The sequence below is a fragment of the Phalacrocorax carbo genome, chromosome 5, assembly GCF_963921805.1.
Source record: "Phalacrocorax carbo chromosome 5, bPhaCar2.1, whole genome shotgun sequence".
Taxonomy (NCBI): Eukaryota; Metazoa; Chordata; class Aves; order Suliformes; family Phalacrocoracidae; genus Phalacrocorax; species Phalacrocorax carbo.
In genome coordinates, this window is record NC_087517.1 from 63,015,088 (window position 1) to 63,087,176 (window position 72,089).

Below are 72,089 nucleotides of genomic sequence, written 5' to 3' on the forward strand. Positions count from 1 at the left end.
AGGATCTAAGGAAAGAGGCTGATTCAACTTGAATTTCTTTGTGGATTTTTTTGTGTGTGTTAAGCATCCATTGCCCTCACCATTGAGCAGAAGGACTTTTTGCAACCCTACTTCTGTCCTCTACCACCTACAAACAAATAACATTTGTACTATTTGCAAAAGATGGATCTTATCATGACCTCTAGGTCTGGATTTTTCTTTATACTGTTTGAGAGACTGTTTCTCCTGACATAGTGAAATTTTTGTTAAAGTGTGTTTGACATGGATGAGTACTGTTTAAGACTTCTGCTGTCATGTACATGGGTATACATCCCAATTCACCAGTACTTTTTTCTGTAAGCTTGTGTGTCCTTGTGGTACAGTGTTGTTCTGTGTTACGTTGTGCAGTGTTGGGCTGAAAATGGTTGCGAAGAAAGTGAGATTTTGTTCTCAGTTTACAGAATTACTATGAAAAGAAAAGCAACCTAACAAACAAACCCCATGTTTATGAAGTAGACTTCTTCGGCTGAATTCAGTAATAGCAGTGTAGTAGTGAGTGGGTGCATCTCGAGGTTTAGAATCTGTAGCTGGAAAGGATGTTCTGTCAATACTTCATCCACCTACAAATACACAGGTTGTATTTGGAGATTAATGATCCAGACATGAATTCCCAGCTAAATGCAGAATGTACCAGAAGTCCCAGCATGGGCCTGGAAATCTGTTTCCAACCCCGACGTATGCGGCTGTGTTGGCACAAAAACCCTGGTATCTATTTAAAGGTGCTCACTTTTTGCTATTGAAAACTCAGGCAAGGAAACAGAGTGCATGCCTCATTTTAGCAACAAAAGGAAAGTTGCATGTGTAAAATGAAGTTATGAGTGAGACAGTACCCCAGGACTGTTGCAAAACATATTCTGTAGAAGGATGAAGGGATTTTATGTTCCATGATCTGTTTCTCTGATCACACGGTAGTTGTAACTTGTAGTTAACTTGTAGGAAACAAACAGTAACTTGCTTTCTTGCAAAAATTTGTGTTGATCTAGCTTGTTGGGCCATTTCCAGAAGAGATTTGCTCATGCTGATTGTTTAGAGACTTTCTTTTAATCCTCTTCTGCCCTCCTAGTTGAAGAACTATTTGACGTATATTTCCCCCCCTCCCCCCACAACTGTAATTGATAATATAGCATTTATTCCCAAAGTAGTATAGGATTCAGTTATGATATGAAATACACAATATTAACCAATTATTGAATTTAATTAGAGTAAGGAGATTGCAATCTCAAAAAATATGCAGTTTAAGGTTTTCAAAATCTTCAGTAAGTCAACGTTGATATAAATTATAATATGTCTTGTTTAAACTGCAAAGCCCAGTTATCTCTTACAACTGCAGAAAAATGGTTCATTAGAAGGATTTTAAAAAGATACATATAAAGTAAAGGAATGATCTCATTATAAAATGTTTCACACATAATCTAACTAATTAACATAATAAATTGCAGGCAACCATATTGGAATATCATATAATTAAATAAATTCTATACAGGCCACATAAGTTAATGTTTTCTTTTTGGAAAATTGTGTGCCTTGGCAAATAAAATATTCAGAAGATTAACTATAAAGAAAAAAATGGCTTTGTGTAATTATTCTCTCTTGTAATTTGAATTAGACATAATTACATTTCCTAAATATGAAAAGAAAATAAGTGTGATCTATAGAGAACAGACAACACCGCTGAGACAAGTCTGTCTTTGTTTCCTGACCCATTAAGTGACAATTACGATACTTGTGTTAAACATCTTAGAAGTGGCATGAACTTGCCATAACTCTTCACTTATTCTGCTTGAAAAGATCAGAATAGGAAAAGCTTTTGCTCTTCTGTTTTTAAATGGAGTTCAGACTATCACTTGTGCAATACAAAAAGTTCATAGAAAAATGTCATTGCATCAAGTACTATTTTCATCACATACATAAAGTAAAGGAGCTCTCTTTTTGCAACTCCAAAGCCACAGAGCCTTCTAGAATATGCTACTGTAAAGGTCTATAAAATGTATATATGCTTATGTCCTGTCATACGCCACTGGTAAGTGCCTGTGTGGTTTCAGTGGAAAACACACACAGGGTTTGCAGACATCAAGTGTTCGTGCACTTCAAGTTGAATCACCAATGCAAGTTGTGAATGTACTACTTGGTTTCTGCAGGGTTTTTTCCCCCCTCTCCATTTATTTTTTTATTTTTAAGTTAAACAATTGCTGGACAACATGTAATCTGAAATAAATTCAGTGATTTTTCTAAATGTGTTTTTCACCAGCTAGCAAAAATTGCTTCAGAACTTTATATAAACATGCAGAGAGTTATATTACCTAAGTTCACACATATTTCATGTATCACTGCATATCCAATTAAGAGTATTGTATGAGCTTGAGGATCTACACAGAGAGTTTACAAACTTTGCCTACTAGCTGTGTTGCTCATTCTGTGTTAGACTAAATCATTTTATGCTATTGAAAGTATACCTGCTCACTTATTCTTAGATACGAACCATATATTTTGGCCTTTGCATAGAATTTATCTGTGAATCACCTACTTATGATTTATTGTGTTGTGATAAAAGCAAATTATGGAGGTAAATTATAATTATGTGGCTTAACTAAATAGTTGCTGAGGTAAAATCATCGTTATTTATCATTTGCTTTTTGATAAGAAGCAGTCTTATGTAAGCGAGGTAAATAGATGGATTTTTTTTTTTGGCTGAGATTCTTCAGTGAGACATGGTGGTTCATACACTCCCTCAGCTTTCTCTGCCAGGAGACTTGGAGGCCTCATGAGAGATGCTTCCTTGTACACATGTGTTGCTCTATCATAATGGAAATGTCTTTTTTTGCTTCTATGTATGTGATAAAAAGTATCTTTTGTTTATTTCCTATAAATGTTCATGTTGCTTTCTAGCCAGCTATCTTGAAAGCACTTTTAATTTTTTAATGTAAATTTTTAGTTCAGTAATAGTCTATCTACAAGTCCTTCTGTTACATCTTATGTGTTAGACTCATGTTATGCTGTTGCACTCTGATTTCTCCTTCGGTCTTTTGACTCATGGATTCTGAGAAAGGCCAGTGAAAAATGCTGTTGCTGTATGTGTGCTATCTCCTGTTATTTATAGAATTTTGCTGAGAAATCATCCTATTTTTGCTAATTTCTTTCCACAAAAAAACTATTTCCATCCATAAAACGTTGTGGGATCCTTTGATTTGCAGCAGCCAAGGCTAAAGTTAAAAAAAAATAATATTAAGAGCAGTGTTTTTATTTCTTGCTTTCCTGGAAGGCAGTGTGTACTGGTACTCCTCTTGGTCGTACTTTTTATTTACAGTGTTCCTACGGTGGGAAGCTGTTATTTAGATTCCCAGAACATAAGCCACAGAAAGTAGTTTTCAGACTTTTCAGACTTTTTAGTATCTAGTGTGATAGGTAATGCTAAGCAGTTTATTTACTGGATGCTGTGGCCCTTGTTTTCATGAAATTTGAATGCTGTTGTGTTTCTGAATTGCCCATTGCAAAGACACACAGGCAAATTCTGAGGTTTTCCAGTTATACCTTTTTGAAAGTAGAGACTTCTGCCACCTATACAATGTATGTATCCGCTTTTTTCAAGTATTTAAATATAAACATACAAATCGGTCTGAAGCCAACATTTTGCTTCTTCCCATGGCAATGCGCCTTCCTGAACTGTTTGTGAGCCTTACCTGGAGTTCAGCCCTTAACAGGACGGTGTCACTTGGCTGGCTCGTGTTTTGGTTTTGACAGTATCTTAGCACTCCCTGTTCTCGACACCCATCCTGACACATTTACAGCCAATTTAGATTATTTCATTAGTAGATCCTTAGAAGGTGCTTTGATCAAAAGGGTTTTCAAATACTGCCTAAATGATAACCATGTGTGCTTAGTTTGGCAGTTTTGACAGTTTCTACATGTAGGACAGGAGGCTTTCATTCATCTTTACAGATGCTGTACTTGTTTAGTCTCACTCTGCACTGGGAGAAGAGCTGATGTGTTTTTAACTGCTCTGCTTGATACTGATGTAAAGAAGACTCAGCCAGAACCAGATTTTCAGCTCCTCCTCTCTGCTGCTTTGCCTTGCTCAGTTGACAGAACGCATCCAGATCTCTATCTTGTAGACTCAGACAGATCCAGTGAAATGGACTGTGATGCACAATTTCCAGGCCCATCCATAACACCTGTCTTTTAAGCTGGTTTTAAGTATGATCATCCTTTGGCCTTTGCCGTTCCTTTTCAATGTATGCCTATATTCAAACAAAATTTATTTTAATAGCTACAATGTCTGCTTCTCTTGGAACTCTGTCAGCCTTCGTCCTAATTTGTAGTGCAAAATCACTGAAAACAATCACCTTCTTTCTTAGATATCTCTGTTTATGGGTTTTTTACTGAATTTGAATAGGTTTTCTGGCAGACCATGCCCTCAGTATCTGTGAAATGGCAAGATTCTTTTTGTGCTGAATCCAGCTAACAGAAATATTTTTGCTTCTCTGTAGTCTCCTAATTCTCCTTTTCTATTTGCTTCTTGCTGGTTAAACAGATTAAGTAGTGAGAAGTCTTCTGAAAGTTTGTTAACCTCCTTGCTTCTCTAGCTTTGGCTAGCCAGCCAAAGTTCTGCAGATTCCTCTTAGTTCTCTGTAACATCACAATCCTAATTCTGTATCTTGCTTTCCCACGCTTCAGACTAATTTTAACACCATCTCTTTAAATGTATTTTTACTTCTGTGGAGTTATTTTTTAAGTTTCCTAACTTTTCCCATTATGAGGTATTTCTGACCTGTATCTCTGCAATAAATAAATCTTACTATGAATTACTATTACATGATATGTTCTGCAAGGAGGACAATCTTAACTATGATCACTGCTGAACTGTGCTTATTCTCTTGCAGTCCTTCCAGTGTTTGAGTAAGGGCTGAGTCCAAGAGAGCTACCAACTCTCCACTTTTATGTGCTTCACCATAGTTTTTTGCAAAAATTAGCTGATGATAAAACAAACATTAGTTTCCTAACCTGTGCCCTCATGAGACATTCAACCAGTTTTCTTCAGCACCTTCTGCTCCACTACCCACAGTATTTTGCTTTAATGCTGCTTTGTGATCTACAGACTCAAGGCACCTTTCAAATTCTTTGGTCTTCAAAATTTTCTCCATAGAAAACTACCTTAATTATCAGAAGTAGAATAGAAATGACATGCAGGTATGAATGGGATTATGCTATTTTTCTCATTAGTCTTTGTTCCAAAAGTGATCATTTAAATATAGATTCACAACTGTTGTTAGCCATCCTAGTAATTTCATTCTGTTAGATGTTTAAATCAGACCTATACAAAGATACTTAGGCACTTGAAACTGCGTGTCCAGATGCTAAACTGTGGAAGCAAGACTGTAAGTCTTGTTAAGGAAGTTGAAAATTCTGATGAAACTAATTGTATGCTGATTTTTATTAGGGTTTTTTGCTCTCCTTTGCCAAATCCTCCTGCAATACCAACTAAGTAGATATCTGCGTTCTTGTTCTGGCACTCGGGATTCTAATTTTAACAGATTTTGCGTAAGTATTTAGAGATTTCTGGATCATCGTAGTCATGAATTTAAGTCATCTTTGTGGATTATGGAAGAGGACAGCATTTTATTATTTTACTTTTAGGGGTGTGTTCCCATTTTGTAGAGGTCAGTCCTCTTGGCTTTTCCTGAACTCCAGGGTCACAGCAAGCTGGGGTCCCAAGTGCTGCTGTTTGTGCCACGGTTAGGTGCCACAGTGCCACGGTTAGGTGTTGTTGATTCACAACACCCTGGTGCTCTGTGAGGTGTGGCTTCTGGCCTCTGAACATCAGGTGGCACTCTACTGGAATAATAGATTTAAATAATAGAATAATAATAGAATAAGGTAGGTGGGAAGGGATCTCTTGAAGTCACCTAGTCCAACCTCTTGCTGAAGGCTGAGAAAACTCAAAAGTTATATCAGGTTGCACGCGGCTTTGTGCGGTTGAGTTTTGAAAAAATGACGTGGATAGAGACTGCACAGTCTTTCTGGGCACCTGTTTCATCCAGGTTATCTCATGAAAGACCACCAGTTCCTGCTCCAGACTCTCCCTGACTGTGGATGTTGCTGGTACCCATGGTCACTGCAGCTATAAGCTTCTCTCACACTGCAGACTGGACCTCTGTGGGACCTGAGGTCTGGTAGCTCAAACATAGTAGATGGATGAAACATGGTAGATTTCTAACCAGCTGCATGCACATGCACCTGCATTTATGATGAGAGAATTCCCTCTGTCTCACTTTACCGCAGTAAAACAATTAATAGGTTAAACCTCAAAAGCCAGGGGGATCATTTGCCAGTCACAAGACCTTTATTAGTTTGACAGTTAATCCATCTTTGTGAAGACATTATTCAGATAAGAGGGAGAAGCAGTCTTTTTTTACCCTAAATGGTTGATCCGAACTCCATATGACCACATCTTTTTTTTCTTTACCTGCTGAACATGAACGAAGCCTACTGATAGTTTAGTGATGCAAGAAATTAGATATTTGCTACTCCACCTTTCTGCTCTGCTGTTGACTTTCAGGCTTTGGTGGCCTCATATGACCCACGTCCATGTGTAACCACATGGCTGGTAACTTTCCCAGTGCTTCTCCGTACTGGAAATGACGATTTGCCTTGTGGGATGTGTGGGATACCATGGAGGGGGAATGCTCACGTGTGAGGTCCTGATCCAGAAACTGCTGAAGTCTCTGAGGATATTTCTCCTTTTATTTCAGTATTACTTAAGCCAGGTCCTCCAGGCAGTGATGTTTTGCTTAGCTTGCCAGTTGTATATTTTTTTATAAAGCCTGTTTTAGTCACCTTTGCTTTGTCTGTTTGGCACCGTTCCTAATCCTCTTATTTCTGAAAAGTAGTTGGCGTGTGCAGTATTTTGAGGCATAAGAAGAAGCTCTGAGCTGTTTGTTCTCTTACTAAAACAAATGACACAATGGAAAAATAACATTGAGACATGAAAGGGAAGGAGGGTAGGAGGAGAGGAAGGCGTCAGTCGGTGAGGGCAAAGGGAAGAGCTCTTGGGGGAGCTGATCTGGTGGCAGGGGAGGCCGTGCTGCGAGATGTGAAATGCGAGAGGGCCTGACGCTCGCCTGCTACCTTGCTCCAGCCGTACCCTTCTGCAGTGGGGACTTGCTCTGATCCTGTTTTTCTCTGTCACTGGCCTCTTGGCTCAGGATGTTTTCCCTCTTCTCTATATTTCAAAGCTTTGTGGTAAATAATCAATTCAAACCAGCACCGAGTCTCTCTTTCTGTAATTCTGAAAACCCATTAAATTATATTGTTGGGGGAAAACAATAGTTGTGCTAATCATGCTCTGTGCATGTGCATCTTAATTTCCCCAGAGACCTGAATATGAATTTTTACTAACATGTTAATTTTGTGTGTTAATCAGTAGCTGTAGGCCGAATGAATGGATTGACTATGTAAAACTGTTTGATATTGAAACAACTCCTTTTGACCCCCTCAAATTGGCTTCATTCCCCTAAAGACGGTTAAAGTTAATTAAGCACTCAATAGGTTTATGGTGTTTAAATTAAAATATATCATTCCTCATTGTGTAGTCATCAGGCGCGCCGGCGCCCCCCCGCCCCCCACGCCGGCCGCCCGCCCGCCTGGCTGACGGGCGTACCACAGGGAGCGCGCCCCTCCGCGCCCCTCCGCGCCGCCAGGGGGCGCCCTGGTGCCGCGCTCGCCGCGGCGGCGAGGGGGGCGGGAGCGGGATGAGGGTGGTCGGGGCGGCCACCTGCCCTACCCACCCCGCCGCGGTGCCGGCCCCCCCCGCCCGCTCCCCCAAAAGGCCGAACAGCCCCTCACCTTCCCACGCCCCCCCCACTCCTCCCGCCTTTCGCATTCAACCCCCCCTTTTCAATTAAACTTCTGTGATGAAATGCCAGAGCCCTGGGATATATGTTTACTGAGAAATAACTGAAATTATGCATGGAAAAAAATATAAAATAACACTTAACTCTTCCTTTTAAAAAGACGCATTGAAAGCTGTAACAATTGATGTGCTAGCTTTCCCCTCTGGGCCCTTTTAAAGGGCTGGTGGTGGCTGGGGGTAGCGATTGCCGCCTTTCAGAAGCCATGACAGTCACGTTAAGATCTCCGAAAAGAATTGTATAATAGGTAGAGTGCAAAAAAATGAGATAATGGTAATTCTCAAAGGAATACATGCTTTAAATTAAAAAGCCACAGTGCTGCTGATGTGAGCATTATATTAATGCTTGTATGACACAATCCTCAAAGCTCTTTCTTCTTCCTTAAGCTGTTTACTTCACCCTTGAAAGTGAGGGCTATGCAGCGCCCTGGCAAGTACAGTGCACATCAATTCCCTGTTTACTCGGAAAACAACAAAAACAAAACTCCAGAGTGCCTTTAGCAGGTTTAATTAGTAGCTGGGTGCTTGCAGCTAAATAGAGCTATTCTTTCTCCTTTTAAAAAAAAAAAAAAAACCAAAACCAAACCAAAACCCCCCCAACCAACAAAAAAATATGCATCCTCAACACTTCAAGTATAGTAACCTGCACTTCCATTTAAGAGTTTAGAGGTGGGGCAGTATGTGGATTATAACTGAAGTTAAAATTGCAGATACTTAACATCCTTCGAAAAAGCTAAACTTTAGTCGTACACTTTTCATTAATAATCTGCCCTTTCTCTGCGGGACAAAGCAGGTGTTGGAATTTGGGAAGACTTTGGTTGTGTCTGTGGTGGCTGAAGCCCTGGGCACCCATATCAGTGGGCTGCATGTGTGGCAGGTCAGCACAGGAAAGTCGAGTGACCCCCACTCCTGTGCGCTGCAGAGGTGCTGCAGCCCCCTTTCAGGTGGGGTGAGGTGAGGCGAGGCCACTCAGCCCTTCCTGCTGCGTTTGCCACTGGTGGGAGCTCATCTTTTATAATACTTCGGTAAAGCTCAACTGTTAGTGCTTTGTGTTTAAACAACAGAGATTATGTATTGCCCTAACTGCCCTGTTATTATTACAGGGAGGCGTGTGAAAAGCCACCCAGTTTGTCAGATGCCCCTTGCAAGCATAAAGGATAAAAATTACTGTCTTCATACTGGCCCTCCTTACCTAGAAAAGGTTTCTGCATTCTTCAAAAAATAGAAATGCTATATGAAGCAAAGGAGTGGATGGGAGGAGGCTAGAAAAAATACCAGATTAAATTCCCAAAGTGGTCCATACTACTTTGTCCATCATAAGTCTGTCATAAAAGAAACAGATCACCCTGAAGGGGGAAAGCCTTGTTACTTGTGTGGGTCAAGTAAAATACTTGCTTTCAAAATACATCTTGGCTGTGTAAAAACCCACATATAGCTGCATTTTATAAATGTTAAAATGGGCATAAAATCCTATAATATGCCTTTGTAATAATTCAGATTAGTTTACCAGTCTATTTGAGTCTCATGTTCTCCCATTTACCTTTCCAAAACAGAGTTAATATTGTACCTTTTGTGCATGTTGGTGTATGTGAGTGAAATTTCCTAATCTTGGATGGATTGCATGTACATAATTTAATTTTATGAGTAGAGTGAGTTACTCTTGTTTGAGCTACAGATTAAATAGGTATTTTCCTTAATTCTCTCCTTTTCTGTGCAGAACTGTGGAGGAGAACATTGTACTTGAAAGAATGTCGAAATTTGCCCTTGCGAGGCCACAGCTGACAAGTACTGTCTCTGCTGCAGCATATTTCTACTTTTCTGCAGTAAACTGTTTCCTAGTGTTTTAAAAATGTATTTCATGTTTCCTCATCTATGCAAGCGAGGTCTGTTGAATTTACTGCTGGGCAGATGAGCCAGAGGTAGGGCTACTGCAATTGCACCTTCCACAGTGAAAGCTGAGAGGTGACTTCTTGCCTTCTGTACCCTTTTATAGAGGAGTCCTCTCCAGTAAATGCAGCTAACATTTATGTTGGCTGGTGACAGGAGAGGAGGAGGTCTAGCTGTGCTATGAAATGCTACTTCCTGTTGAAACTCGTAGTTCACATTTATAGCTGTCACCACAAAAGGCAAATGACATTTTTACGCAGTAAGCTTTCACAGTAGTGCTCAGAGGGCTGATAAACATGCTTAACGATTCTGCAGGAGGTTAGATGGACTATGCAGGAAAGATCGAGTGTAGTGGACCAACAAAGTGTTTTTATTTCTTAAACGTCTTCAGACGTGATTGTATCTACAGTGAGGGTTTTATCCAACAGAGTAGCAGTGCAAATGATGCAAGTACCTAATAAGTAGGGGTAAATATTAGTGCAAAATGTGATTTCCTCTTTTCCCCCTACACGTGCTGCTTGAAATCAGGACTACAGCACTGCTACAGATGACAGTACACAGATACTTTACTTCTGTGCTCAAGGAGTTGGTGTTCTGCAGCTCTGCCCACCGTAACCTAGCTGTGAGGTCAAAATTTTGCAGCTTTTCTTTTTTTTGTTTGTGCATCTCTTTGACAGCACCAGCCCAGTTACAAAAATAAACTTGTCCTGTGAGCCTGTATTCAGGATCATGTTTTGTATAGCATAAGAGTTCATCCAGATAGGAAATCTACTTTGCAGCAACACAATCTACTTAGCAAATTAAATAAGTGAAATCAGGGGGATTTCAGTAATCTCTTGAGAGCAGCTTTGTAATGTAAATGAGTGTGATTGCCACTGATTGTTGTCTACCAGAAGAGCTTGTGGATTTTGGAGATGGCACCTAAATAATACTTGGAAGGCTAGGGGGCTGCAAAGCTGTGCCTTTGCTGGTTTTCCCATGCTGGAAGACAGCTCTCACTGGGATGTCTGCATGTGCACGGAGAGATGAGTGGCTGCACGGGTGCTTTTGGCTGGCAGAAGTCAACATGGCTTAGCATGGACATGAGTTGTTGCCTGTTGTTTCCTGCCTGCAGTTAGTTAAGGTGCGAGAAGTTAATACTTCACAGGTGGTTAGGTGTTTTCAGAGAGAAACAATTGACTTCAAGGCCTGATGAGCACTCTAGCCAGAGGGAATAGGAGAAAGGCTTTTTTTTCATATTAAATTCTAATTTTGAATCACAGTATTTAATAGGAAATGGATTATTAAGTATATATTTTATTATTTTATTTTTTTCCTCCTTCTTTAAGTCTTTGTGTCTAATTTGATAAATGGGAAATTCAGCAATGAAGAATTGGAGTACTGCATGCAGATTTATCCAAGGCATAATGTAGAAACCTGATTTGCAGAGCTTGGTCTAGAGCAGTTGACTTGGTTTTGCTCAGCAAACCTTCCTCTTTCTGGTGTATGTCCTTTCTGAGAAGGCATGTATATATGTTTTATTAAGTGTGTATGATATGATAGCGGGACCTTGTCTGCTTCAGAAATCAAACATGTAAAATTGTAATAGCTGTATATATTCTTTTAATCATGGGTTAGTTCATATGGAGGAAAAAATAAATCTTTACTCCTAGCACATCATGTAATGTGTTTTGGGAGGGGTGCCAAACATGCTTTCATTTCTATTCAGTTCTTGTGCAAAGGTGTTCTAAATGTGAGCAATCAACATCACAGATGGCAGCCCCATATCTTCTGCCTAAGAATTTTAAAAGTGCTTCCCATCAGACATATATTTTTAAATTACTGGAAGTCTAGCATGTGGCCTTGAAAACGTGTCAAGATGCTTGCATATAGGTCTTTAACTACTACTATTCCACCTAATAAATGTTTGCAAACCTCTCTAATGCATTAAATACTTCCCAGATTTGGACTATTCTGGGGCCCCACTCTGTATTTTCACACATTTGTCAAGGAACAATAATATATTTGATGGATGCTGGGTGTTAACGTGTTGAGGGAGATTTTCCTCTAGCCAGAACACTTTGAATCCAGTGGTCATCATTCTGTTCCTTCTGGATTGATGTTAATTTTCTGTGATGCTGCTGGGGCTAGAAGTGGACTTAACAACTTTCAGATCAGATGTTCTTCCATGCAGCAAGTGAAGGAGACAACCTTTCTTATTTTGAGAAGTTGTGCTGCCATATTATTCCAGATGGCTATGTATGATCCTAATAATTCAACACTTGTTAACTTTTCTTTTCCATCTTATTTGGATATTTGTTTAAAATCTTGAGAAAGAACAGATGATTGGCAACCCCCAAGGGTTGTAATTCAATAGCAGATTATTTTTTTAATTTTTCTTGTTTTCTTGCATTGTATAACCTGTCTGTGAGAACTTTTTAGCCCATTGGGGTTTGAATGTTTTGCTGCTGGCTCATAGCTTCCTCATGTCCTCTGGCTTAGTCTGTTTTGATAAAACATGACTTGTAATTTAGAAGAAAATTATGTAAATGAATATATTAAGTTCTTACCAGGGCATTGTAAACTTCAATTTTAAAGGTCAACTTAAAGAAAACATAATCTTTTTGATGTTGTACTTTTGGGGTGATTTTAATTGGCAGAATGGGCAAGGGGGCACATTGATGATGATGATATTTAGCAGGTAACAGCAGCATGAGCTATTTTGAGTAAAACTGGGTACTAAATTCTTGGAATACTGTTAGTTTCTACTTTAAATTTAAATCTCAGAATAAGCCAGTTTAGCATGGTGTGAAACCAATCAGTTTAGTACCTATTATTATAGTTATATTACTATGTAAGCTGTTTGACACTAAATGTTGTAGAGTGTGCCAGCGACGGAGGACATGACACTTCCAGTCCTGTGGCAAAATATGTTCCCTCAGAGTGATCTCAATGAATGCTTTTTTTGCCATGAGTTTCATATCGTTGCTGACAATCAGGCTGTCTGCTACTTTTGATATCCATACAGAGGGAGAAAATGTGTTGGTGTTGTGGTTGTCTCTTTCTGTTGCATCTCTGCTGGTGGTACCCAAGCAGTAATCTGTATTGATGTACCTTTGCTTTTAATAAAAAGAGATGTTATATCTTTACCTTTTTTTTTTTTTTAAAGCTCAGAATTTTCTTTGCTAGGATGTTATGGATTTTTCAGGTAACTGGGTTCTCACTTGAAAGCTGTGTGGTATGGTGATTTTTTGATTGAACTGCCTTGAAAGATTGTCTCCAACACCATTCTTTGCTGCCTGCCATCTGCTCTAAGGGCTGTTTCTTTTTTCAGCTATGAAATGCAGCCAATTTGGCCCCTGTTCCTCAGGGTGTTGGGAGGAAGAGCTTCTCCCCAGCTGTTGCCGAGGGGAATTCCCTGCAACTCTTAAATGTCCCAAAAAGAGGTGAAAGCAGAATGAAGCCTGACAACGGACATTGCCAGGCAGACTTGTGCTCAGTGAACTCTGTCCAGTTTGGGTCAGAATATCTGTCAGTTCTGTCAGCTATGCAGTTGCTGGTCAGAGTGTGTGTGAGAGGCAGACTTGGAGGTTTTTGTGTACTCAGCCCTTTCCCCAGTTCTGGCAGAGCAAGGTATGCAATACAGAGCAACCAGGAGCTGAGTCTCACGTTAGATTTGAATGCTTGGATCTGGCTGTGGCTGTGGTCTTAACGTTGTACATTAATTCTTTCAGATCCATGCTGAAAATGACAGAAAGACCTCTTAAATGAAGTAGTTTTCTTCCAACTCACAAGCTCAGTTTTTTGCATATCCAAACTGACAATGCCGAAATATCCTAGAACTTTATCTTTGGGCGGTTCCCTGTTGCTTGTTGATATGGAAGAAGTAAGAGATCCTTCCCCCCCACACACCCTGTAGGAATTTTTGTTTTGTTTTGCTGCCAGAAAAAGTACTAGTATTAGATTCTTAAAATGAATCTATTATTTGCTATACTCTTTTTAGCTTGACGTGAAAAATTTTGGTCTCAATGAACAGAGTCAGCTAGCAATTTTTCTTAAACCATCACCTGTATATATTTTTCTTGAGGCCAAACTTTGTAACTTGAATTATTCTATATTCCAGTACTTTTTTCCACCTTGTTAACATGCGAGTCCTGGCTCCCACTTCTGTAATACTGCTAGAGATCTCCATGTTCATAACCCAACCGTAATGCTTGGTCACAATCATTTCACTTTTTTTCCTGCTGTTACCTCTGTGTTTGCTGTGTCTCAGCTGTAGGGTGTTAGATATTTCTCCTGCTCTTTAAAGGACTACATCATCATACAGAAATTTGGAGGTCATAGTTTTCCAAACTGTCCTAAGTCAGTGTCTGCACCACCCACCCACACCTCTCATCTGCTTAGCTCGCCACCTTTGAATGGAGGAGGTGCTGATTTCAGTGCCAGAACATCTTTCTGTGCTGCTTCTGTTATTCCATCTTCAGTCACTGCTTCTGTTCTTCAATGGTATCTGGACAATCGGCTCATTTCCTAGTGTTTCATTTGGAGATCTGTCTACAATTTCAATTGCAGCATGAAACTTAATTCAATAAACAAACTTGATATTTGGCTTTCTAATAACCAGGGGGTGACTTGGAAGTGCTCTGCCCCAGGGCTGCCTAGCCAGGAGGGCACCTGTGGGTGCCAACACCACATATCCCAGGTATGTTGCCTTTGTATAATGCTATCATGGAGCGCGCCTAGAGGACCTTCATGCTCCCATCATGTGAAAAATCACAGATGCTAGCTGTAGTTCTGCTGACAGTAGATAAAGTTATTTTACAAATATAAAACAATTTTGATATTAACCTGTCTAACATAGTGTGGATCTGTCTTTAATTTTCAGTGCAAACATTTGAGAATCCAAAAGCAAACTATTGTAGTGGTCCTGCCTGACAAATAATGCTGATATATCTGAAAAAATACATACAACGTGTTATGAACACTAATCTCACAAACTGATACGGATATATAAAAATATTCTGTCATAAAAATTAAGTTCTTCTAATGAAATCTTCTGAAAACCAAAAAAAAAAGAATGCTGCTGCCAGAAAACAAGGAAATATTATTTGGTACAAAATGGAATACACAACTGTTTTTAATCCTATAACTTTGCATGTAACAAAGTTAAAATTATTTTGCATTGCACAAAAAAAAATATGAGGAAGGGAAGATCTTTAAATTAGCAAAGTAGCCTAAAGTAAGTTTAGATTAGTGGTGTAGTAAAAACAGTGTTTATTGCGCTATGTATTGTGTCACAAGGTGGAAGCAACAGATATGCTTGTCATGTGCTCTTCATTTTGCAGTTTAGATTATTGCCCTTTCTCTCCCTTTGTTGTTTTTTTAATTAAAAAAAAAAGTTGTTTTATTGTGTGAGATATTCTTTATGTTCATAGTCTGTTTCTTCCTGTGTACGCACATTAATTGGTGTAGGAGGCCTAACTGGGCTCTTTGGATGCTACAGCAGTGCAAATGATTCATACAAATGCTGCTGGGAGATTATTACAGCAAAGGCAGCACCAGGTTATGGAGAGAAGTGCAGTAATAGCATCCAGGAATTCCTGAGCTTTCAGCTCAGCTCAGACGAGCTACCAGCAATCGTCAAGTAAATTGCTTCACATCTTGCTGTTCTTATCCTCATTACTTAGAGAAAATAATACTGTCTCAGTACAGTGAAAGACAACTGTAGGTAATAGAGAACCTCTATAAGCCTTTAAATGGAAGAAAGTATTATTACTAAACAGGTTTTGTTTTACTACAGTGCAGACCTACTTTTTAAGTCTTATTTGCAGAAAAAAAAATCCACATTACTTGAGAAATTACACTTACTGTCTTCTGCAGGAATTAAACTGGTATTGTTTTAGCATTAGACTGACATTAATAACCTGGAGTGTGGTTTATAGATGGGAGCTACTGCACCCAGTGTGAATATATGGAATAGGGGAAACAGAGCAATCCCATTAGGATCACCAGATAACCAGTGAGAACTGGAGAACATCCCAATATAGTACAGTAAATCCCAAATAGTACATCGATACTCTGCCCGTTTGACAAACACTAAATCAAGTATGTTTTGGTCAGCTGCAGAGCAGCACAAATATCCTCTCCCAGTCCCCTTTTCCTCTGCCCCAGAATGACTTTGTACTACTGCCAGGCTGGGTATTTTGAGTTTGAACAAATACATTATTCTTTTGCAGAGAACTCCCATGTGCAGTTTCTAATCAAATTATTTTAATCATTCTGTTTCAATCAACCTACACAAATATCAAATATTAAAGAGGAATCTGTGTTCCTGTAGTCCTTTGCTGCCTCCACAGAATTGTTCTCAGCAATATAAATGATGTTTGTTCTCCTGTTACTGCATCTCCAGGTAATGAGCAGTTTTATTATAGTTGAAGCATTATCCCAGCATGTATTTGCAAGAAGCATATGACAATGAAAGAGTAATTTTTCATTATTTTTCTTAATATCTTTAGACCATCTATGCATCTGATAAATATTTATACTCAGCTTTCTATAGAAATATATTCCTTTTTCCTAAATTACCCTCCACTGCCGTTGCTTTATATGACTTTTTTTCTTTTTGTCCAGAAAGCTACTTTTAAGTTCATCTCAGTATTTTGCACAAACACATTTTCTTCGCTGTATTTATTAGGTACGGACAAAGGAAACATTATTTAGTTAAGGTAATTTTAGGTTTTACTTTAGATCTATTACAGATTGCTACAAAGTATTTTGTTTTCTTTTAATATGTACTTTGTTACGGCTAAAATTATAATACTATTTTTAGAAGCACTTCTTAATGATCTTGTTTTCAAGTACACAATATCATAAAAAGGCATATTATGAGATATTAAAAAGTATTCTGTTTCTGCCAAGATTTGTCCCTTTGTAATTTGAATGTCCCCCTAGCATACAAAGTTCATTATAACTAACTACAGAAAATCTTCGTTGTATTTAAACTTGGATTTATAATGTAACTCCCAAAAGAGGGGAAAAAAAAAGTCTTTATTTGATTATAATGCTTTCTGCGAAAAGAAACTCTGAGGCAGCAAGTTTGGCTGATCTCTGACTGCATCAAAATATCTTGTGTAAGTAATAGTGCCTGCATTATTTTAAAGGGTAAGAAAAGGAGAATGAAAGATTTGAGTGCCAGACAAAGGGACATGTGGGGGTCTCCTGTTTGTCCTTATTTTTTAAACTGTATCTTGTTTCATAACAAATTTTAAAGATGGGACCAGTTCTCCTGCTGTTGGCATTGTTTCCTTCTACTGCTGTTTTTACATTTATTTTGGTGATTTTTTGACAGACGGTTCACATGAAACGCACTCCCCCCCCCTTTTAATTTCAGTCTTATCTGAAAATAGAGATTCTATAGCAGAAGAGCATAGTGGAAGATAATAGTATGATACACAGAACGGAAATACCAAGCAGCAAGAGAAAGACCTGTCCAAAAAATCTCTCTATGTAGCACTTAGCACTAATTATGAGGAATTAAAGACATTGACCTCTAAAATCTTGTCAGCCAAAATCCAGCTGTTCGTTGCTGCATCCTAATCTTTTTTGCTTTACAGGTTTCTGCAACGATATTACTGTAATTTAATGGGTGTTTAGTGAATTTATTTTCAGAATTGTGAATCTCCCTGTCACAGCTCTTATCAATGCAGATTAAGCCTGAGGATCATTGTCTTAGTGACCAGGAAGGGCATATGGGTATGTATTTCTTGATTGCTCTTTGTTCCGTTCAAGAGAGGAGTCACCAGTGATCCGGGAGATATAGAAAACACATGTGGGATGAGTCTGTTTTCTTTCTATTTTAAGAAAGTTAGGATGTGTGTCTTCATCACAGATATTTTCAGGCAATTTAAACTGCAAAGACGATGTACATATTCTATGTATATCTGTGATGGTTTTCCATATGATTAATATACTGGTGATGTTTGGATACTTCTCAGGTACTTGTTATTATCTATTCTTCTCAAGTGGATATTAAACAGGGCCTTGCACAACTCTTGGTACATTAAAGGTAATTGGCAGTATTATTGATATTTGCAGGCGTGCACTGTTTCAAAGGATTGCATTACAATGAGTCATTTTTCACTTAATCATCTTTTTTCCTCTGCCAGTGTAGGCTAAGTTAACTCCACTGATCACTAAATGAGAATTTGAACCTATATTTTATTGCCAGTGATGTCAGAATTCATATGAAGGGATTAATATGAACCCTTTTATTCAGATACTTAGTGGAAAAATATAGTGCAGTGAAAGCTACCTGTTTTCACGGTCATCTTGGTATTGAGAAAAATCTCTTATGCTTCATAACTTCAGATTGTATAGGACCCATGCGACTTTGATGCGGTTGGCAAGTGTAAGAATAAATGCAGAAATGTTTCAACAGATGTTACAATTGTGTATAATTTTGTATTTTTGCTGTTTTCAAATACTTTGTGCTTTTAACAGCACCCTTGTCCTGCCAGGAGAAAAAATAAGCTTCACATGTACACTCAGTGTTCACCAACATGGTGCAAGGCAGCTTATATAGTGTGATTCACACAAGCACCATGGAGCTCTGTAGCAGCTGTAGTGACACATATACAGTTAATAATAACACCAGCCCAAAGCTTGGATTTAAAATTCCCAACAGCTGGAAAAGAGCTTATTGCATTTGCTAGTGCTTTTATTTAACTCCTCTAAAGAAAACCCCTTTGTTGCTGTTTTAAAACAGAAGATAATATCTACTAAAAAGATAATTATATAAGAAAAATCAGTAGTTATTAGCCAGAAGAAAAGTTTGGTGGTGTGGCAACTGTAAGTCAAGGAAGGAAATAGTAAAAGAAAGGTGGTAGAATAACTTTGCATGTATGTGGATAATATTGAGAGTCTTGTATGTGTCATATAAAGTATTTAACAAACCAATAATTTCCATGTTTACCAAAGCATATACTTTCAGTTTGCTTCAGTGGTGCATTAAAATGATGGAATTGTGGTAGTAGTTGTAATTTAGTTTAGTTTAAATGAATGACTTTTAGCAGAATTATATCAGACATTTGGAGATGTTGAGCTGATATTTTGTATGACATGAAACGGATTTTTTTTTACAAGTAGAAAGAATTAATTTATGGTTTTTTAAAGTACCTAATTATAAGCTGATGTTTTTATGCAGTTGTATTTTGTCTGTAAATTAATGTTACAAAAAGTTATTGCTTATGCCTAGAAGAGAGATTTCTGGATTCTTTTTCAGAATGTGCACCTTCCAATTTGTGCTGAGGTGCAAATGGTTTTGAAAGTGCACACTTTTTTAATTTTGAGGTGTATTTCTACTTGTGCTTTTACTTGCAGTTATAGGGCTGGCTGGCTTTTACCTGTACAGATTAATGGAAAAGTACAATGTCTACATTCATCCAGAATTTTGATTGCAGCATATAAGCTTATAAACTTCAAAATTTAAAGTATAGGTACAGATATTATTGAAAAATTTGATGTTGAAATGGTCCTGGTGCATTAATGTTATATCCCTTTCTTCTTGCTGTGTGTATAACATCATCTTGAAGAGCTGCATCTGGTTTTGATGCCCTACTGCAGAACTGGTTTATATCCTGTGCCTTTTCTCATCATGTGTTGATGTAGCCTTTGCCTTATCCAGTTGTCTGTACTTTTGGTTCATTCAGGCCAAATTTTTTTGACTCTAGAGTAAATGATTAAAAGCTGAAAATAGTTGTGACGATCAATATTTCTCTCTTCCCTCAATAATTGTTAAAGAACTTTGAAAACCAAAAGACTAACTCCCAAAGGTGATTGAAACTTCTCATTTCTTTTTGCTCAATGTGAATTTATATAATCCTTCAGCACATTACATGGTTGTCCTGTGGCATTAGGGTATTAGTACTAATGGAAAGACATAGCTATTACAAACAATTCCAAATTTCACGGTGTGTATCTTAATAGCAGAAAGGGATTTTCTCATAATTAAAAAGAAAAATGGGTGGCAAAATAAGGAAGAAATGCTTGTTACATAGGATGATCCCCTGGAGGCTTAATTACTGAAAAAACAAATAGGAGGTAAATGTTCGAGATGTTTACAGGTTAAACATTCCATAAGTATCTTTTAAATAAGAGTGTCTGCAGCCTTGGAGCAGCTAATTGCTCAAGAATCACAGCCATTTATGCTGCCTCATTTTCCCCTCGGATCGACACTCACAACAGGATAATTCTTACCCTGATATAAGTGTCACAGTAGGGACTCAGTGTAATTTGCTGATATGATATCAAAAATAGCATTAAGGTAATTACATTTTGCACTTGTAATGTTTCATAGGCAGTAATATAACTGAAAATCACTTTTTTTTTTCTTTTTGGTTGTAGTAACCTGGCTATTCCCTATCAGAAACACTTTTTTCTTTTTTTTCTTTTTCCTCTTCAGGTACAGCTGTGATGTTACTAAAAAGTCCTGGGGCTTTGTTACATTGGATACACAGAAGGGTATCCAATAATCAGACTTAAAGATTAAACTGAAGTATTACACTATTTTACCTGCAGGATGTTCTTTAGGCTAGGCTGATCCATTGCATGATTTGTCTTCAGTACTGTTCCGCAACAGTTTAAATTGAACACTTTGCTCCTCATTTTTTCTGGAGGAAAAGTAAAACCAGATGATTCTTTTTTGTTGTTGTTTAGATGTATTTCTGTTAATTAAAATTCTGATAAAATTAAATATTTTTGTTGGAAAAATTAAATTCTATGTAATACTAACTTTAACTTGTGAATTATACAGCTTAGATAAGGAGGCTTAGTATTTGTGACTCAGGATTATCTGATTGTACCACTATTCTTACAGTCCAGGGTAATGAGAGTGCAATGAAAAAGTGACTACACCAAGAAAACCAGACATTCATTTGTTGGAAATTGCCATCAAGATCTGGATTTAAACTGAGTTCCTCTAGTTTACACTGGGCGACAGAATGACCTGGGTGTTCCTCACCTGGGTCGCCAGGGACAAAGGAAATGGATTTAATTATCGTTTAGCCTCAGCTTGATCAGAGATTTTGCAAAGCTTTGTAGTAAGCTGGTGTTTTTTCTTTCAAATCTTTTATCAGTTTCTGGGAAATGCCCAACAAGTCTCAAGAAACACTCTTTTATTTACATGTGATATCTTATTTAAATTATATCTGATCATCTTATTTAGATATTTTAGATTAGATTTACCATTTTGGTCTTACAGAAAGGATGATTGCTAATCAAGTTCTGGTCCAAACAAGCAAAAGCATCCCAGAGATAGCAAACATATGGGATCAGACTTTAAGCTTTTGTGAATGGTAATGTCATATAGACAACTTGAAGAACTGATGGTAGTGTTCAAACTAGGTAGTGCAACTGGTATCGTTGTTGGCCTACAAAGCCTCCCTGAGTTACCCCATTGGAAGCTGGCTGCATGCAGCTCTGGAGCCAGCTGTGAGCTGGTCTGCTTCATCCAGACCTATACTGAATCCTTCCAGGAAAAAAATAACAGTATTTGTCTACCTGGTGTTTGCTTTGAAGTTTGCTGACGACACCAAGTTGAGTGGGGAAGTAGACACTCCAGAAGGGAGAGCTGCTCTGCAGGGAGATCTGGGTAGGCTGGAAGAGCGGGCCAGCAAGAACCTTATGAAGTTCAACAAGGACAAGTGTAAGGTCATGCACCTGAGAAAACATAATCCAGGAGTGCAGTACAGACTGGGATCCACCTGGCTGGAGAGCAGCAGGACCTGGGGGTCCTGGTGGACAGGAAGCTCAACATGAGCAAACAGTGTGCTGCTGCGGCCAAGAAGGCCAACAGGGTGCTGGGTTGCATCAAAAAGGGCATCGCCAGCAGAGATAAAGAAGTCATCATCCTGCTCTACTCAGTGCTTGTCAGGCCACACCTGGAGTACTGTGTGCAGTTCTGGTCCCCACTATACAAAAAAGATGTGCACAGGCTGGAAGGGGTCCAGAGAAGGGCCACCAAGGTGATCAAAGGCCTGGGAAGCTGCCATACAATGATAAGCTGGGAGAGCTGGGTTTGTTCAGCCTTGAGAAAAGGAGGCTTAGAGGGGATCTCATCACCATGCGCCAGTACTTAATGGGCAGCTACAAAGACGACGGAGACTCCCTTTTTACAAGGAGTCCCATGGAGATGACAAGGGGGAATGGACACAAGTTGCTCTTGGGGAGATTCCGATTGGACCCCAGAGGGAAATTTTTCACAGTGAGGACAGTCACGATTGGAATGATCTCCCCAGGGAAGTGGTTGACTCGGCCACATTGGACACCTTCAGGTGTTGTCTGGACAGGGTGCTGGGCCATCATGTCTAGACTGTGCTCTTCCTAGAGAGGTTGGACTAGATGATCCCTGAGGTCCCTTCCAACCTGGGATTCTGTGTGTGATTCTGTGACTCACTGAACATACTGCCCATTGTTGACTGTTTCCTTTCAAAGACTGGGCATGAAAATGAGGAGAGGATTCATGCTGGACTGAATATTTATTTCTGCAGCTGTTATAATTTTAATAAAAAGAAACAACCATTTAAAAAGAGATTGCTCCTCATTACAAGAGGCATTCTGAGGAACTCAGAGTTAAAGCTTAGAAATGAAGGCTAATTGATAAGGGCTCTCCTACAATGGGCTAAGTCACACACAGGAGAAAAAAAAAGGCACATTTAAATATAATTTTTATTTTGCCATTGAACAGTGCTAGGGACCCTCTTTGCAGACAGGCAAATGCTTGCCATTACTTTATGCTCAAAGGCAACATTGAAAGTGACCTGGAACATGCAGGAACTGACTTTTTTCTACTAATATGATATGAAAGTTTTATCGTATTAGGAGTTTTCTGTCATGGTGGATTAGTATCAGGTCATATTAATGTTCATTTTTACTAACTTACAATGAAATGTGCTAACGTGACTACACTTCGCTATCACACAAGAAAAAAAAGCAGAATGATTTGATATTAATGTAATACCATAGAAAGGTTTCGATACCTCTGTCCCATGACAAGTAGGCTTGGGACACACAATGGCTTGGGACAAAGAGTTTGTGATTTTTTTCTGGGGATGTAACTCCTTCCCCACCCCACCTACAACTTTGTCTCCGTATTTGTTTAATAGTTTCTGGGGTTTTGAAGCAATTAATTTTGAAGCAGTTTGGGCCTGATTTTATAATTATGGTTGCTCTCACATTTCTAGTTAAATGTCATTGAGAGCTGCAAATAGTGAGTACCTCTACAAAGCAACCCAAGGTGTTCCAGGCTGATTATCCCTTGAGTTTCAGCAAAGCAAGTATTGACTTCTCAAAATGTTGACCTAGAAGCCAAATTATAAAAAAAAAAAAAGCGCCATCATATTGTGTCTATGCTCCATTATGTACAGAATGCTGTGGCCAGAAATAATTAACAGGCACAAAGGGTGGCAGTTAGTCATTTGGCTGTGTGATTGTACCTGCAAGGTTTCTTTCAACTGGAGCCAAAATCTGATAAAAATGGCTAATGTCAGAAAAGTTCAACCTCATCTAAATTAAGACCAGTAAAAGCCTTGTTTTAATCTTGGCTCCAAACTGGGTATAGGACAAAGCAGATGACTTCAGCTCCTAGATTTAAATTCAAGTAATCTCTAATTCTGAAAGTCTGTACTATGGCTTTCAATTTTTGCTTTTGACACAGCTAATATTCCTAAAAGCTTTGGTCTAATATAAAAGGGGTTGAAACCTTTCAAATACTCCAAAGAGGCGATAAACTAAAATTCACTTAATTTCAAAAGTGCAGGATTTCTTAATGAGATAAGATCCATTAATAAGACTGGGTTTCCTGCTAGAAGGTGATGAAACATGTTTACAAGAGGTCAGAGGACATGTACATTCTCCTTGCTGCATGTGTAGCTCTTTGCTACAGGCTCTTGGCAGGTAAGGGGAGAAGACACCCTCCCTCCTCCTTTTTCAGTGCAAAGGTAAAAGCTGTATTTTTCAGTTGCTGTTCTAAGTAATAGAAGTACCCTGGTGACTGGTCTGGAGTCAGTTGTCCTTTAGCTATTTGTCGTACTCACCCTGTGTGAGTTGTGCAGTGATGACTTCCAGGAGGACTGTGGAGCAGCAAGACAGGGTTGGAGGTGTTGTACCAGCTTTTGTGTTTTAACACCTACAAAGGAGGTAGGCCTTTGTGCCCAAAAGATGGGAAGGGCAGGCAGACATGGTAGGCTGTCAGTCTGTGTCACAGGACAGGACACACCATTGACTGAACTGGAAACTTCAGCACTGTTGGCAAGCTGGGGCACAAATTTCCCCCAATTCAGTTTGTCCTACTGTTTTTATGAGAAGGTACTGTTGAGCTGATCAGCACTCAGATATATAAAAAGGGTGGTCTCTAACCAGGGAATTTAGTACCTGAAATGCTCTGTGTCATTCAAAATGGGGACTTGGGATACTAATGCAAGCAAATCTCCTAATCCATGGGTCAGCACAGGGGTAATAGCCAGCTGGTAACAGATATGGGGAGGAGGTGTGGAAAGCCAAGTTAAGCTTGGTTTTTCTGAGAAATGTAACAGAACATTGTATTAGAGAAAACTCTGAAGTTTTTATGTCAGTATATTGGAAACATGTTTGTTAATCACATGTAGCCATTTAAAAAATCTTGCAGGTTAGACACCCTAGCCTCTTTATCCTAGTGCTGTCCCCATGAGGTTCAGAAGCTTATCACCAGAATGGCCTCAGTTAAAATGGCAGCACCACTATCTGCAGATTACTGCTTTCCATCATTAATAGTGTATTATCTCTCTCTTCAGACTGATTTTTAATTTTTATGTTTGCAATTATAAGTGATTTATAGGAAGATTCATTACACAACCTGTCCAGAATCATTAAATTCACCTAGGTTGAATAACCTGATGTTCACTTGGAAATAGCCAAATCAGTAACATTATCTTACTGAATTTTCAGCTGCCTTAGAAGTATAGAGCTTATCTTTTCTTCTTTTTTTTTTCCCTGAAGTATAGTGGTTAGTGGAGGGGGGGCAATTTTAATTCATGAGAGGTAATTAGCCAAGTCTGAAAGGTGTGCACTAATTACAGAATGCTGTATATCTTGTGTAGCTGATTGCAGCACAGGTTTCTGAATGGTAGCTATGATTTTTTCCAAATACTGTTCAGTAATTTGAAATGTTATTAGGGGATTAACTTTCCATACGAAAAGCTAAACTAATACTTATTATACAGATTATAACAGCAAGTGGCCTAAGAAGCTGTTGAGGCCATTATTTTGCAGGCTGTAGTCACTGCCAAAGACCAAGGAGAGTGCAGGATAACCAGCCCAGCTAGGGAAATGTGCAGAGCACCATCCTCTGCTGTTCCTCGTCCCTCTGCCAACATGAGTCAAGCTGATGGGCTCTATTTATGAACATGACTCCTAAATAAACAGGCAAAGAAGAAGAGGTGTAGGGAGTGTAGGGATTGTTGTCTGTTATATTTTTTTGCTACAGTTGCAAATCAATCAAACTATGCTCAATAATATTGAATTTTTAGCTGTTTTGGAATGTGGTTGTCTTATTTAGAAGCCAATCTTTGGGAAAAGACTATGTGGGTTTACTATTTTGAGAAACCAGCTTAGTGCACCTTTAAATATTTATTTCAGTTTGTTTGATATCGGGCAAAGCCAGTTCTTTTAGTCAGTATTTTTAAACCACATTAAAGGGCTTGTTTTGATCTACTCTTTGTGGTGGTGTTAGCTGTTGTTTATCCTCTCTCCTTCCTCCCCAGGCTTTATGCTCCTACAGAGCCATATAGTCTCCCTTGATGTGACCTCTGATATTTGTTAAACACATGGGATATCAAACTGGATTCCTCCAAGCTAAGAGCATGTGGCTGCAGCCAGAGCTAAAGGCTTGTAGTTACAGTAAAAAACCTCCCATTCCCTGTTAATAAGGCAATAGCAAATGCAGACCTAATTTTAAATGAAGGCCATACAGCTATGATCATGGAGAATGGAGGTGGTAGCATGTGGTGCAGCAGTTTGTGCCAGTGGTGATGGAGAAGGAAGCTCTTAGAGTTCTCTGCTGAGTAAGTCGGCACTTAAGTGTGGGGCTTAGACTGGGGGCTGCAAAATGCACACTAATTGGTGGACAGAAAATATCTGTGTACAGTTTGAGCTTCCAGGGGAAATGTAACGCTGTTTTGGAAAAGAAAGGTCTAAATGATGAAGTTTGCTTATCTTTTTAATTCTGTTCCCTGGTTTATTGTTAAATTCCCCCACCCTCCCCCTGCTCTGAAGAAACATCCCAACCTTGCAATCCTTGTTAAAAGAAAAAAAATTTAATGAAAAAATATATAATTAAATAACATTATTTACACTGTATTATTTACACTTTCTCTTGGAAAGCACTTGGTCAGTCCAAGTACTGATTATTAATTTAAAGCAGCTTTACTTTAACTTTTTTTTCTCTACTTTTGCCTTCATTCCGAATTCTTTGAGATTAACGAGAAGACTTCTTCCTAAGAGGACTTGCATCTTCTCTTTAACAAATGTCCAAATTATTTTGTTAAAAAGTAAATTATCTCTTTTCCCCCCGTCCACCTTATTAATCAAGGTTTCCTTTTCTGTGCTTTTCAGTGCTGTTTCTGTTTGTAAAACTACTAGCTTAACCCACTGTTTGTACCAATATATGATTAAACATCTTATAGAATGCACTTTGTACACATTTCTGGAATACATTTGCTGTTCTAAATTTTTTAATGCATTTAGCTTCCAATATGAAACTTGGGAAAATGATTCTGAACATCTCCACACCAGGTTCCCATTGCCTCTCTTTGTCTATCCTAGTGGTAATATCCTTGGAGATTTTCTCCTACAGGCATTTCTGAAACCCTTAATTGAACCACTAGTGTGCTTGTTTAAAGTGTTTCCCTTGCTTGGTTTTCTAAAATGATTTTTAAGCTTTCCTTACATAGGCTTTCTGTTTCCCTAGGCTTTCCCTTAACTAATGGCATTATGATGGTCTCTTTCTTGTCTTCAGGGATCTCTCTTGAGCTACATGAACTTGTAAAGTGTCAGCAAAGACTTCTCTCAATTTCTGTTCCCACTTTTTTTGCTCTCTTGGATATCTGATGTCTACTCTGTGGACTTCCTTAGGGCTTGGTTATAAGTAGCTGTGCATCCTTTTGCTAGAGAAGAAAGGGGCATAAGTCACTCCCTTACTCCCTTCCATGGGCTGTTCATGTAGGAGGGCACAATGTGAAGGAGCAGTTGCTGCTACCGCTGAGCTAATAGGGAAAAAGTTGTATCAGGAAAAAGTGGGCATAGGTCACATCACCAGTGGATCAAGCAGTAAATTCTTGTGACTGGTTATATCAGGATATGCCAATATAGTGCTTACATCCTTAGATTAGTTGTCTAATCAAAGTCAGAAAGCTCAGACTAAAATAGCAGTGAAGTCTTTCAGGATATAGCTCTGGTTTATGTGTTGCCAAAGTTAAGGGAAGCCTTGCAGGAAAAATCGAGGAAGATCTACAGAAAACCCAGTGTGCTGGTAATTTTAAATTGCTTCTCTCAAACGTTTACTTTGATTTAGACAAAGAATGCAAAAAAACCCCAATGTTATCATAGTTCTTTTAATTCAGGACAGCTCAGTTACCTTGAAAAACTTCACCCTTCCACTTTTTATCATTATTATAGGGTAAGGAGGCAGATAGGTCTGCTAAAGCCGCTTTGCCCCAATAACCTGTTGCAAAGCAGTCATTGTGAAGGGCTGTCATGGTCTGTGCTGTCTGCCATCATGTCAACCAGAGGTAACATCTGGACAGTGTGTGCAATGAGTTATAGCCCTGTGCTCCACCAGAGCTTCTGAAGGACCTCAACCAGGAAATGTGTAGAGCTCCCAGTCTCCCCAAGCTGGTGGTTAGAGTCTGTGAGAAGGGCCATTACCTTCAGTCATGCTGAATGAAGATGTGGTGCAATAACTGCAAAAAACCAAGAGAAGGAATTGTCCTTGAAATGTCTGCTGCTGCAGAGGTGAGGTTGGTTATGCAGTGATGATAACTTCACACAGTGATCACCTTGTCTGTTACTCAGTTTGCCTGAACGTGAGTCAGAGTACTTGCCCTTGGTGAGCGCTGTCAGTGCATAATTTGCATTGATACAAGAAAGCCGTAAAGGTGAAGAAAAGCCTTAAAACCCCTTTATAGGAGTATTCAGGTATGTTGCACCAGATACAGTTATATCTTAGAACAGTTGCAGATTAATTCTTTAAATATTTCTGGTAGTCACTGGGTTTTAGTCTGACCTTTTTCACTGTCACTCTCTAAAGTTAATTCTTTGATTTTGTCCTGATTAAAAAAAAAAAGAAACAAACCAACCAAAAAACCCACAGAAACCCCCCCTCTTATACTGAGAGATTTTGAGCTGTATGATTCACTTTTGGTTTTGTTTCATTTGTTTTAGCCTTTTGCTTTTAATACATAATCAAATCTTTCATGTCTCATATTCTGTGGATAGGTTCAAAAGCTTTTTTGTTTATCTTACTTATTGTTCCATATATCTGTCTTGAGCCACGTTGGCTTCTCTTGTCATTTTGACACTGATTTACTGGAATGAACTTATATTTTAAACTCTGTTACAGTTCTTTAAATGCCTCCCATTCCACATTAACATTTCTCAACAATAGTTTGTTCTAATTAGCTTTTTCCAGCCTCTTTGCATATCTAATGTGATGCCTTCTGAAAATAAACATGCTGAAGGATATCAGACATTGTAAGATAATAAGTGATCAAGTGACTTTGCTGCTGGTAGTTCACCTGTGTTGCGTGTGTGCTTGTATCCAGCCATATATGTATCAAATAGTCATTTGACTCCTAAACAAAAAAAAAGTTTAATTCTACTAGAAGATCTGCTCCAGAAACTTATTTTTTAAAGTGATCTGTAGTAGGCTGAGTTTCAAAGACTTTTGAGTAGGTCATATGTTTCTATAAGGATGTTCCAAAAGAGCTCTCATATTCCTATTGAAATGTTTTGGTGGCATTCTCACTGCCCTCTGTGTGTACCTGTCCTTTTCCTGATCTTAAATAGTTTTAAAATTCTTTTAGAGACAATGGAAAGCTACAGTAGTACCAGGATATCTCTACAGGCCTCAGTGAAAGAAATCTGGATATATGTGAACATTTTTATTCTATTTTAATCCAAACAGCTGAAGAATTTACTTCCTCATCTCTTTCATGTGCTGCTGCACACAAATTCATTACATGTCCTCTAAAGCAGCAAAAAATCGTACTGGGAAGCTTTACTCAGTGTTCCTTTTTATCTAGGAGTATTGTTTATATCCAAATCTATTTTAAACTGTGCCTGTAGATGTAAATAAGCATAGGTACATCAAAGAGAGATATAAAATATATTTTTTGGAGACACAGCAATTAATACTAGCTGAGGGTTGATGCATTTGCATTGTGCCATTCTGATCTGTGTGATTGTTTTCTTTCTCATATGCTATTTCTTCATGGTTTAATGGTCTTGAGGTATGAATTTTAGTCAAATACCATTAAAATTGTGGTTGTTTTATTACTGTAACTTTTAGGAATCCAAGTCATGAGGCACAATTTCACTGGCCTAAGCACTGTACCAGCGCTGAACCAAAAGACATTGCTGAAGAATTTACAGCACAAGAAAAGGAAAAGCACATGGGTGGAGGCAAAAGAAGGAATGCATGCAGGCTGTGTTCAACACTCCAGATGGGACTGGTGGAAGTGCTAAGAAACTTCTTCCTCCCTACCCTCTGAAATGTTAATTGGTCTGTTAGAGAGTTTCCTTTCCTCCTCTCCATTTTGTCTTGCTGATAGAGAAAACATCATAACATGCTGGTTGGCAGTTATATTTTTAGAAGACATCATGGCTGAGGAGAGCTTCGGGAGGGTACTGTGAGCTAATTAAAAATTTAGAAAACCCTCTCAAATGTGAGGAACAGCATGGGAGCATACACAGAAAAGTTTTGGTTTCTATTTGCCCTTTTAAAAAATGAATCATTTTGTTTGTGGGTGAATGATAAGAATAAAACTTCCAGGAGTGGGTGAGAGATCAGGGTTACTGGGGACTGTAGGCTGTGAAGAACTTTGAAAATGAAGATTAATCCCTTGGAGTTTGTTGGAGCAGAGAGAGTGCAGCGCGTTGGCTCTGCTTTGCAGTAGTGCTTTGAGCCGAACATGTGCAGGGACAAGTCTGTTGTCAGCAGAAAGATATTGTAGTAATAAGGTTATGAGGAACGAGGGACTGCCCAGTTAAAAGTTTTAGCTGTGTAGATGGACAGGAGAAGTCGTGCATAAAGAGAGATTTCAAAGAATGCATTTCAGAAACAGGGTTTGGATGGGTGTCTAAGGAAGTCTAAGTACAATTTGATCAAAGCAGATTGTTACACCTTGCCTGAGTAGATATTTACAGTAAATTTGGCACTAGTGTTTTTCATCTCTCAAATTTTCAAGGGGTGCAGAGCACAAAAAGAGAAACAGATTTCATCTGTGCAAAGGCTAGTTTTCCAGGTTTCCTTGGAGAGCAGTTGGATAGGTAAAATTCCTCTTCCTTTGCAGTACTATTGCTGCCTATATATCCCCATCTTTGTGCCTGCTCGTTCTATCCTAAGCATCAATGACAATTTCATAGCACTTAGGTGACCATCAGCTCCAGTCTTTGGCTTGTTTCCTATATGCCAGAAGCTCAGTGAAATACAAGGATGACACATGAATGAGCATACCCTTGAGAGAAGAGGATTTTTGGATAAAAGATCTGTTGCAATTTCAGCGAGAAAACTTGTCTAGCTCAACTCCTCCGCATTGTGCCATGGTATCAGAGAAATTCTTGACACTACCGTCAAATTACCTTTCTTCCCAAACAACCTGCAGGACCTGCAATTTAGGCGAAGCACTCAGACTGAAGAAGCAAAAGAGATACCACATACTGCTTAAGTTGTTACACTAATTTTGTGCACTCCTGTCTGCATCACGCACCCACGTGCCTTGTTATGGCTTCATTGTGCGCCTTTGTGGCTGTGAGAAATGTGAGCGACTCCTCGCAAAACTGCCTTTCCCGAGTGGAACTGAGGAAGCAGCTCTGTGTATCCCCCGTGTATCGGGGGGAAAAAAAGCTATAACAGGGAAGGGATGAGTGTGGTTCTGGTAATGCAGCACTGTTTGTCGTGTGAGATTGTTCTGAGTTTTACCAGGAGCAAGGTGGGATGGTGCAGAACTGAAAAGGGTACAGGAAATCTAAGGCTTTGTTTGCCCTCCCTGAGCCTGTGTTGCAGTTAGACTATGACTCACCCATCCGACTAAATTACAAGGTGCCAGGCTTTGCTCACGGTGTATATAATCTTTTCCTGTTAAATGTACTTTTAAATTTAATTTCAAAATATGTCTTTGGAGATGGTGTAACCCTGTCCACAAAGTACATCTGAAAATTTTGACATGCAAATAAGTGTAAAACATGTGATTTGATGCTGTTCTAATCAATGCTTGTTAACAGTGTAGCACACAGGTAGACCAAGTATAAAAATATGGTGTAATGCAGTGGAATGCAAATGTAACTTTTGAGTTCTATTCTGGGAATGCAGCAAAAATAGCCCAATGTCAAATGCTATTTGAATATGTGTCTGAAGTATTTTATGTGAGCCCACTGATATCTTGCTTATGCCACAAAAATTTAAAAATATCTATGTTAAAAATATAAATTTTTTTTTGCCTCTAGGTATACTGAATTAGTTTCTTAGTTTCATTCTCAACTCCTTATAGTTTTTGCAATGACTGATTGACGGCATTCAACATTATACAACATCATGTTGTACAAGAGAATTTGATAGTTCTAACTGAATAGCTCTGTATACTGTTTACAAAATCTAGTATCTCTGCAGGGGAATGAATCCTACACAGTTTCACTTTTTGCTGTTACCATCTTGCCAAATTGAGAGAAAGCAGCTGTAATAAATTCTAACACTGGTACATCTGGTCTGATATCAGGACTAGACAATACTAGAAGAAGCAAGAAGAAAGCTACATACAAAGCTTCTCTGTAAACCCTGACAGATTCTGCAGGGGTAAAGGCAATAGTGTGTGAGGTTGAATTTTATTCTTCACTATCAGTACGCAGTAATAATAAAGCAAGCAAACAAATGGGAGAAAAAGGTATTAAATGCACTGCATATATTAAAATTAAACAGCATTTTTAGCTAAATTCGTTGATCTGTACATCATGGTAGAACCGTCTTGCTATATTTCCTATAACCTTTAGCCACATCTTGGATTGCAGGCTTGAGTTACGTACTGACAATAACCACACTGTTTTGCTGACTTATTTTGACAGTTTATGTCCGGTTACTTTCAGTGATTTGCAAAGCTGACATTTCCCTTTAGTGAACCTGAAACTCTTTTCTGCTGTATTGCCCATATATTTTTAACATACCAGGCAATAATGAAAAGCAGAGAAAAGAGAAGAGGGTTTCATTCTCGCTAAACCCATGGAGTGGGTCTTAGAGCAAATATGAGGGGTGAAAGGAGCTTGTAGTATAAATGAGGATTGGGCCTAAGATGAGTATATTTGTGGTCAGGGGCATATTTTTATGAAAACACAACTGTTTTGTTCCTTAGCAGACATTCTTCAGCTATTGCAATATTATCTCTCCTTATGGTGAAGTGTATCTGACTGAGTCAATTTATACTGACAGCTTTCCTAAGTTAACTTCTCTGTGAATTCCCAGTTCATTTAATATTTTTTCCTCCTGCTTCCCACATTTGAGCTACCTTTGTTCTGTGTCTGAAGTATAGGAAGCTGATAGTTATTTTATATTTATATTTCAAGGCTGCTTAATGTTTAATGAGGCTGAATATGTTGTAAAAAGCTTCAGAACACTCAGACTGGTTAATATTTCATTCCAATCTACAGAGACAACTATATTGATCTTTTAAGCATCTGCTAAACAAGACAAGGAATAAATTAGATTTTGGTCAGTTTGATTTGGCTGGTGAGTTAAATAGCTTTTAAAGCATTATCACCTTTTAAAATGTTTTGTTTCCAGTTGAATAAAATAGATTTTAAAGGTAGTATTTCATCATGTTGTTTCTCATTGCTCCTAATCTCGCCTGTTTTACCTCAGCTGTGTTTGTATGTTATGAAGGGATGCAGAAACATAAAGGGAGGAGATTTGCGCTGTCTGCTTTATGCACCCATAATTATACCTTCTGAAGCCTAGTTGAGGGGGCCCGACCTGTCTATATTGACTGCATTTTGGACCTAGGTTCCCACTATTAAGCTAATGTGTTTACGTCACAGTTACATGCCTAGAAAATTCTCCGAATACACTGCAAAGCTGCACCATAGATACAGTCTGATTTAGGGGAAAACCTGCCTTATCCCCAGGTTCGTTATCCCAGAGGACCCATTTTAACATCTTGTATGCAATTTTCCTTTTCACAGACTTTGGGGTAGCAAACGTGAAAAGCTGATTTCCTTGCAAAAAGAGGGAAAATAAAATATTATATCCATTCAGATGTCTACATAACTGTTCTGTAAACCTAATTCTAGCTGATAGCAAGGCTTTTGAAATGTCCTTTTTATACTGAAACAATTTCAGAACGTTCTTGTGATGATTGAAAGTTTCTGAATCTTGCACCCAGCACATGCAGCAATTGTAGAGCTGATATAAAGATTTTTACTAAGAAACTGACTTGGCAGCCTTGGGATAAAGTCGTGGGGTTTGATTGTTAGCTCAAGAAGATATCCTAGAGTTTTAATGGTCATGCAGCTACACTGAAGAAAGACCAATGCAGGAAAATATTGCTTCACAAGGTGTTAGTTTGACTAAACTCAAGTATAAATCACTAAATTTATTGCCTCCAGAAAGAGTACTCTGTAGCCCACAAGAAGTATAAATACTTTTCTTGTAGAGTTGACTTTTAAATGTTGTTGTAGTAAATTAAATATTCCAACTCATTATAACCCCAAATCTGTCTGTTCCAGGTGACACATTTTTGTTTATGAATATAGATGGGAGTAATGGAATAATATTCTTTTTAGTTTCTTGCGTTTGGTTTCTTTAACTTTCTTTGCTGTATCCAGTTTGGAGTAGATGTAATAGTTGTGAAAACTTCCTTTTGTCAGCATAAAGCATTTCAAAGTTATCAGCAACTTGGTGAGGTTTAGGGATTCCCAGAAATGTCTGTACAGTTAAATTAATGTAAAACTTGAGGACAAAGAAAGACTAGGGAGACTCAGGCAAATGAATTGATGCAAAATCTAAATGAAGAGCAGGAATGGAGAAGAGAAGCTTTTGTTTTTGTCAGATTCTAGGACACCTCTGCAGCGACATTTTTCCCTTCATTACTCCTGCCTTTGGAATTCACTTGTGAATTCAGCTTAAAAAAAAAAAAAAAATCTCCCTATGATTCTAAAATGTTTCATCTAAATGTTACCAACTAAAGGCTTCAGGAAATTTTAGCCATCTGAATTCTTTTGCACTTCATTTGATGCATTCTCAACTAGCGTTCCTTTCTTTCCTGCATCCCAGCAACCAAGGCCCTGTGAGATGCAGTGCAAGCAATGTCAGCAGAACTTTGGTTTAGCTGAATTTCAAGTTGGAGAGAGTGCATCGGGAGTAATTGGGGGGGTGTGTGTGTGTGTGTGTGTGTGGAGGGAATGAGTCTAACGTGTCAATCTAGTCAATACTATTTTTTGTATATTTGTGTTATCTTACCGTTGATCTAATGTTAAAAGCTCCCCCCTTCTTTTTTTTGTCTTCCTGAAACATTACATTTACTGGCTGTTATTCAAACAGAAGATATGTCCTGAGGAGTCCTGAGAACATCATGCTCTTGGGAGTCCAGTAACTGGCAATTAGAATCTTTCCCCTTTTTTAAAAATTCTTTCCTTCCTAGGTACTGTGGCCTCGATACCAACTTGCTAACTTGAATCATAGGGGTGGGATTCACAGTGACCAGCACAGCATTCGTTATCATGCACCCATCAAGCTTCCTCAGAATCCAACAGCAGCCTTAGGTGGGAGAAGATAGTGCATGCTGGAGCAACCTATCGAGTAGCTTCATTTTTACACTTTATGTTTACCTGAAACTCAGCAATCTGTTGGGTACGAATGCAACATCTTCAGTTGATGGCTGTTTCTTGGGCAGCACTGTACTAGAGCTGTTTGAGAATGTGGCAAGCGCTATGGGATTATCAACTCATGTCTCTGTGACACCATCCACAAAAGCACCAAGGAGCCTTACTGAGGATTTTAAGGTATGTCTTCAAAAGCTATACTAATTTTTCATTATGTTTTTGTACCCCTATTGTCCAATGGACTTTCATTTTAAAGGTTGTCAGGCTATTCCCATACGAAGAAAAGATTTCCTGCTTAACTGTGAAAGTGTCTTGATGCGTATCTAAATTCTTGTTGATATGATGAAACATTGTCATTTCTAATGTATGTGTCACTCTTAATTACTATTCAGATTCAGTATCATGCCATGACTTGTTCTATACAGATGTCCTGGAATTTCAGGTATGTGGTGGTTTCAGACCAGAGTTGTGGCCAACGTCACAAATGTGAGGCCAAATACAAAACACTTAAGCAAATACTAAAACTTCAAATGCTAGCCGACCAGACTGTATTTGGACACTATGATTATGAAATGGATTTTTCCACCAGGAAAATGACAAACATGCAGTATGTGAAACTGAGCTGCAGAACTCTGCTGCCCTCACCAGAGCCAACACTTGTGCTGAAGATGGGGATCCCTTAATTATCAATAGGAATAGTAACGTTTAGACATGATAATTATATTCTTGTCACTGGCATAGTGAAGAAATGCTCTCATCTATTGAAGATATTTTACCTTATCCTGTGAAAAGACAGGATGCAGGTGTGAAATTGCCTGTTGTGTCACATAGGCATTTATGTCCCTTGTACCCTATTTCACACCATGGGAAAGCTGGTACCTTTTTCTTCTGATGTTGCTTTGAAATTCCTCATATTTGGAATAATCTATGCAGCACTTGAGTTTGAGGGCCATCAGTCTTCCTGGTGCCCGAAACTTCAGTGGAAAATAATCCTAAATTCTTCCTTTGTAATTAGTGAATATGGTTAATATGCTCCTTGCTGGACATATTAAATGGAACATAGCACACGCTAAATTGGAGTGATGAAAAGAGAAGGGCACTGCTTATTAGTGGTGGATGCTTCCAAGTGTTTGACTACAACCTGTGTCAGGTTTTGCAGTATCTTTGGCCTTGAAATGTTTTCTGTGGCTCCTTCTGCCCCCCTCTAAAACTAGTTCCATTTGCTAAAGGTAACTTGCTGTCTAGTAGTGATGCCACCATTGCTCAATAAAATGGCTAAGTTTACTTGAACAGACCAGTAAAACATTAGACACTATCTTCCATGAACTAGACTTATGCCCTATCTTACGTGAGTATGAATTAGTCTAAATTCCTAAAAGTTAGTGTTCAGTAGTAGTAGTAGCAAGGAGATCAGGAGCTGATGGTTATAAGCTTATTTCTAGCCTCATGTCACACCATCCTGTCATTCTGCTTGCCTTTGGGTGGCTAAGGCCTTAGTCCCTCTATATAGGGACTAGGAGTTAGGCCATTAACTTCACTGGGATCAAGATCAGCTTCTGCATTGCAAGTAGTAAAGCATTATGCAACTATTGTAAGATACTTCTGTAAGCGTACTTAGATCAGGATAAGCTGCATTGTCCTTTCCTCAGGGAGTTACGTACTGTACCTTGACTGGAATAGGAGACAGATTTAACCTGATTAAATCATTAAAGGGAAATACAAGACAATGAACATTAGCCACTTAGTTCGTTTCATAAATTCTAATAATTAAAACTGCATGTGCAATAATAATGGCTATTCCAGATACCTAAGTAAGAAAAATGCACCTTTGATATGTTGTGGCATAGGCATAATGAAAACATTTCGTTAATGGAGGATCTATGTAATAAGAGTTACCATACAGATCCTGCAGTTGGCAATATATAAACACATTTCCCAACAGAATTTCACTACGTCACAATTCATTAAGAAAATCGGCAATAACTGACAAGATAGGCACAAAATGGATTTTCATGTTGCTGGGATGAAGTATGGCTCCCAGCAATTAATGGTTTTAGTCATATTAAGCAGATAAATAATGCTATCTGACATTACAGTATTTCACATTACACTAAAATTTTGTAACGTTTGCTATAATATGACTTGAAATATGTTACCTAGGAAAAAAAATGTTATCTCTGGAACAGTCAAACCCCATTAGAAACCTTAGGTTTGAAAAATCACAATGTTAACAGTTATATCCCCTAGCAAAGGTTTGCTTTCCTTAAATAGTGTTAAATTTAAACCCAGAAGCTCTAGTCTCTTTTGGAGTTGCTCTTCCTTAGTACATTGAGCTTGAAAGGAAAATTTAATGCACAAAATGTACTGTGCATTACTAAATGTTGGTAAGTGAAACACTATGAAGAGCTGCAGAAAGAAGAGGGTAGCCTATGGAGTGAATTCACTTCAGTGATATTTATGTTCTCTCAAAAAATGTTTCTATATTCTGGTTTATAAAAAAGCTCCTAATCTTAATATGATCCCATTGCCGTTTCAGTGATTGATAAATACTTTGATTATTTTAAATCTCATTCTAGTTGGCATGTTTGCCTTTTATAGCTGGATATAGTCTACCTGAGTACCATTCTTTTTGTGTAAAAAAAAAAAAAAAAAAAAAAGATTTTACTGTAAAATACTATAGGTCTAAATTTCCAGTTCCTGTTTGCATGAGTAACTCCTCTGATGTTAGCATTGTTACGTATGTAAATACAGTTTTATACTGGAAAATGCCCAGTGTGTTCCAAGCAGTAACAGAAATTGAGAACAAACACGGGACCATGATCTCTCTCTCATGTGACACTAATTCTATTCCAAATTCTTTGAGTAACGTGGAAGAAAATGTGATCGCTTGTCAAAGCTCAGATGCAGTTTTTTGCTGGGACAGAATGCAGTGGATTTGGAAGTGTCATGTTTAGCTGAAGGCAACGATGCTTAGTGTCTCAGCACCCAACTCCCACTGAATTTCAACAAGAGTTAGCAAACAACCTTCCCTTGGGCTCCAGTGAAAATCCTTGGCTTAAGTATCCAGTCTAGGCTGCAGTTTCACTTGCAGGAAACAAGCTTTTTTGGAGGTCTTTTAAGGTATTGTTTCCTGAAACAGCAGATGATAATGTAAGTGCAGAAAGAATACTGCAATTCTGTTACTAAAATATAAAAATGTTAGAATTTAGTATCAAAGAACTACTAAAAAAAGTTCTCAAGGATTTTGAATACAATAAACCTTTACAAATCCAAGTCATAAACGAAAGAGATCATCTTTTACATGTGCCAAGATACAATTTTATTGCTTCTCAGATAACACTGCATTTAGGCATTTATTTAACTTGAGGGTACTGGAAGAGCAAAAACAGTTCGCTTATGTCTTATGACATTTGTCCCACTGTATGTTAGTGGAAGAGGTAGGGACTTTTCAGAGACACTGCTGGCAATGTCATAAGAAGTGCACACCAAAAGCTTAATAACTGTACTAGCAAGAACGTGTAATCTCTGCCAGACTCTGATATCTAGATTTAATTATCTTCAATTGGAAGATGTAAAATATTTCACCACAGTTCTTATATGACCTTATAAAAATGACACAGTTCATGGAGGTCACATGATGAGTTTCACAAATTTGTTACACTGCTGAAGTATATCACAACGTGGGATTCTCAAAGCTCCTCTCTGGATGGTTGTGTGATCACCACTGTGTGATGCAGTACACCAAACCTTCAAGCAACCTCCCAGTGAACTGTGTTGTAGAGCCCTAAGCTCCTAGTATTAGTGTTCAGAGCAGATTCTAGTGATAGCAACAGCAACTATGTATATTAGAGTTATTTCTAGCTTTTTGTTTTTTAATGAGGCGAAGAAGAAACAGTTGATGCCATATGTGCAACTGCTGTTAGTAGATGACCACCCAGTACTGCAGGAGCTGCCAATGACCCAGTGATTTGGGAACTACTGGCTTTAAAGGCTTGGTTCATGCTTTCACATCATCTCTTTATGATAGTCTGTGTTAGTGTTATTGCACCTTCATAGTATCAAAAAGACATATTGGTTTTATTGTGCTTATTTTAAAACCAATACATCTAAAAACAACCAAACTTATCTAAGTTGGGTATATAAAAATATACAAGTAATAGCTCACATTATACAGTAAAAAAGAAAGCACCTGTGTGGAAAGCTTACCCTTTCTTTAGAAGGAAAGCTGTCTTCATGTAGTTGCTTCAGTAACACATATTTATACGTATATACATACAAAACCAGAATTTTAGCCACATAAATCTGTCCTCTTATGTGGTATAGAAGACAGAAGGCCCAGAGGGGTGATATGTCTCATTCTTTCTCCATCACAGAACTGCTGCCATTCACACTGTGTGAACAAGAGTATGGCTTGGGTAAAGTGCGAAAAGCGTGAGATAAAATTATGCTCCATGTGGCATAATTCCTCCCAGGAAACAGCATAACCAACAGCCCACAAACAATTGTACGTTATTCTGTTGTCAGAAGGAGCAGCTGTCACTATGAACTCTACATCCCTCATGAGGAATGCCAGTGCAGGGTGTTGAGCCATGTGTGTTGTCTCTGCCCTGCGATGGGGGTTAGAGAGAAGGGCCAGTTGTATGTGTTGCACTTGTAAAGCTATGAGCCAGAGGGCGGCTGGATACCTTCTTCAGCACCTCTGGCCCAAACTGGGAGAGAAAACGTGTGGAGAAAAAGGTTGTACATCTTGTTGTGTCAAACCTTTTCTCTGGATAGGAGGGTCAAAGTATAACTCTAAATTGTTATATGCTATTAAAAAAGATTACTAAATAACTTAGTCTGTTTAAACATTAGGTTTCTTTCTAATCCTAGCTGCATTTCACTATAGTAAACACAGGTATTTGAAGAAAATATTTCACTATTAAAGATCCTTGCAATTATGTTTTAGAAGTGCCTTTTCCAGGTCAGACTCTAATCTATTAAAAAAATTACCTTTTTATGTTTTCCAAAATAAAACTGTAATAATTAGATATTGTATTTAACCACGTGAAAAGAGTAAAAAGCTATTTCTATGCAGTTTCTGAGGTAATAAGCTGCATGTTAAAAATGTATTAATGCAAGTCATTCAGTTGTGAGTGTGTCTCTTGTCCCTCTTCCCCAAAAGGAGGGGATGGACACAGTGATTTTAACAAAGTGGAGAACAGATCTGTGGCATACTGGTTGGTACACTGTATCATAGTTCATCATGGTTTCTTGTGAGGTCCTCCCCATAATTAGTAGCTTGACTTCCAACAAACATATTCCAGTTGTCTAGAACCTCTTCTTTTGTTAGTTTTTGATCCTGGTGGGAAGAAAATAACATCTCTGTAAGAACATTTTCAAAGCTAAGGAAGAGACATACCAGCACAGACTTACAAGAGCCCTGGGAAATAGACAGCTCTCCAAAGCAGCAGACTGCAGGTTCAGGAATCATTGTAGCTGTCATGGTGAGTGAAATTTGGACCCCAGTGGAAGACAAAAGTCCCACTGGCTTCAGGTGGGTCGAACAGCTAAATGAAAGTTCTTTGTAATTAATTCACTGCCAAACAGTATACGGGTTATCTGGTACACAGTTTTGCCCTGTGGTTTGCTTTTACCTTCCTTACAGAAAAAATTAAAATCCTCTGGTGTATTTTATAGAAGATGGTTGCTTATGTTAGCAATTTACACACTCTCTTTGTAAGTGTTTTGGTTTTTCAGGTTCCAGCTTCGCTCACATTATACTTCTGAAGATCACCATTTAGGATCTACTGAACCATTAATCTCCCACGTTACAGGAAGTGGATGCATTGAGCCAGTCTTTAAGTCAAAGGTGTGTGCTTTGATTATAGAAATGGGGTGTTTTTTACTATGTAATGCATCTTTAATTTTTCTCTTGCTGTCTAAATTAGCATATAAAAACCATGATCAATCTTAAAAGCAAAAAGGATATTTCTACTGTGTGCAAACTTCCAAGTTTAAGATGATAATTTCTTATCTAACCTAATGAAAGCCACTTCTAGAGTTGATAATCTACATTTTATTACTTTTACTTTGTGATTCTAACCCTACTGACTGAAATTAGCATTGATACATTAATGCACTAGCAATTCTAGCCTCTAAAACTCCATTTAAAATGTACTCATAAGAAAAGCTATTAGGAATAATTTCTTGCTAGCTGATACGCTTAAAAAAACACACCACCTTATATAACTTAAAAATATATATACTAGAACACTAAGTACCTTGTCTACATCTGATTCATAGACTAAGTGCCTGGCTTCAGCTAGTGCATGATCATAGTCTTGTGGGAGAATCCAGTGTTGAATCTCCTCCTTGTCCATCTTTCCATCCTTGTTGAGGTCACGAAAATCTGAAAACTGTTCACGCTCTGTAATCACCCAGTCAGGCTCGGGTCCACCCTCTTCATTTGCAAACATATCAGCTGGAGAGGAAATAAAGGTCTCATTTGAGTCATATTTAATTTGCAAATTATGCACAAACTAAAGACATTTGCACAGTGTTCCTCAGAGGAAGACTAAACTTTTCACTCTTTGCACAGCATTGCTTTGTACAGAAAATGAAATGTGGGGTGTAAATAGAGTAGCTGTATGTATCTTCTCTCAGGCCTATTTCTTCACTGCTGGTGATCCTGTCCATTCTTAGATTGTCCTTGTATCGTAACCGTGCACTGCTGATGAGGCGAACGTGAGACATGAACGTGTCCAAAGGCCATCATCCACTGAATTTCAGAATGAAAAAAATTCTTTAAGGATTTTTAGTTAAATAGCAATCATAAGCTTTAGTGCTGGGCTCCGTCACATGGGGAGAAAGGAACTCAGCACTTTTATCTTGTCCCTGCCAGCAAATGTCTTTGTGGATAAGTTCAGACTCCAGCCAGCAGAGTGGTTAAGGCAAAAAAGGCACAGGGGAAATTAAAGAAAACAAAAATTGATAAATGGAACTTGAATGCTCTTGTTCTGCTTTTAGAGTTCTGTGTAAGAGAAATTCATCTTAGAAGATGAGTCCTTTTTTAACCATGCAGTGCTGCAGCACAGTCCAGTAGAAGGTATTCTTCTACCAAGAAAGACCTGGAGAAGTCATTATGAATCAGTGGTGCCTTCTGTGTGAGAAACCACAAGCAGTGCACTTGTCATAGATTGGTACCTTGGGACGGAGTACCATTTGTGACATAGGATGCATAGATTACATACACGAGCTGCTCTGTACGTCAGTCCTGTGCTATATTTAAGGAGCCTGAGTAGGAAAATGCCACAGTGGCAGAAGCTATCTGTGTAGAGTTGGGAGAGCAGCAGTGATTATTAAGAGCAAGTGATTTGTATCTGTTCTTTACAGCACAGGCCTTCCAAATTATAGGTGTCCACTTTACTCTTCCTGTCACTGTTGGCCATTCATTTCCTGCTTATCAGGGCCACTTATTTTTCAAGCCTTCCACTTTTCTATTTTTAATTAAAGCCTGCTTTGTGATACTACTCCTATGCCTTTTGGGTTTGGTTTTCAAGGATGTGCTAAGGAAAAGTGCACCCTGCATGGATGGTGCCAGGGCCAGTTACCAGATGGCTGTTATAACCTATAAGAAGATTAAATGCTGCTCTCAAATCTAGGAATAACCTCCCCCCAGCCTGCAGTGTGAACATGTACACTAGGCTGGAGTTCTCTATTAGCAGAACTGTCCAGTGTCCCTGAAATACTGTTACCTGCTCATGCACAATAAGAATTTAGTTCTCTCTGCTTAACATGGCTAGGGATAATTTGCACTGCTGCTTGTGTGAAATCTAAAAGAAATTTTGTAAAAGACAAAATATGAGGAAGGAAGGAGGAGGAGGGAGGAATTATTCTATGACCTTCAGGAGATTTCTCCATCAAATGCCGGATCTAGAGACTGCAATTTTTGCACTTTTTATTGTTCCTTATAAACTATAAAAGAAGATAATTGGTTTTCTGCTTGTTTTTTAACTCCAGCTTAATCAGAAATTAAAAAAAATCTGAAAAAGGGAATTAGGAATATTTTAAGCAGAGTTTTCCTTAACTCGTGAAGAAAACTTCAGACAACACATTCACTTTCTTTTTTCATTGTTTAAAGTGCAAATTATATTGTTTATTTGAAGCAACTGACACGTCCTGTCAATTTGATTTTTATCATCCTTGCCAATGTGGGGTGATCGTGACTAGAACATTCGATGTGCCTATCTATAGAAGACAAGAAAAAACACCATTCACATGGTAACAAATGTTGACAATTACCTTATAATTATATGTAGGTGATGTCAGTAAGTGAACTGAAATTACTATGGAAATTATGCTGCTCTGATATTTCAGTCATAAATGAATAGCATTCACATTCTGAGGCTAAATATAATGTACAAGGAATAGAAACCCCCTGCCATGAATTAATGTGTGTATATTGTTCCTGATTATATGTGAAATGATCTTGGTAGCACCACTAGAAACAGAAAGATTCATCTGAGTTTGCACCAATGCTTTCCTGCTGCTACTTACTTGATCTAAAACCCATCAAACTGAGTGCAGTGGGGGAAGTTAGCTGTCAGTATCACCATAATGATTCAAAAGGCTAAAATGTATTATGTACTGCTGATCTTTAGTCCTGCTTCCATTTAGTCTTCATAGGTCTAAGTGCAGGACAGCAGCTAACTGGCTAATGTGACTAAAGTTTGTGCAAATTAACTGTGACTGATCTGCTGTTGATGTTTCCCCTTTTGTTCTCTTTCAGACACTGCAGTAATGCACAGCTGACTTTCACGCACTTCACAACTTTGAGAATATTAAATCTTAGTGCTATTTTTACGCAGGTAATTTTTAATGTGTCCTATATTTTTAGAAGAAACATAATGGCATCACCATACAAACCATTAGAGAAGTATGGGTTCTTACCTACTAATTAAATTAGGAAAATAACTAGTAGAAAAAGGTGATTTTTCTTTTATGCAATGTGTGCTTCCCAGCTATCTGGCATAGTCAGTTACCATTCGAACTTGGGAGGAGACCAATTCACTTTCTGACCCTCCTGCATTTATAAACAATGCCTTCAAAAAGCTGCTAATGTGGTCAAGCACACACCGAGTATTCCTGTCATGAACAATATTTTTCCAGCCCCTCCTAGCCAAATTATAGACTAAGAGGATGATCTTATGCTGGAAAGCATGAAGAACCTTTTGCTGGTGATGATGCTATCTGCCTAAAATGAAATTAAACTTTCTGGATTGGATGGTTCATTTAAAATAGTTGTACTGGAGCACTGAAACGTTCATTTTTGGATTGTTAATAGTGCTGCAAATTTGAGAGAAGACAGATAAATGGACTAGAGATTATATAAGAAACAAATCTCAACACTTACCAATGTACTCGTCTTGATCCACAAAACCATCCTCGTTTTTGTCTATGTCTTCTAAGGTTTCCTGGAAAATAGTTTTGCATTGAAGTAATCAAGAGAGAACTGAGAATTTTGGCCACTCACCTCTTGGATCATTTAATGTTTGAAGCCTTGACCTGCCCTTGTACAGAAGCAAATGTATTCTCACTGATTCCAATGTGATTGTTGTTTACACACTGAATATACAAATATCCTTTCATATTGAAAAAATTTGCTGCACATGAATGAACTGGACACCACGCTTAAGTTTTAAGTTAGGGGCAGATACAAGCTTGCATCAAGCACTTCCTTTTATTTTGGTCTTAAGTGCACACCCCAAGACTGTTTCTTGATTCCATTTAGGAGCTGTTTAAGTGCATTTAACAAGTCTTTCTTATACCAAGAGCTCTGAAACAAGTGAATTTCATGAAAGGTATCCTTTTTTGTTCCCCACTTGGCTATTATATGTGTGTGTCTTTCTAAACCCTGAATGGGAAGGTTAGAGAAGCATTTCAATGCTCATCAAAAAAGTAAAAGTAAAAACAATGGCATTGGTTTTGGTCAGCTTACTAAGACCACGATGTTTTTCATATGCTCAAACTCCTCTGGGTGAAGGAAAGCAGTGAATTCTTCACGAGTGGCAGCTAAGTCCCCATCCAGATCTGCAGTTTTGAATCGTCTTTCATCTCTGGGCAACATTTTTTTAAAACTGTGCTGATCAGTTGCATCTTGGAATTCTTCTGGATTTTCTGCAAATTAATCAAGATGATCTCAAAATTATATACCTTTTAAAACACACTACCACAACAAAGTACCCCAGTTTGCTGTTAGAGTCTAGAAATACAAAGGCTTATTGCCAGAATAGCTGCTGTGTTAAAAAGGAACTTCTTTCCTGTGAAGTTTTAAACTCAGGATTCAAGCACTTTGATTTTTAAAGGTGACTTAGTAGTATAGGTAAGTGTCTGAGTAAGCCTTCTGTTGGAATCCATGATAATGGATTTTGCAGTACTGTATATCATCCTTCATAGATTTACTTTTTTTTACCCTGCTTTTACAAGCACTTTAGGCAGTATTTGGGTAGATTTCATTCATAGAAGTTTTATTCTTCTTAGGAATAAGTATGATCTACACATCCTTTCAGTTTCAAAAAGCAAGCAAACCAAAGGAAAGTGGTTTCAGAAGCTGACAGACTGAAATTATCTAAATGCTACACTTCTGCTACAAGGAACCTAACAATTATTTTCAGTTTAAAACAATTACATTTTTCCAGGATGTTTAGTGGCACAAAATGAATGGTATTTGACATAGTTTTTAAAATAGGATCAATAAACTGACTTCAAACATTAAAAACACTCATAACAATTTCATAATTCACATGTTGGTAGACAAACACAGGTGAAAAGGCTAGGCCAGGAATCACAAACAGGAATTTTAAGTGTGCGTTAAGACAAGACCACAATGTAGCAGCTGTTCTCCAAATCTTGGGGATTACAGAGAGCAAAGACAAAGAGCTGAGAAGGGCTCCCAGGGATACTGCTGCAGGGATGGTGTGTCAAATACTTCCTTCCACAAAGCGAACAAGCTCCATTTTAATCTAAGGTAGACTTTGGAATTATTACTTCTACTAGAAGCTTGCTTCAGAAACTGCCTCTATGGTAGGTAGCTAGTGTCTTCTCATTGCCAGTATTAATGGTCAATTAATAGCTATTTGTTGTTCTGTCTGTATTGCCCTTCAGCTTTAGCGATCTCTTCTCCTCCTTTCCTTTCATTAACTTACAGAGAGCAAAGGGAATGCATGTGGAGGAAAAAAAAGGTTGAGGTATATTTTTTAATACGTTTCTTTTGCCTGATTTGTTAACGATTTTCATTTGCAGTTGATCACAGGCTGAAGCATGTTATTCTGCAAGAACTATTCTCATCAATAACTTTGCCATAGCTTAGGCCCATCCTAAATTTTTTAGATTCTAGAATCTTAAGAGTTTAGAGAAACTGAATTAACAAATACCGGCTAATTATGCAATGTATTATTTTTTAACTAAAGTACCATTTTTAATGTTAAAAAATATATCTATTTCTAACTGGAGGAGACTTTGTCAGTACATTTAATAATCCCTCTACAAAACCTTGTGTGTTTTGGTGACCCCCGTGGAAATGGCTGCAAGAAACAACTAAGAAGCGCTTTTGACCTCTGAGCATCTATAAAATTTAATGCTATTTTCAAGAGTCCTAGATGTGACACCAAACTCCTGTTGACTGTAAGGCATGAAATCATGCCTTATAATCTCAATAGTCTTTGAGCATATAATCTGAAAATATTATCTTACCTAGATAATAACCATATGTGGCTTGTTTGTATTCTTCCCAGGCAATTTTATTGTCCTTGTTTAGATCATAGTCTTTCCAAACTTTAGCCACATTTTCATAGATATAGCGTTTTTGTACCCGTTTAATCCAGTTTTTTAATTCCTCTGTTGTGAGATAGCCATCTTTGTTGTCATCTATTCTATCCACAATTTTCCTGTAAAAAGAGATCAGCATCCTTAGGAGTTGACAGAAAAACAAACTACATGTCAGACCAATTTTAGTAATCTTCATCTGGCCCTGATTTTCCACAAAAACACAGTGCCTAAAACTTATAAAACTGCCCTACTGGCTAAAGCTTCCTTGCATTTTGCAGATTATCTTAAGGGATATGTCTCTACACATTATTCAATATTGCTATGAATAACTGAAATGGAATTTGCACGATCAAAATTAGTGAACAAAGTATCTCAGATAATACCTGAATTTCTTAGGTTGTATCTACGAACTTAGGGAGGACCTCTTCACTGTTGATAGGGAGTGGCCGTGCTGGGCTCAGAAAAGCAGACACTAACTTCACCTCAGGAGAAAGCCTGTACTGTAGCTTGCCGGAGGAAGCCAGGGCAAAAAGCTAGGATTTTGTGGACATCTGCAGTTTCTCCTGTGGCTTTCCAGGAGACTGGCGCTAGGGTGGAGTGAGTTACATGCCTGTGTAACGCTGGGCATGTACACCATGTACCATCTTCCCTTCCATTCCTATTCCTCCACTTCCGTTTCTTCTCTTTCTTTCCCAGCAAAAAGCAATATTACTTGTGTTGCCAGGAAGGCCTGTTACTAGCTAAAGCAATAGCTAGTCTGCAGCATGTCTCCAGTCATTGCTGGCAGTTGGGCTATAAGCCACTGTCCTGTGTAAAGCTCCTAGCCTCAAGTCCTGTTCAAATCAGGAGTGAAGGTACTGGCGTGCTCCCAGGGAAACTTCTGTCTTTGAAAAGTTCTGCACACAGGTGCAGATAAAACCAATCTGAGAAACTACATTAAAAAAAAAAACAAAAGAAGAGGCAACACTCTCCTCTGCCATTTAGGTCCTCTGCAACAAATCTCTCAAGGCATGCCTGTAATTGCTAAACACCACCAGTTTGGGTTTGACCTTGTAAAAACTTGTAGAAAGCTCTGTCCCAGCTACAGTAGTAGACCAGATGATAAAAACCTTTATCTAAAATAAGAATGCAGCTTTAATCCCATGACTTGTAGGTAAACTTGTCATGGCAGTATTATATTCTGGGCACTGACCTGTAGGAAACTATGTACCCTGCTTTTGGAACTGGGGCAGTTAGCACTGTGTTTCTTCTGCATATCCAGATTGGCTTTAGGCATATCAGCTGTTTTAACCCTTGCATCATTGCTCATGAGGTACAGGAGTAAACTGCATGTAGTTGCACTGCACCTAGTTTGGTGACCACCCAGTGGACAACTCGAGATAATCTGAATGACCATTCCCCATAGGCTCAATCACCATGCCTATGGACTAGTTCTGTATCACTGGCAAGAAGCGGTAAGAGCAGGAGTTGACTTGACTAAATCCTGACTTGAGATTCAACAGGTGAGCTCCCTAAACCTCCAGGCAGCCAAAGGACATGGGGGAAAGTTCTGCACTTTAAAATATTATTTGCAATTCAGCATCTTGGTTCTCCACAAAGAAACCGACCCTGGACAGCTGGAACTGCTCAACTAGCAAAGCAATGTCTTTTTCCAAGCCTTAGTTATGAAAATGGTAAGTAGAGTCAAATGACAGCAGCAGCCTCTGCTGAATTTCCAGCAATCTTGTGCGAGTCTCATAGTATCAGACTGAATTTACAAACATGCTACCTTTGAGCCACAGGGGAAAAAAGGGCCTGCTGAATTTGCTTTCTGAAGTAGTAAAGTATGAATTAACTGACTGGAAAACCTTTTCTCTTCTGTATAAATCTAATGGGGAATTGACTGCCAAGGGTCCCTTTCACTACACAGTGGACTGTATTTGTGAATGGATTTGCCCCACAATGAATTTAATTGATTTAGCTGATATTTCTTTCTATTGTTAAATGTATTAGCTATAATAAATGATTCTGCTGCTAATAGCTCTTTGGTATTTTTAACATGAAGGAAGTAAGGACTGTTTACCAGAAAATATTTCATGCCTCTTCACTTGTAGTCTTGGTTTTATAGGTCCATTGCATCCATGTTCACTACTTCACTCTGCTTCCCAGTTGAAGATGGGGACAAATTAATAGTCTTGCCTACAGGCTCCCAAAGACATGGGTAAGAAGCTATTGTATGGACTGTGGGCCTCACTTTTTATACTGTTAATTACCTGCAAAAATGCCTCAGGATCATTCTAAGTTTTGTAGTGGAGCTAATATTTACCAATCAGTTGAAAAGCTTTAGAGCCTTTATTTTAAATAGTTAGTTCTTGAATACAGCAACAATTCAAGGAGCACGTTAACAGACACAAAATGCTACCTCATACATAGGAATTTACATGCACAAGTGCATGACACCTGAAAGCTTACCTTCTCCCTTTAACTTAGGTGGGATTGCAGTCAGAATTAGCTTCCCACCTCATAATAAAGAAGCTAGAGGGCACATGCAACAGGTAACATAACCTGCTATTACAGAGATTTAAACTGCCAGTCTGCAAAGACATCTGGTGATTAAACAAATTGGGGCAAGGAAATCATTGCTACATAGGGGCTGGAAGAGGAAGGCTTCTCCTCTACCTGATGTCAGTATAATTGTATGCTGATAAACTCTGGCCTTGGCCTGTATAAAGAACAGAAACATTTATATTGTGAGGATCGGTAACCATCATCTTCTGCATTCTCTGAAAATGACAGGCCCATCACAAATGGGGGGGAGAACGTTCAGAGGACTTTAGCTCCAATCCCCTCCTCCTTAGCCCATCTCCAGTCCCTTAATGCAGTCCTGGGATGCTGCACCAAGATTACATCATACTTCTCCAACACCAGGTGAGGTATGGTACTGCACATGGGTGGTCAACATGCGATTCTTCCCTTGTGAAGTGATTCGGTGTGGGAGGACAGGGAGAAGGGATGCCCCATCACGGAATCTGTCATACGGGCAGTTGCACTCCCAGGTCATGATGCAATTATGGGATTCCAATCCCAGCACTGGTCACTGGGATGACCAGTGTGCTGCTGTCCTTCCTAAGCAAGGTAAAATGACTTACAAATGCAGCAGCATGCACTTTGGTTAGAGCAGCAGACTATATGTGCCTGTTTTCTCCCAGAAAGCATTTTAAAATAGCCTTTAATTAAATATCTTCTTCCTAAAAGCCACTCACTCGCTCAGAAGTGACACTATTTTAATCCTCACTGCAGAGGTTGCCCATATCAGAACTGTTGTTCTCAGTATTATCTGATTATTAAACCACAATAAAATGAAGTTAAATGTTTTAAAAATCCTCTCTCTCCTCTACCTCCCAGTATGATATCTAAAATTACAAGGTTAGAAAATGCTGAAAGTTATGAAACTGTCCTACAGGGCCCCCAGGAACCACATCTCTGATGTTCTGCTGCACAATGCTCAGCCCACAACGTGGCTTTTGGTCCTCTGAGAGAGGTTTCAGTCACCTCCATTTAAAAGGTCATTGACTGTGGCTGTAGCTTAACATGCCTGTGTCACATCACCAAGGTGCACGCAGTGAGATCGCTAAAAGTTAAGCTTTCTCCCTTGCTCAGTTAGCATTTGTAAAAACTGTTTAAAAACAACTCTTTTGTTAAATCATATCTCCAACTGAAATATCTGTACTTGTGTAAGTGTAGAGCAATTTGAAAAAGGCATGTCCATTTTAGTGATACGCTTTATGAGAATCTAAGTCACCGATCATGTATGCTGAGAACATGGTTTCTTTTGCTCCTTCTTGAAACAATGTGGGTGAAATTGGTCATTTCTGATAACCATTTTGTCTGTTTACTCACTGAGATACAGGCAGATAGTAGTGACAGCTTCCAGAAGGATCAAGAGGTCAGTCTGTGGGATAAGTGACACTGTACTAAGAGCTTATGATGAAACTAGACAGACAATAAGTACCACTCCCTATGGGACTAAAGGCAAAGCTAATCTTAGTGAGAACATGCAGATATTTTAAATTATTTTCTTGCTAGTAAATACGTTAAATGATCTTTCTTTAACTACTGTTAAACTTAGTTCTAATTAGTGATCTGACTCCTTGTAGGTGTAAAGAGGGAGAAGCAGTAAAATAAGACAACTGTTGCATGGGCTCTGTTCTTGGCGTAGAGAGCAGCATGGAAGCCAGAGCAACACTGCAAGACAGCGGGCAAAGATGTCACAAGTGGAAAAGCTGTGGGAAGATGGCTTCAAGTGGACTTGTAAATGGAGCTGTGAAGAAGGAACAGTTTAAACGTGATTCAAACTAATATGGTTCAGGCAAGCGACCCGCAGGTAAGAGCTGTAGCAGCAAAGCCCTCCAGCAGCGGGTGAGGTCTGTCCAACACCGGGCACAGCACCACACGCAGCAGCTCCCCTCCACGAGGCTAACTGCTGTAGGACCAGAAAAGGAAGGAGAGAAAAACGCAGAAGTGATGAATCGTTGGCTGCTCGTTCGCAGAATCAGCGGGGCGGGGAAGAAGTCTAACCGAGGAGGTATCGCTGGCCGCACAGAGGTACAGGGTACTCCAGAAGCCCCTCAGGGCGGGAAGGGGCCAGCCTCCCCCGGGCCCTCCCGCCTTCGGCCGAGCCCCCCGCCCCTGGCCCCCGGCAGCCCCGGGCCGCCTCCCTGCCCCGGGCCGCCCCGCCGGGCCCTCCCCCTGCCACGTTTCCGCAGGCCGCCGCGCTGTCGCGACCGGTCGCGGCGGCCCCCGCCGCCCGCGCCTCTTACCCGAGCCGCTCCCGGCTCTCCTCTGGGCTGAGCTGGTCGAAGCTCCGCGCCTCCTCCTTGCCCAGGAAGGCCTCGTGGTCATACTGGAAGCCCGGCCGGTCCTCGTGCTGTGCCGCCCCGGGCCGCGCCCGCTCCTGCCGCGCCGTCGGCTTGCCCAGGCCGACCGGCGGCAGCAGCAGCGCCAGCGCCAGCGCCAGCCCCCAGCCCGCCCCGCCGCTCGCCATGCCCCACGCGCCCAGAACGCCGCCGCGCACCCCTCCGCGGCGAGTACCCCACGCCGCCCGCCCAGGCCGAGGCCGGCCCCGCCCCGCCCCGCCCCGCCCCGCCCCTTCCCGGCCGGCCAGGGGGCGGGGCGGCAGCCACTGGGCGGTGGGAGCGCGCCCCGCCCCGCCCCGCCCTGGCGCCACGTCCGCAGAGGGGCGCGGGACATGCAACGGCCGGCGCGAGAACCTAGCGGTTGCCCAGCGAGCCTGACCCGTTCGTCGAGAAAACCAGGAGAAACCCCGTCAGGCAACTCGAAGTGGGGAACTTCCAGTCCTCTTTCACTCACTTATCGTCATCGCGTTCTAGGTTTAGGCTGTTGAAAAACCACATCACCTCAAAACAGTGGGTCATCTCTCTTTCCTCTGTTATTCTGTATGGTTCGTTCATCCAGAGTGCCAGGTTGATGCCTCTGCTGTCATACTGAACTGGTTAGGAAAGGACAAAAGCATGACTTTTTTCTTTTCAAGACAAGTAACAAAAAAAAAACCCTGAAACTGCAGCTCTGTCTTGACTGCAACAGCAAGCTGACACCTGAAAAATGTAGAAGAAAAGGTTGTCAGCGCTCCCACTGAGGATTTTTATCATGACAGGGTCACTATCGCTGTAAGGGAAGTGAACTCAGGATCCTAAAAACTGCAGGAGAGAGAAAGCACAAATCATTTAGCATAGGAAAAGGTTTTGCCTTTTCCTTAAATTACAATTTACTTTGCTCGAGAATATAAAAGTCTCTAGATAGAGGTAATTGAAATTTGCACCTAATATATTTCCTCTTCCTATGTTATATCCTTAATTCACTACCAAGGAGGGTTGTCATTGTATGCAACATGTTGTATGTCAATGATTCTGTTGCTAAGGGGTCTTGTTTTAAACTATATGACCAAACTGTGCCAATAAGCATCACCCCTCCCCAGGCTTGTCTGTCCACTGTTACTCTGGAGCTGAGGGTACTACAAGTTTCAGATTGCAACATCTGACTTGTTGGCCCTGTCCAAGAGGATATAAACCATATTTATGGTGTGGCCTTTGGCTGTACCACCAATGCCGACATGGAAGACACTGCACCCAGCCATGGCCTCCCTTCCACTGTTGTCACCCCGGTAGACACCCTTGTGACCTAAACCTCATATGCAGCTGAACAGTGTCTGGCACAGGGGTTTACTGTAATGACAACAAAAAGGTGGTGTCAGAGATTTCCACGTTTGCTCTTTCCTGCCTTTTGTGACTTGCACCAAGTGTGAACAAGAGCCATGCAGGGCTCATGGTGTTCTTGCCTCAGAACCATCAGTGACAGTAGCAGATTTCATTTAGAATTTAACAAATATGTTGGTTTGTTCCTTAAGTCTAGACAGAGCAAAACACCAATGCAGCCTTTTCCCTTCAGTCATGCAAGCTGCCCTTTGCTTTAGGCCTGGATGGACAGTCCTCTAGGTGTGTTTGTATGTCCTCAGGTAAGCAAGTGCTTCAAGTGTTGTTTTGGTGAGAGTTGTGATAATACACATGTGGCAGCTTAAAATGGTTCAGCTGATCGTACCAACTGTGTCTGAGTTTACAAAGCTAGTGAGATGCAACAGTTTTATCGTTTGGGTTTTTTTGTTGTTGTTGTTAAGCATATGGTGATAAAGTTTTCATTAACATATTCAGGAATCTTATATTTGTGCAATAATTCAGATACTGCTCATTTTTTAGTCTCAGTTTTCTAACGTCCTTGTCCCTGATTTCTACATCTATAACGTAATTTCTAATGTTATTCCAGAGGTTAACGGTGTGTTGAGCTGCTGAATTTCTACCTTCTTGATCCACATGGTGCTAGATTGTGCTGCTAGTTAAGAGGTAAGTCATTTGCATTGGTAACAGGCATGTTTTACTGCCCATTCACCGCATCAGTGTTGTAACAATTGTAGCTTGATGTTTGATGTTAGTAGAGAGGAATATGAAGTTATCTGAGGGATACGGGAAATGAATCTGTGTGTTCTGTTGTCAGAACAATTTGGAGCTGCTCCTGTGAGAAAAGCTACAGTAATAGCAATGCAGGATGGGCTAAGTGCGTATAGGGTCACTCATTTGAAAGCTACCAAACATTGGGACGGTTTGCTGCAGGGATATGGGTTTTGGCCATTGGAACATTTTAATTTTGCCCTGTGTTTGGATTCAAGTGTGAACGAGCCCTGAAATGCAGTGATGTTATGAAAGATGAGAAATCACGAATGTTCTGATCCCTCTAGACTTGGTTCAGGACTATTGGTAATAACAATAAAAATTTGATTGATCCAACATGACTTTTTGTGGAAAAGGAAAGTTATTGTGATTACTTGTCCTTAGAGGGCTGAAGTCCTAGATTTTAATGCTGAGAATAGACTACAAGTTCAGTCAAAACAGTTGTTGATCCGGTCAGTCTTAGTGTTGCCAGATTTTTGTATCACTCAGACCGATGTTTACAGATTTTGCCGTTGGGCTATTGTGGCCTCATCAAACACCTTAAACTCTCATTCCTCTGTGAAAAGTCATGCCTTCTATGCCTCCTTTTACTCAATTCACAAAATGGTAGAAGTTTTCTCTTTATCCACAACACTTGTTATTAAAATACTGTGTCATTTTCTCTGAGATATTGGTATTTTCTGTTTCAGTAGTATTACTATGAACATCTCTGATGAGAGGAACCTACTGCTACTGAATGATTAATATTAATTAGGTTTAGAGTTTAAGGTGCTATTTTCCTAATCCACACTTCTTTCAGTAACGTGTCTGAGTTTGAAACGTTGCAAAATACCAGGTCTGCAACATCAACAATGTTTTTTAGCAATACATTTATGCAGCAGCAGGCATGCTGGGTAGTTTATACGCTTTTAATGAAACGCTGGCAGATATTAGGGTTTTATGGGCTGGAAAACAGTGCAAATCAAAGAGCTTTGCTTACTGTTTATAGCATTTTTCCCCTGAATCTAACAATATTTATCTCGCTTTTTCCATCTTGCATTTTGCTCTTCACATATTTACTTTCCCTTTCATGGTTATATTTACAGTCAACAAACTATTTTGTGTGAAATATACTTAGTTACAATATGCCTGTCGTCATGTGGGGCCAGTTACCCAGATAAAGCCAAAGATGACTTGTTCCATATCCCACTATGTCTTCAGTATGCATTTATGTTAATAAGACTACATTCATAACTTGCATCTTTAGGTGGTATTTCTGGACATAATTAATTATGCCTTTCCCAAGGCCATGTAAATGATCCTTGAGGAATGCCATCTTTTCTGACTGCCTGCTGGCTAATACCTGTTCTTACCATGCTTTCAGTAGCAAAACTCTTCTTAGAGCATATCAACTCTACCAATACGTTTTTCAAGTCCCATCTGCTACAATAGCCAAAATACTTGATGGCATTGTAGCGTAGCTTTCTACATAAGGACCTTTTTGTACTCTTACCTACATCTGAAGCCCATATTAAAACTAGAATGAGATTCAGGCCTGAAGGCTGAGTCATAGTTTGGTTTGAATGATGTGGTGAAAGTAAGAGTAATGTATCGCCCAACAGTTCTTAGAGTCCAAATGTATCTTCAGTTAAAAAGTCAGCACGCAAAACTGCTTGAAAGCTTCTGCCTCATCTAAATCTTTATGGACTGTGCAGCATTCCTAACCATCATGCAAAGACACACTTATCCTGGCATTGATACTTTTCTTCTTCTGCCTTTGCAAAATTCGTTTATTTCCTGCTCATATGCAGTGCCTCATGGAGCTTCACTCCATTTACATAGAGATTCCTATATAAATAGGTAAAGCACTGATACACTCACTGGTTTTCTCGTCAACAAATTGAGTACATTTCAGAGTCTCATGTAGCTATGATTAATAGTCCCCTGAGGCAACCTGGAGGAATGAGAGTAGATTTAACTCAGCAGTCCAGGCTCTCATAGTGGCACTTTGTTATCAGGGAATGATGGGTTTCTGGGGCTGGATGCTGAAACACAAGGGAGCTTAACTTACTGTTGGTGAGTGTAGGGAAGTACCATTATTGTTAGGGTCAGTGTGGCAGACTGCCTGGTTTCCTAGGGAGAACTGTGAAAGGCTAGGTCTAGGAGTAGAGCCTAATTCATCACTGAAAAAATGTATTCTGCAGCTCAGTTAGGGAGAACGGTGACCTTTGATGATAACTCTGCTAATATTATTAGGAGGTAAAGATATATGTCTGCGAGAAGCAGATGATTTGTAAGTAAGCAAAAGAAGAACTTGTTTTTCAGAGGAGCTAGAGATGGAAAATATAACATTTTTTTCTCCTCAATTCTACTATACTCTAAATCCAGAATAATTATAGTATTCCTCTGTACATAGAACATATGATCATTTTGGATGGATATGAGACTAATGTATGTCACCTCAAATTAAATTATAGAAACCTATTTTCCATTTTCCAGATTTATATTTTACATTCCAGTTAGCCTAATATGCTTCACTCAGATCATAGCAGCAGCACTATTTTTTAAAACCTTGTCTTTTCCTTAGGGCACAGAACACCTTCATCAAAGTTGTTGAAAAATTTCCATTGACACTGTTTGTATATATTGCCACTGTATTTTACTGGAAATATAATTGTAGCAGTATTTCAGAATGAGCTTTTTATGTCTACTTTATTTTGGATGATCTAGCATTACATACCCTGTATTTGTACTTTCAGCCAAATTCTGTTAGGTGTTAATTGCTTTCTTCAGCATGGGTGTACAAGTGTAGATGGACTGTAACTTTTGTTTCAGCCCCCGTGGGAAATTAGAAGTTAGGAGATCAGGGCACAATCAGATCCCTCCCTGCAAATGCAGCAGAAATGTTGCAGGAAGGGAACTGGGGGAACTTTCAGAGAACCACTTTGATTAGACTTAGTCTTGGCCTGTCCTGACTAGCTGCTTCTGCTTCATCACAACACCGTGTCCCTTCTCTTTTTTTTTTTTTTCCCCACAGGTGTAGTCTACATCACTCCCTCCTCCTTCTCTTCATCTTTTTGTGCCTAGCATGCCAGAAGCGAGTTTCTTGACATAATCTACCCAAAGTAATCATGCCAAGATCATGAGGTTGACAACCTTGTTTGCTCTGTGTGATATACCACTTTTCTTGCTCTGTACCTTTCTTATCTAATTGCACTGTAAACTTCTTGGACAGGGATTTTCTACTGTTTCTTCTGATTAGTTTGTGGTTACTACTACTGGTTACTGTTTCTAGCGATTTTCTACTTAGCCTTTGCAGTGTCTGGCTCACTTGGGCATGATCTGAGCTGTCCCTTAAGGTACTGTTGTCAATAAGCATAGTTAACCATTTTAGATCACTCAGGAGTAGTATTGAAGTTTTTCTCTTATCAGGAATCTTTGTGATTAGTGTTTTTTCAAACATTTACATTTTCAAGTGTATAAAAAGATCCTTTGCTTCTGACAGCATGAGTCTGTGCGCTGTATGTGCAATTTGCCCTGGTAATTACTTATGTATGGTGATAACCATAGCAACATCCCAGGTAGATAATGTCATGCAAATTACTGCAGTTCCAGGGATGGAAGATGTTAATACAAGTATGTACTCGAACTCCTGGTCTTCAACATTTTGCAGTGACTCTCTCTTCCCCTCCCCCATATGTGTTGTTTTCAAATTTCCTTTCCTCACTATGATTGGGAAGGAAAAGAAAACCTTTTGCTGTTTTTCTCATTGGTATTCACATAGAGGGAGGGGGAGGGTGGTCCTTCAATGTTTCTGTCATGAATAATTTTGTATGCACAGTGGAAATTCCACAGTGTATGTAGGGCATAAAAGTCTAGAGACTTGGATACTCTTCAGGGCCGTGTTGTGCTTCAACCCAAGTTCTTGCGTTTGTAAACACAGAGTGTGACCATGTGGGGGTGGAACTGTAGCCACAGATGTTTGGTCTGAGGTGTAAACCTCCTCAAATCATTTACAGAGGATATGGGAGAGCAGCTTTGTTTTTCAAAGCAGACATGCTGTGGCTGAATACTTATCAGGGCTAGTGCATTGTTACTGAAATGAAGAAATAGCGGAGAGGAAGCTGGTAACAGTTGTCCCTTGTGTGGTCATAAGCAAGAGAAACAAAAAATTCTGTATGAATGCTGATCTGCATATACACTAGTTCTTGTGTAACCTTAGAACTCTGGAGGTATGAAAATAAGACAAGCTTGTAACTTGTAACTAAAATATTTTGTTAACCTATTTTTTTGCCTGCTTTTTTTATATTTAAGTAAAGGTTTTGCTTTTCTGGTGAATAATGAAATTGTTGCTGATTTTTTTCTGCTTTGTCGTTAAATAGTGGGAATGTGGGTGTTAGTCTTGCAATCCATGCTGAAGTTACTGATTACTGAAGGCTGCACTGCCCCAGCCATTAATGAGGAAATACCCTGATTAAAGCAGGTGGCGATTTGCAGAGAGTCAGAGAAAGACAGTGCAGGCTGCCAGAGGCATGTGTGTAGTCAGATCCCAGTTTGCAAAGAAAATGTTCCCAAAGCAAATTGAGCTATTTGTTAGGCCAGCACTGAATTGTCTTCATCATAAAGATATGGTCTCTCAAACAGAACCGTGGTGGGGAGTGGAAACAAAATTACTGAAGTCACTAAGCAACTTTATTTGTGCCAGAGATAGTACATGTAGAAAGTGTTAACTAACTGGAGATTAAAATACTGCCAATCTGCATCCCCTGGTATCTGTACAGGGGTGTCTGTCACTCTTACAGGTCTGCCTACAAACCCCAGGTTGTAAAGTTTAATCTTTTCCCCTCCAAATTCTCTGTGAGTTAGCAAGCCAATACTTTGCCCTAAGGTAGCATCAATAGCACTGATCAGCTCTGCCAGCCTGCCAAGAATCACTATTGATGGCAGTGGAATTTGAAAGGTACCCATGTCTGGGTAATCCAGTTTGTTGTTAAGCCTTGCAACAGTCCTTGGAGCTACAGACATCCCTGATTTACACTGGATTAAAAAATATATATATTCAAGGATGCCCATCTAAGAAAAACAAACTGCACCAGAAAGAAATATATGAAGTCAGACTTTTTATCATCTGACAGAAACTCTCAAGCCTAATTGTCTGCTGGAATTCTTGCCTGTCTGCTTACTTTGCATATAATGGACATTTCTTTGTCATTTCTGTATTCAGCATGTTATTGCCTGAAGATAGCCTCTCGTTAGACTCCATATCATATAGAAGGGAAGCACAGATGCCTTAGAATTATAGGGATAGCCAAACTGAGGTCCTGGCAAGTTAAATACACACTCTTTTCAAAACAAAGATCATAATATCAACACTGTTAGAGCTCCTGAAACCCTGTTTATAGACCAGTTTCTTTGACTTACCAGTATCGCAGCCAGACAAAATGTTTGACTGTAATTATCTAGTCCTCTGCTTTCCGTGGCTAGGCTGTCTTTTCTTCAGGACTGAACTGTCCTCTTCCTAAATAAGTTCAGGGGGCAGTGGAGAACATAAGTGGTGCATTTTTTGTTTCCCTATGGTCTTGTTGAAGAGTATGTCTCAATGGTTTTGATTTATTGTTTTTATTCACAGAGTGAGGTATTATTAACACTGGATTAAAAATGAAAAGACTGCACGTAACCTAGGAATGCCTGAGAAACGGTGTCAGTTGTTGTTGAAACTCATGGCACAGGCATTCAACTGAAGATCTTAAAAGTTTGTCACAGAAACTGCTGATATTGCAAATCTTCCCTCAGAGCTGCAGTATCATTCAAACAGAGGGAAAAAGTGTGTGTGAGTAAAGATTCACGTAGGTTAATGCCACATGTGGGGTTAACATTGTGTTTAATGGTTCTGGTTCCCTGCTCTAGCAAGGATATTGCCTTCCTCCCTGCACCATGTAGTCTCCATGTTTTTATTTGTTTCTAGCTGACAAAACTAAGGGAGCCTGCTGGCATGTGAAAAAAACACTATATTAGCCAGCTGTGCAGTTGTATGTAACAAGTGGGTGTATTTTATCAGAAAGCAAAGGGAATAATAACATCAAAATCATATGTCAAAAAAGCATGTGCATTTAATAAATAATAATTGATGTGCATGATTTTATTTACTGTCTCTTCTCCTTACTTTTTCCGCCTCGCCAGTTGCTCACCTTTGCTAGTTTATGACATGATGTTCAGGGAAACATTGCGTTATCACATGCAGCAGACATCAGTGGAGAGAAATTGGCTTGTCATTAATAGTAATTGTAAAACCAACCCTACAATAAACCCTGCTTTTTGCTACAGCTTCTGCCTCCTGGGAACAGAAGCAACATCCACAGCTCTCATCTGTTGATCATTTTTAACCCGGGGTCAAAATCTCCATGTTCAAAGGTCAAATGTAGGCAGGGCTCATCACAGGGCTGAGAGATGCATAAAGGCTGTAGCTGCAGAGCAACCTGGAATGTAGATACCCAGGGAAACTCAGCTTTCTTTCCTACCTTTTTCTTAGGTATCATTGAACGGCAAGCTTCTGGTTAAGACTAACCATTTTGTGTCTGTTGTGCCAGAAATGGCACAAGAAGCCCTGGTAACAGTTCACTTCCTGAAACACCCGTGGGTGCCTCCATTAACTCCAGTAGAGATTTCTGAAAGGCTGGTATGAGTCTGAGCAACTGTGGCTGTGGGGAACCTGTTCCAGTGGCTGCCTCCAGGTTCCTCCTATCTCTCAACCTTCAGAGCTGACAGCGGTTTCCCTGCTTGGATTAAGGTCCTTGTTTTGACAAATACCAGGGCCCGACAAAATAGCTTGCTGTTCTAAGCAAGCTACAGCAGAGGTGCTGGAGGCTCACACCCCTGTGGTTTGAAGCATAAGTGGGAAGAAACATGAAGGCACACTCTCAGTAGGCAGCTTGGCTTTCTGGGAGAAGCAGAACAGGCCTGGCTTCGAAATTAAAGGGGAAAACTGCCTCTAAGCTTAGACATTTTAAATTTATGATATATAGCACATTTGCCTGCTGAAATTAAGCTACCTTAGAATAGAGGCATATGAACTGCAAAAGGGGCCTGTCCAATGTCCACTGAAATCAGGTGAAAGCTTTTTAGTAACTTTAGTGAGTATGGTTTAATTGTCAACAGTGCAAAACAATGCTGTGCTGCTCTTAGGACAGAAAGTGCATTATGCTGTAAGCAATATGAATTCCTTTTACTCTTTTTCGGATCACTAATTTTTATTTAAGCTTATCACACAAACAAATCATAAACTGCACGCAACCTTAAGTACAGACATAATGTACATTACTGCAATGATAGAGGAGCTGTGCTCTTTTCACCACACAGATGAAACAGAAACAGGTGTATTGAATGAACTCTCCTCAGTGAAACATTCAAATTCCTTATTTTTCCAAATCTTTAAATTCTTTAAATGTCTTTTAAGGATACAAAACTATAATTACACTAAAATATGTTCACAAAGGACAAACATCAACTAAACCCCTTCAGACAATATATAAATGTCCAAAGACCTTGTTGAAAGACTTCCATACAGGGCCTTGCACTCAATATCTTTTCAGAGTTTTGTTGTAGGTTGGCTATTTGCAATTTATGAGCCATTCTACCAGAGTACACAGAAATTGCAGTTTTGAGTGTGTGTCAATAGCACTCACGTAAGAAGGTTTAGCTGCTTAAATATATTAAATAAGGGAAGTCTATATTTCCAATTACTGTTTTGTTTTGTAGCCATCAAAGCCGCAGCACACCAGTTACTAGCTGATCATAAGAATAACAAACTAGATAGGCAAAGCCAAAAAATCTATAGAAAATTGTATTAGCTAGTGCCAGAATTGTGAAGTGAATAAGAGATTATTTAAACAAACTGAGTTATGAACTGAAACTAGCTGTAGTACACAGTTGTAAATGTCAGTGAACCAGACAAGCTACTTCCTTGCCTGTGAAGTAATGTTGAAATGCATATTATATGCAGTTTATGTTTAAATATAAATAGGGGATTACTTTTTAGGTTGTGAAATAAAATCATATAGGCAACAAACATTGCATCTAGGGTCCTCTATGAGCGAAAAATGTTGTGTCAAATATGGTTAGTTTAGTAGGGTTGATGGGCTTTATTCAAGGTTCCTAGAATTTATCTGCCAAGCATAAATAATTATTTAACAACTAATAGGGCAAGGCCAGAAATATAATAGCTTTTATGTTGAAATTAACATCAAGTGATCTGTAGACATCTGCTAAGCAAGCCAAATGTGGTCTATGTGCTGTATGTTTTGCCTCACTGCTTCAAAATAACAAGCAGTGCTTATATTTGGAGGGGCAGTTTTCCTTGTTGAAGTGGAAAAAAAAATGCTCTGATAGAAAATCACTTGCACTGTTAGGATCAAGTGTGTGATGAACATTAAATAGCCCTACAAATTTAAATAATGCTCGATGCTGAGATTTCAGCCTTGCAAATGCTCGTTTCCTGATGTGTGCTTAGTGTGGCTCAGAGAGAAATGAAAGTCCTTTCTTGTTAGAAAGAAAGTGAAGTATTGCCCAATATATTCCAGGCCATAGCTGTTGCAGCTTTCTGGGATCCAGTAAGGGTGGGAACCTGGGCTTTAATTAATTTATTTTTCCAAAATGACCAGAAGGGTGAGGGAAGCATAAGAAAAGCCACAGCATCGAGAAAACCTGAAAAAGTTCCAAGTAGCAAAGACTCCTTCCAAGCAGATACTCACTGTTCCCTTGCAGAGGTCCGCATTGTGCGTGTAAGTGTTTGGGTTCTGTGGATGCCAGAACAGAAACTGTACTTCCTTTGCTTGAGAGCACTGCTGCTGGCATGGTTTGTTTGCTTTACTGGCTGTTGCAGTTCATCTGCTTTCAGGGCCAACTGTTCGATCTTTGGCATCTTCTCTAGGGGTCTTGGCCTTTCCTCTGTTTTAAGAGTATTAGAAGGAGGTTGAATTGCTGAATGGGGAACGTAATCTTTGTGAGGCAAAGTCTAAAGATGTTAGTAAGCTGAAAGGGCTGCACTGGCAATTTACCGTGTACTATGCAGGAATGAATGAGAGACCCATATTCATTGTGCTTATGTATGCTCAAGTTCTTTATGTCCATATTTAGATCTGTTAACACAATAAGATTAAGCCAACTTGACTTTCTTGAATGAACAAAGCAGTAAATGGCAGTGCCTCAACAACAGACCCCATAAATGTGTACTACCACCAGCAGCATGACTAACACTGGACCTGAGATCCTGCAGGGTTTGGCAGTGAGACAGAAGACACTGTTCCAAGCAAGCTGGATTCCCTTTCGCACAGGAGCCTTGGCACCAACCTCCCTGTAAGCTGGCTCAGGCTTTTATGGGGGCAATGAAGGCTGGGCTCTGCCCTGGACTTGGTGTATCTGCCCCAGCCTTTCCTGAATAAAGGAGTGCAGCCTCAGGCTGCTCTGGTTCACACTGCCAGGAGTCCCTGGGGATTTGTCTGCCAGCTGGTTTAGCCAGAACACACAGTGCTCCAGCCAAAGTCAACTTCCCCCTGTGAGGGTAACCACAAGGAAGAAATGTCAGATACTGGCTGTGCCAGTTTTCAAACCATAGCTCACCCTTCCCAGCAGGGATTTCCCCAGCAGATAAGTGGCAGCAATCTCTACCCTGTGCTGGCAACTCCAGGGGAAAGAGTTAGAGGAACAGGACAAAGGCGGGGGGGTGCGGGGGTGGGGGGGTGGGGGGTGGGAGAAGAGAGCTGTTGCACTGGCAAATCCAGACTCCTTCACAAGAGACCAGGTTTTGACTGTGACATCTTTCTCTGCTGCTTCAAAGCATGAATGATGAGAAGGAAGAAATCCCCTTTGCAAGGGCCTCTTCTTGGATTTATGTATTGAAGTAGCACACAAGGGAGTTAGGAGTGTCCTGAGGCAGGAATGCTAAATAATTTTGTCCGTGGATGAGGGTCCTCATCCATGTAGTCCAGCACAGCTAGAGAGAGCAATATCCAAGCTGGATGGAAAGAGTGGACCACCAGTTCTGTTGTATGGGTATTGCAGCCTTGACTGCTGCAAGGACTAAGCATGGGACATTACTCTGGTGGTATAGCTGGGCTTCTTTGCAGGTATTCATCTGATGTGGGTGAGAAAGTTTCTCTATGCCATTTGGTCTTGGTTTTCTGTGGGAAATGTGAATTGCCGATTCCAAATCACAACATGTAAGAGCTCGTGGGCTGTGCTGAGGGTGCGTAACAGCCCATTCAGCTTTACTCAGATGATTAGGTTACTGCTTGTAGTACAAAATACATGGCAAAGCAGTAATTTCTATGCATGTTCTAGGGTGGTACATTATTGCATTTTAGCACTTGACATGAGGCTAATTTACACACAGTCACTGCTTTGTCTTCCATGAAAAACAAACCCTCTACAAGCAGATACAAAAAGTCTGCTAAACATTTCATATTATTAGTGTTTACAGCATATGTTGTAGTGCTGCCTGTTAATTACCACATTTAAGAGTGTGCCCTTCTTCTGTGAGGGGTAGGCATATAAAGCAGCTTTATCTACCTCAGCGGTGTCTGAGACATGGCCAGCCCCACGCTTGGTTTAGCATCTTTTGGTTCTGCATGCTGCTCTTCAAAGAGCAGAATTATTATGTTCACCAGAAAAATAGCAGTTTGGTCTGTCTTGTAGGCATCTGTCTTTCACTGTGATCAGGGACTCTCTTTTTGATTTGAGGCTGTCTTTATCTCCATAGGTCTACCTGGCAAAATGAAGGTGTGATTGTAGCATGTTGGCCTGTCTTAGTTTAACTGGCGGAGGTAATAGTAGCAGTGAGGATGCAGCAGCACTGGATAGCAACCAAATTATAAAGTCTCCAGAGACCTCGTGTATATATCTCAAGGGTTGACACTGCAGCAGCTGCTGCTTGCAGGGATACCCTGAGATAGCTTTTAACAATTTCAAGATGAGTGAATTGTTACTTAGCAATGACTAAGTTAAATAACTGCCACAACACTTACTCTGCTTCTTGGGAGGGTTTTGCAGCTTGTCCTGAGTACCATGCTGCTGTGGATGGGATGCACCTGTTCTAGCTAATGGAAAACAGTGACAGTGTTCTGGATGAATATTTACACTGTTCAGGTGTTCAGAAACATCCTCAGCACATATGGAATCACAGGTTGGAAGGGACCTCAGGGATCATCTAGTCCGACCTCTCTAGGAAGAGCACAGTCTAGACAAGATGGCCCAGCACCCTGTCCAGACGACTCCTGAAGGTGTCCGATGTGGCCGAGTCAACCACTTCCCTGGGGAGATCATTCCAGTGGTGACTGTCCTCACTGTGAAAAATTTCCCTCTGGTGTCCAATCGGAATCTCCCCAAGAGCAACTTGTGTCCATTCCCCCTTGTCCTCTCCATGGGACTCCTTGTAAAAAGGGAGTCTCCATCTTCTTTGTAGTTACCCCTTAAGTACTGGTACATGGTGATGAGATCCCCCCTGAGCCTCCTTTTCTCAAGGCTGAACAAACCCAGTTCTCCCAGCCTATCCTCATCCGGCAGGCTTCCTAAAGACTAAAGATAGAAAATGAAGCAAACAAAGAGAAGACTGGCTCTTATGTGGAGTAACTTTATAGCTGGCATGTCAGAGGAGGGATGGGGACAAAGTGATGCTTCTACTCCAGTGCTGGAAATATGAGTCCGTAACAGAAAAAATTATATCCAGGACTGTTAAAACCCTCCACTGGTGCCTGACCGGAAGAAGCAAAGCAGTATCATGCTGCGGAATAACCCGCCACTGACTCAGAAGTGGTAGAAACAGAGCATAAAAACTGGGCCTCAAACCCTGAACAATGATATAGGGATGTTACCTGCCACAGACTGATCCCTGGGGCTCTTGTGTTTTACCCTGTGCCATGGCTTATGTAAGGTGTCAGAGCCATGAAGGTCCACAGAGCTGACCTGAACATCTGGGCTCTGCAGTTGCAGACAGTACTACTCCTCACTGAACTGTGCCTGCTTTGTGGAGTCTAGAACTTGGATCTGTCATCCCTGCAGGTGGTTTTTGGACGCTAAACCAAACACCACCTTTCTGTGCCCATTCCGTCTCCTGAAAAAGGACTCACGTTCCTGTTCAGTCCAACAGAATTGGACCTTTGGACTTGAAAATAAACTCAGTCTTTCAGCTAACACGATTTTTCCGCAGGGCTCTTTCTTGCATTCTACTTTGAACATCTTTTCTACATGCTGCTAACTTTGACAGGGTAATGGGAATGATCTGCACGTGGAGTTGACCCTTGTGTTATAAATAGCTAGCTTTAATTGCAATATGTGTTCTAAATGAGATGCACTGAAGTTTTTTAGGAGGCATTCAGGTGTGCTGCTCAACTGGTGTAGACTGACTTTGTATCACTAGCCAGTGGAGCTTTGCTGCTAAAGTTATGATCCAGATTTGGGTCGAGTGTATGGCCTGCATCTTTCTGAATCTCTCTTTTAGTCACACACAAAAAAGCACTCTGGGGTTTTGGTAAAGTTTTCTGAGGCCAACAAGAATGCTGGAATAAGTCGGCTGCAAATCAGGCCATTTGTAGTGTGGTTCTGAATTTGAGCCTTCCATTTCCTACAGGTGAGTCTGAAAGGCCAGGGATTCCCGTTTCTGACGGCCCTTGCAGGGCTGGAACGCCAGCGCAGAGTACAGCCGTCCCCGAGCAGAGGTTGGTACTGCAGTAGCCCCACCTGCTGTTGGATAGGAAGGAAGCGGCTTGGTCCTTTAATGCAGTCTGACTATGTGGTAGAAGTGAGTAATTTTAGATTGCCCTATCTTATCACCCTCTTTTACCCTTGCATTCTTCCTTTACACCCAATTCTTTGCTGTCCTTCTCTTTGTCGTATCTTATGTTGATACTAAGCTCTTTGGGGTGGGGAGTATATCTTATCTCTGCTTGTAAAGCACTAAGTAAATTTACACACAGTATAAGTTCCTGATAATAATAGCAACCCTGATCTTTTGCTTTTACTAGCATCAAGAGCTCTCTGTGAATCCGAATGAGAAAAAATTACAAAGGCAAAAATATAATTAGGGTTCCTGAGATAGTTTTATTCTAATCTGAGAAGAGTGACTTTATATTGGGTTTTTTTCCTATTTAAAAATGAGAATACCATAACTAGGTCTGCCTAGAACAAGAAAGAAAGTAAATATGAGACTTTTTAATTGACCAATGCTCGTAAAAAGGATAGAGTGTTAAACAATGTATTAAGAGACTTTTTCTTAAACTGCTGCTTTTACAAATATGAGATGAGCGCAGTGATCAGGAGTAAGGCTAATTTACACAGCAGAATTCATTTGAGATCAGGGTGCTTTTAAAGCAGAAAAAAATACTTTTATGTCTAAATGCTTTCCTTTTTTAATATAATTTGTATCTTTAAGGTACAAATTCTGCAAGGTACTTCAGCTCATGCCTGTTTTCAATAACAGTTCTGTTTCAGACAAGATGGGCATTGCTGAATCAGGATCTAAACCATCAGCTTTTCCTCCCCTCGGACAAACCCACAGTTAAAACAATCACTATCTCCCAAAGTATCTTATTTTAGAAGAGATTGCTAGCCTGTAGTGTGATCCTTTACATTGCATTTGGGATTAGAAAGGGGCTCAAAACAGCAAAATTTGGGTCTGGAATGAGACTCCAAGCACTTTGCCTATGAGGATTCTTTAGGTTCATCCATTAGAAATGTAAAATTGAGAGTGCATGAATATATGTGTTGTTATTCCTGCTTAAAGGATATGATATGTACAGGTAGAAGTAGAGTGAAAAGGTGTTGTTATTTAATTTGGGAGAGTGTGGGGGCTCAGAATAATTGATATAATTTAATTTATTACTAAAGTGAGTAGAATTAAAGTTCTGGTATTATCTGAGATGGACAAGAGCTTCTTCTGAGATACTCTGCAAAACACCAGCAAAACTGGCTTCACCTGACATTGTGAAACCCTTTGTATTTGTGACATAGCATGTGTTTTACAGCTGGACTTATAAAACTTGTATAAAAAAATCTGTTATTAAGCGTCAGTATGTCAATTTTGGTAGGCTGATAACCTAGCTAATAGACAACATTGAGCATCTGCTCATTTCCTGCATATTGAGAGTTGGATTCATCAGTGAAGCAAGATTTTAAATTCAATAAAACAAAAACTGCTTAGCCACAGATTCTTAACAGATAACAAAGATATTTATTTTATTCATTAATATAACACATTTTCTCTCAAAAGATAGTTTAGACCTTAACTTTTAAGAAGATATTTGGATTTCTTAGGTGAGTAAATGTGCTTGCTCGTGTCTCTGCCTAATCTGCTTTGTGCCTGTGTAGCCCAGCAGGGAGAGCAGAGCACTTTTTGATGTTCTCAGAAGGGGTGAATGTGTCTTGCTTTGAAGATGAGGGAGGCACAATAGTGGTTCATATACCATGTGCAGGTTCTCCATAGAGGTTACACTTGCAAGAGGTTACCCTGCAAGAACTTAAAATGTCACAACTGCCACAAAGTGCAGTGATTCTATAAACTGAGTGCATGATGTTAAAGTAAAAAGGAGAGAATAATGCAGCTGCTGCATTTCTTGATGCCTTTTGAAATATCGCCATAGGTATGTTAGATATATATTATGTCTTACTGCAAGATACTAAGTAGCTGGAAGTTGCCTTATTTGTTTTCTTAGTGTAAAGCATCCTTGTAGGTACCTCTGATGCCAGAGTCATTGCAGTGGTGTGTAACAAGGATGTGCCCTTGCTTTACCTTACAGGCAAGACAGTCCTTCCCTTTCTAGGAATATTAGTATTCATTTATCCTGGAATCCAGCAGCACTCAGGCCGAGACATCTGGTAACAACATCTGTGTGGCAACTAAGTGTTCCGGTGTCTGTAATATTCATATGTGAGTGCAAAGTAGACTCAGATGTTTGGAAAATTATAACAGGAATGAAAGTATGTTTTTCTTGAGGAATTCTGTAGGCAAGAGGGTCACCCTTTATTATACTTCTGTTTGCAAACAATGAACAGGAATCTGGACCACTGAAGGATAAAGGCATTGTGACAGTCTTTGTGGAAAAGTGTTGTTTCTGTTATTAGGTATAGGTCATAAACAAATAGGGGACTCTGGAGTGACTGATTTTTCTTTTCTTAAAATGCTTGTTAATAATGTGGTGGCTCTTCATAAAAACAGCAGTTTAACAAATGTATGAACGTGTCTATGTATGGGCTCCTGTTGGTCTGCTCATTCAAGAATGGGGCAAAGAAATTATATATAGAGGTATTCTATTGTTTACCCAGGGTTTTAAATCTATTAGAAAGATCTGAGTTAATCAACAATCTGAATACACCTAGAGTACGTGGCCAAGGTATGATTTGTAAGGGGAAGTTATTAGTTTATTAAATCTACTGCTAGAGTTGGAAAAAAAAATATACAACGTTCTGGGCATATGAACCATCCTTAGGGCACTTCAGAGGGATTGATGGCAGCATTTGCTATGTTGAAAGCTCAGTGGATATGAACTTATGTCTGTTTGGCTCAATTACTGTGCTCTGAGCAGTGTAATTTAAATATTGTGTGTTTCCGGAAGGTTAACATTGCTGGTACACTTCATGCTCTTCACTGTAAAAAGCAAGCACTTTAAAAACAAGTGACAATCTTCCATTTGCCACTATGCAATCAGTGAAACTGTTCTGTTAAGATTGAAATTTCCAAGGCTAAAGTCAATTAGAGTGGGGTGCTTAAATTTGCTAGTCCACATGAAACAAATGCAGCAATGACACTGTAAAACAGGTGTTAAGGGGTAGGCAGCACACCAACCAAGTTGTGGGATAAATTTGCTTAACAATACTTCCTGTAAGGGGAAAGGCTGTGGTCTGAAGGTAGAATTGCCCACCCTTGCATAGTTTAGAAACACTTGTCAAAGATCTGATATCACTGGGGCAGACACTTGCATAGTGGTGCCACGAGGTCATAAATTCTGTGGCTTCTCTGGGAGGCATAGTGCTGCCATTTCACTGGTAGCAATATCCCACGTTCAGCCTAGAGCAAGCCATGGTTTTACTAGCAATGAGTACCCTCTGAGTAAGTGCCTTGAGATCAATGTCTGTTGACATGATCACGAACATAATCCCTTCTCCAGGTATGCTTACACAAATTACTGTGAAGCAAGGTAAGGTATGGACTTCAAATACATTTATCTAGACATTTATCTATACAGCAGTGTTAGCACACTTCCAGTGAGGAAGAGCACGACAAAGACAAGTTGTTGTCAGGCTGGTCATTGCATGGTGAATTCACCTAAGCTATTGTTGCAATAATTTGTTCCTATAGTTGCATTCTAGGATATGATACCAGTCTTAGATTTCATCAGAATTTGAAGTAAAGCTCATTTTGTGCTGTTTAATTTTAGATATTATTACTAGTTTCATAGGAAACTTTTTGGAAGTCCAGCCGCAATGTAACAGACTTCACAGAACGGCTGTATATATTTAGATTATCTTCTTGACTTCCAATCATTTCAATTAAGTGACCCATGATTTTTACGTATCAGGACATTGCAAAAGATGCACCTGCCAGTTTTATTTCTGTTTTCATATTGTTGGAAGAGGTTTGGAAGTTTGACCTAAGTATATTCCTGAAAGTTGAGATGCTCCTCTGAATCTTTCCAATTTGCTGGAGGAATATTGTGGTGTTTGCTTTGCTGGAGGGCAGCTCAGGGTCTTAAAGGTTTTTTTGAGACTTATAACCTCTGATTCTTGGAATCAAAATGTAGAACCCAAGTTATGAGCACCTATATGGGGATTTCTAGTGAACTCAATGAAAATCTTGTAAGAAATACATGCTGTCACATGCTGTGTTGTCTTCTGGGCAGATCTAAAATATCATGCATCAACATTTCTCATGGAATAGCTCTATTTTTGACTCAGTAGCATGAGATCAGAAGCTGGACATGACATCAAATGCAATAGGAAATCAAATATGAACAAGAAGAAATCTTTCTTTACCCATTTATGGAGTGGCCATTTGTCAGCATCTGGTAAGTACGTATCTATTTTTAAGGAGTTGAAGAACATTTGAAATGTGCCATTCATATGTGATTTGAGTCCTAAATGTAGCTTGTGGTTATGAGTCTGTCTTTAGCATATTGCTGTGCGCTGCCCCAAAGCCTTTAGGTCATGTAAGCTTATCTCAGATTTAATTTTCTTTCAGTTATAGTATTAATTCAGGGGTTGTTACAGTTTGTTTGCTTAAAAAAATCTATGTGATTTTTCTTTGCATTTTGCATACCTCATCATTTTGGAATCCTAAATGAACTGTTAAAAGAACTATTTATTATAACCCTATTATATGGATATATTTTGACAAAGAATGCACATGAGCTTGATGGTGCATCAGAGCAAAAAAACCCCAAAATGGTCTTTGACTTTAAGGAAAAGACTTGAACCACTGTCAAGATCAAAGTATATTTCATGTGCTAGAGTCCTGATTCAGCAAAGCATGTAAAAAAGAATTTCAAACACAGTGAGCTTTGATGGCAGCCACTGAACATGGTTGCATTTACCACTGTGATTCTTGCTTCTCAAAAATCCCAACAAAACAAAACATTTGCTCACAAACAAATCATCAGAAATATTGTAATCTTTCTCTGTTTTCACATCCTTGCTCAGTATTTCTTACAGTTTACATTATGATTTGCTTTAATCTGAAGAACTTAAAGTTTTAAAAGTTCCTGCATTTACATACCTGTTTCTCTCAGTAACAGTGCTTAGCTGATGAGAAATAGCTTGTATGCTTTTCCGTGTCCTAGTAATCTTTTATTAATTTATACTTTATGCAATAGACATACTCACTGCTCTTCCTCCTTGCCCATCACCAAAAGTCTTAGAATATGTATGCTGACACCAAATAAATTAAAGCAGTAATTTTACCTTAATGGAAAATGCCTGCTAAGACACTCTGATTCCCTCCATCCCTCTGTTTTTCAAGCAGACCAGTGTTATAAGAGAGCATTCAGCCAGACAAATGTTTTATGGCAATAGCGCTTTACATTTCGTAACACCCTCCTTCTAAGGGTCTAAAATGCTTTACAGCAGCAATAAATTAAGCCTTACAACATCCTATGTGGTAGGTAACTATTATACCCATTTTATGGGTGCCAGACTTCATGGAATAAGCTGCATTCAACATGCCAGCATGCCTTGAACAGCCATTCGGGGCTTCAGCCTAGAATGATCATGTGAATGCTGTCTACAATGGAGTCTGTAAAAGAGGTGCCTACAAGGCAAAGCATTAGGACTTTTAGGAGCAGTGTTTGTCTTTGGGCCTTGTGCAGAGACCTTTAAAAAAAAAATTTGTGAAGAAAGCTGTGATT

The 72,089-nt window shown here is 39.5% G+C and overlaps 1 protein-coding gene across 1 annotated transcript; it reads right to left on the reverse strand.

Moving 5' to 3' along the window:
* Positions 1-38,160: 38,160 nt before the first annotated feature.
* Positions 38,161-51,812, reverse strand: RCN1 (reticulocalbin 1). Its single transcript, XM_064452812.1, has 6 exons — positions 51,529-51,812; positions 46,655-46,848; positions 44,901-45,079; positions 44,316-44,376; positions 41,185-41,384; positions 38,161-40,262 (listed from the first exon to the last, which is right to left on the reverse strand). The coding sequence occupies exons 1-6, from the start codon at positions 51,750-51,752 to the stop codon at positions 40,155-40,157; spliced, it is 966 nt and encodes a 321-aa protein (XP_064308882.1). The 5' UTR covers positions 51,753-51,812; the 3' UTR covers positions 38,161-40,154.
* Positions 51,813-72,089: the final 20,277 nt, after the last annotated feature.

Coding starts and splice junctions, on each gene's coding strand:
- RCN1 (XM_064452812.1), bottom strand. CDS start 51,752: ATGGCGAGCGGCGGGGCGGGCTGGGGGCTGGCGCTGGCGCTGGCGCTG. Junction 46,849..51,528: donor GAGAGCCGGGAGCGGCTCGG/GTAAGAGGCGCG, acceptor CTCTTTTTACAG/GAAAATTGTGGATAGAATAG. Junction 41,385..44,315: donor GGATCAAGACGAGTACATTG/GTAAGTGTTGAG, acceptor TTTCCTCTCCAG/CTGATATGTTTGCAAATGAA.